This window comes from Lepisma saccharinum, chromosome 1, assembly GCF_977018435.1.
Source record: "Lepisma saccharinum chromosome 1, izLepSacc3.1, whole genome shotgun sequence".
Classification (NCBI taxonomy): domain Eukaryota; kingdom Metazoa; phylum Arthropoda; class Insecta; order Zygentoma; family Lepismatidae; genus Lepisma; species Lepisma saccharinum.
Window position 1 is genome coordinate 180,406,631 of NC_139229.1, and position 60,948 is coordinate 180,467,578.

Genomic DNA, 60,948 nt, shown 5'->3' on the forward strand with positions numbered 1-60,948 from the left:
GATCGAGCCAACCTCGTTCCTCGCTGACACTGGACAACATTACCCAATATGATGAAATGGTGAAAGCTTGCCCTTGTGGACATCATCAAGAAGCTTAGGAACCCACCGACACGACACCTTGCGGTATCCCAACGAATCGTGAAAATTGTTGTAAAGTACATAGGAAATGCCAAGTTTAGTGGCAAAAATGCCAAGTTCAGTGGCAATGTCCTTCAGATGAACACATTGATCAGCTTTCACCATTTCATCAACATGGGTAATGTTGACCGGTGTCAATGTCCAATATAATCCTCTATGGGACTTAGTTGTGTGTTGTCCATTTGAATTGTGATTGTCGCTTCATCTCTTGAATCTTATCACCATTCATCATCATCTTCGCAATTAGCCAAACATTCGCAGAAAAGCAGAGTAAAATTCACTAAATCAATCGATAATAAGGGCTCCAATTGGAGACCTCAAATTTTCAAAATTATGATTTTTAAAATTACATGGATATTTTCCATTTTTTTTACAACTGGGGTCGGGGAGGGGAATATGTGTTCTTGAAAGAGAGGTCTTTTGGTATGCTTCCCTGCAAATTTGGTGTATCTAGTGCCCATAAGGCTGATGATAGAACCAATTTTCTAGAAATCTACATTGTTTTCTTATACATTTTTATTATTTCCCCCCAAGAAGTATCTACCTATTTTGAGTGCAACTTGGCATAGTTGTAGGAATACACCATTGCTACATGCTACATTTTTCATTCACTTTGGTTTATTGTCGTGGCTATAGGGGATGCCGAATATAAAATTTTGTGTAAAATTTTGATTTTCTTCTTTTTCCCCTTTTTAAACTTTCATTATTGGGATGTAAAATGTACAAATTTCACTTCTGCTAAGAGTCCTGTCGTTCAGAAAAAAAATTACTCTATCTACAACAATTAGTTCTCTAACCACAAATATTTGGTACATCATGGCAAGTTTGTAAAGTCCACACCTAGGTGCCACCGTCAGGATTCAACCCAGAGCCAATTGATTACAAGACAACAACATTAACCATGAAACAAGATAGGTCCTGGTGCCTGTGTCTATTAGTTACTTGATGTGCGGTGATGTGTACATGATATGTTCTCACATTAATATGCATATTGACAAAATTTCACAGAATGCACATTTTGTGTGTAAAGTTCTACTGGGGTGGGTAGTTGGATACATTATATATGAACATAGATACAGATATTACACTTGTTGCATAATATATGTAAAATGGTTATAATTTTTTATCGATTAGTAAATATAGAAAAGGGAAGTATCTTAATACTTCTTATTACTTTCATTTTCCACTCCTGTATTTTTCTTATTATAAATTGCTTTTCTTGTTTTTAGGCTAATCATAATGATGAAGATGAATGACAATTGCATAAAATTTAATGGCCACCTTCACAGGCAAAAACAATTTTCCATTGTTACCTTTGTGTTGAAACACACATATTTCATGTTGTCAATCATCCACATTTCTATTAGTCACATCAATTTATGGACTTTTTTTTTATTTAAGTTTAAGCATTTTCCATGACCAAACTGGTTAACTATAGCGAATCATTGCACATAAGGTCTACTAAATATAATGACTAAAAAAAAGTGATATGCTGTTAGATTGTTGATATCCACCACTACTTTTAACAGTGTTTCTAGATGGTGTCATGCTACTTCTTACATTAAATGAGTTTCACAATTAGCTGCATGAAGCTGAATCTACACTGAAAAATTATGGTCACTGCAGAAACACAATCAGGGCAGAGCTGACACAATGTTTGAATTAAATCACCGACACATTTCTGTTGTCTAGAAATCTCACAGGGTTTGCAAAAAAGGGAGTTTGAGTTTTGGTTTTAAGTCCACTTTATGCACAGTAAGGCTAATTGGGACTGGACCTACAGTTTAAAGTGAGATTCGAACCACTTGTGCCTTCACCAGTTTACGAACCCAGGACCCCTTGCAAAAAATGGAGTCTACATATCCTGCACATTATTCTAAATTTTAATTAATTTCACATGAACACTGTAGGGCAAAAGTAGATTTCATGATTGTTTCATGTATGGTGTGTATTTTTTAGGGATGAGTAATTTTATTGAGAAACCAATACACCTATTTGATATTACTATAAACAGAGTGTAACTTAGTGCATTTTTTAAAAAGCTTCAGTGCACACAAGTAAGCTTTGGCAGCTTTCATATGATTTTCACAGGTTCTTATGGGACAATGCACATGAAGGAGCCTGTGTAAAGCCTGATGAAAGTGTGGGTAGACAGCAAACTTGCTGCAAAACACACCACTTGTGCACCAGGTAAATGAATATAAACATATGCTTCAATTGTCCTGGTTTTGTAAAGTAGATGTATACATATCCAATTCTTTTTTAAAAATCAAAACCTACATATTGCAGTCAGTGAGTTCCATGAACTAATTAAGCAGGTGAATGAAAAATTCAGGTTTTTCATGGAACATTTATATACAGCAACTATATACAGGGTGTCGCAATGAATCAGGCGATTTTAAGCACTCCACACTTGAGACAAAATAATACGAGGGGGTACCCCCCAAAAAAACGGAATAGCGCTGTGCTGGGCAGAGCTTCCGTAGTACGAATTTTTCCCGCTAGGCAAGCGTCGAGTAAGTTGTTGTGAGTTCAGTGCACCCAGTGGCTTCACAGGGGAAGGTTGTCTCCGATCACGGTAATTTTTTTTCGTACAAGCAGTTTCGCTCGCACCTTGTTTTTTTGTGGTGGCCGATGTAAGAGAACAGCACATAGCTTACAAGGACAGCGCTATGGGGAAAACTCAAGTGTACAAGTGGTTTTCTCGCTTCAAAAAAGGTGACATGTCGATTGATGACAAACTGCATTCTGGACGTCTGTCAACTTCCAGAACGGACAAAAATGTTGACAAAATTCCTGAACTTGTGCTCGAAGACCGATGACGGACCATTGAAGAGCTGGGGAAGTTATCTGGACTATCTTGGAGCTCGGTTCAGCGAATTTTAATGGAAGATTTGGGAATGAGAAGGGTCACTGCAAAATTTGTGCCTCGGAATCTGAGTGACCAGCAAAAAGAGTGTCAAGTGGAAACATGCCGTGCTTTGAAAGAGCAGCTCCGAGCGCAAGTTTTTGGCAAAAAACAGCATGACTCTCTTGCCCCATGCCCCTTACTCACCTGACCTCCCTCCGTGTGACTTTTTTTTTGTTTCCCCGAATGAAGAGGGACATGAAGGGACAGCAATTTGATGACGAGAAGAGGTGAAGAAAAAAACGAGGAAGGAGCTGTCAGCCATCACAACAGATGAATTTAAAAAATGTTTCCAAGAAGGGAATCACAGATTGGACAAATGTATTAAGTGTCATGGAGAGTACTTTGAAGGTGAAAGGTTGTTTTGTAAAAAAAAAAAAAAATACATGGCTTTTAAAAAAAAATCCTGTTTTTATTGGGTACACCCTCGTACATACCAAAACATACATAATTAATACAAAATCAACTACTTTATATATTGAAGAAGAAATACCAAAATAAAATACAAACACAGTCCTTATATTTTGATTTATTTGAAAATAACATTACTACGATGACTTCCATTTTGTTCCACACACTATCAGTTTTGAGTAGGAATTTAAGCCACCTCTTCCTGGATCCTATCTTTAAGTTCATTTAGGGTGCATGGGGGTTGGCTGCAAGAATTTTGCTTTCAAATATCCAAAAAGAAAATAATCACAGGAGGACAGATCCAGTTATCTGGTCAACTGAATAATATCCCTGTTGTTGTTGTTTTTGTAACATGCTTTTAAAGAAAATGCACGCTGTGACTCATCATAACTGAACGGTAATGCAGGGTCTGCAAGATGGCATTGTCATGCTTTACCTCTGACGCAAAAACTAGCTATATTCAGTGTTGTAAAATCACCCGATTCATTGCCGCACCCTGTATTAGATTAGAAAATATTGGTTTCAGTCTAAAGAGCCAGATTAACTGCAATGTTGACAACACATCACCAAAGTAAAAGTCACTTGGAAGGCCTTGAACCTCAACGAACTGTTGTGCCATGCTGTTTAGTATAGATTTTAGAATATTGGTTATTTATAATTGATATATTGGTACTTTATTGGTGTTGGCAAAATATTCATATCAATCCATCCATAATATTTTGATTTTTTCATGCTTATAGATTAACATATGAATATTTTGAGGCAAAACTCTTGTACCCATATTGATACAAGTGTAATTATAGTATAGTTGCAATTGAATGCTTACATATTAATGTACATAAATATTACTTCAATTGTTACATTTTCAAATACTGATATTAGTGTGAAACGATAATAGCATCACATTGGTATAAGCTCAAAATTGTATTGGATAAGCTCCACTTACATAATATAAAAAGTGTCAAAGATAGATAAAAAAAGTTAATGTTGGAAACTCATAGTTATAAACACTTAAAAGGATGATAATTAACCCAACTACAAGGCAGATAACATAAGATAAGATAACATGCAAATTCATTCCATTATTGTCATTTTCACACCCTTACCTCTCCTTCAAATGTTAGTAGTGCTGGTTTTATTAAAAAAGTTTTCTTACGATAGTAGCAATTAAGGATGAACTGATAAGAAATTTTTGCCAATACTAATGAAGTACTGATACAGGGTGTCTCAAAAGTAATAGTGCAAACTGACACAGGTGAAAGTAAACAATAATAGAAGCAAAACAGTCTCAGTAAACATGGGTCTGCAAACGAGTCGTTTTCGAGATAATCGCGAATGTGTGATTACAAGCCGCCACTGACTTCATTGTTTGTAAACGTCGTCCTAGTTGGTTAAATGCTAATAATGTGTGTGAATGTGTGGTTAGAAGCCATCACTGATTGCATTTTGTAAACACCGAGTGCTTTACTCCTTGCGTGTTCCGAGGTTTGCTCTTTGTTTACAAAAGAGAATATATCTGAGAGGTGGCTTTGTAATCAAACAGGATGGATACAATCAGTATACAGTCTAATCGTACTGTGGGAGTCACTTTTCTTACTGTATTATTAGCTTTTTACCAACTAGGAAGACGTTTACAAACAACAAAGTCAGTGGCGGCTTGTAACCACACATTCGCGATTATGTTGAAAACGGCTTGTTTGCAGACCCATGTTTACTGAGACTTTTTTGCTTCTATTACCGTACTTTCACCTGTGTCAGTTTGCGCTATTACTTATGAGACACCCTGTATACAATTAACCAATACCAATATTGAACCCATCTGATATAAAGTTCTAAACGTTCCTTGAAGAACATAAAATATTTCAGGACACTAATACAAGTATGAGAATATATGGTATAAAGTATCTCATTTATTTTCCCAACGCATGCTTGAATCTAATGTTAGTTCTATGTAGTTAAATCTACATATTTTATGTTACTTGTGAATTATATCTAATTACATGGTTTATTGTTTGTTAGTGGTTAATGAAAGAATTTTAAGAGTTGCTTTATTACTTGAAAGAAGAAATCAGCCACAGAGGTGAAGTTATAGGAAGTGCTTTATTTTCTCACAGGGTACACCCATCCATATTATGCTAATTACACTGCACTGGCTCGTATTAATGCTGCACCTGAAATTGGAAATTAACATTTTTATATATTTACACATCTGCTTGTAACAGAAACAATAAACTTTTACAAGAAACAGTGACAAAACACACAGCAATGAGAAACCTACAATATGAGCTCTTTATTATTGTTGAATTTGCTTGAAAGGTAAAAAGTGCAATCATTATTATCTTTTCCCTTTTCATTTTACACAAATTAAATTTTGGAATTGAAAATTCAGGCTGCATGTCTGAAAGTTTCTAAGCAAAATTAGTAAACTTACCTCCTGGGTTCACACTGAATGATGGAATTTCTTCATCAGGTGTGACAGGAGTCTCTATGGACCACTCTCCATAAAGTTCCTGTAACATAACAATGCAATTTTATGTCCACTACTATATGATAACAGTTATTTTACAATAACAACAGCTCTGTACGGCATTTTTGGCAAAAATTGGATATTATCGCTGAACAATAGCAGGAACTCAATACATTGTAGGACTCCTGTATTTCAAGTTAAACATTGGAGAGAGGTGGCTATCATCTCTTGTATGGAACATTTAAAACTAATAATAAGTAGACAATTAAAATATGAGTAAATGACAATCTGGCCCCCTTTTTTGATGTATAAAAATCAGATCACTCTTACCTTGACATAAAAAATTAAACAATCACTTTCCTACTCTTCCAGCTGTCTACAACGAACAATAAAGTGTCGATTAGCATAGGTATTAGGACTGAGCTAATACCAATGCTGATTCGTCATCATCAGAAAGTATTGGTTGGAATTTATTCATTGATACTGGCCGATACTTTGTCAACATTTGGATATTTCTAAAGGTCCACAAAAATGGTACTCGACAATTTTGCAGGATCTAATTTTCCAAGAAAATGTGCAAAGTTCAAAGGTTTCATGTATTTTGAACCAGTATTATGTGCAAAATGGATTTTGTGTTTAAATGACTGCTATTTAATACTCTAAAGTAATTCTTTGAATGTTTTAAACCAAAACTGTGATAAATTGCTGTAGCGGAATACTAACATATAAATTTCAATTAATATTTTGAACAACTTTTTACTGTTACAATTTTCAAGCATCAGTGAGAATCAGGAAAAATATCGGCATTGGTGTCAGTATTGGTTCAGCCATAATATCTTCCCCGATGTCTAAAAATAAGAAACCACTCCCAGAGATGACTTAAAACTGATAATAAATCTTCAATGAATTTAGTGAGTGTGTCACGTACCCGCATCCGGCTCCTTGGACACCTCAGGTATCGTTACCTTCTATATCAAACTCTTTAGTAAGGCTGAGGTAACACCTAGTCCGTTGCCAGCAATACAGGTCGGAATTTATCTGTTCTGTCCTCGAACAGATTGTGTTGACATTATCTGATTATTTTACCATGATAATTTTGCTGTCTTTTCTAATCTGATCTGGATATCATCAGCTCACGTAATACCGCTATTCCAAGAATGAGGTTTGTGTAGATCTTCTTGACGTTGCTTGGTTCTGTGGAAATACTACAAATCTCGTTAGCGGTAAGAATTAGGTACCCCTGGGTTGTCTTATTGCTGACTCTTGCTGATGATTATCAAACGAAAGGTTCTGGTCGGGTTTAGGTGAAGACCTCGTCCCCCTTCCAGGTTTCCGAAGTGATCCTCAGACACGTCTTGAGGGTGAAGATCCTGTTGACGGGACTGTTGGGCAGAGAGCACACCGGGTGAAGACCCTATATGTCTGGTTAGCTGTCGAAATTTTCTCGCTTTTATATCCAAGCTTGTTGATATGGTAACTAAGTAGTCTTCAATTGTCTGAGGGTTGCTATGCTGATAATTTAGTTTTCTGCCTTTCTGGCTTTCCATAATTTGTAAGTAAGAGATAATTAGTATTCTTTAATTTCTAGCAATCTTCTGAAATCATCATTTTCTTTAACATTTGCAGTTTTATTTAATTATCAAAATATAATTTACCAGAGTTTCCAACGAAATCCACAAAATGTCCATTTGGGAAAGAGGCTGTTATATAGGAGCATCCTGATTCTTAGAAAACGATAAAGTAACGTTCCTACAGGAGAATCCTTGTTTTACCTATGACAGAAAAGTCAAACTCATAGAGAGGTACCTGTCAAGTGAAATCACATCATTATCCATCCACCTATTATGAGAGAAGGTCGATAATCTGCCATTACTAACTGAGTTGTTGCAACAGTGTGTCTGCTATCTACTTTAACCTTTTGGAGCCCAATGCCATTTTCACAGGTAAACCCCCTTGGTGCCTGAGCCGATTTTGAGCAAAATGCAGAGTTTCAATTAAATGAGTGTAGATCGGTGGCTAATTGTCCTAGAGAGATGAATGATATACCTTTGTACGCGGAATGAATCACAGATTCAGACGATATACAATTTATACAAATTCAGCATATATATGGCGGAGGGGAGGGGAGAACCCCTAAAATTCGAAAATTTCGGAAAAAATGGGGATTTCCCCCCTCACCCAAGAAAAAAGTACATGACAGTGTCGACATGCACATGGAAATTATTGCTGGCATGTAAGGAACACAAAAATATTTGCATTATCGTATGACCAACGTAACGTGAGTTTTACCCCCAAAAGGAATGGTCAGCACGCCACTGATTCAAGCTTCAAAATGCAGCGTTACTTTGAAATGACTGTAGCACAGAGGCTAATTGCCTTAGAGAGATGAATGATATACCGTTGTACGTGGAATGAATCACAGATTCAGATGATATAAAATTTATTCACATTTGGCGTATATATGGAGGGGGAGGGGGAATCCCCCAAAAGCATTTTTTTTTAAATTAATTTCCCCCACCCCCCAGAAAAAAAGGACATGAAAAGGTCAAAATGCACATAGAAATTATCGCTGGCATGTAAGAAAGAGAAGTCACAACCTTTCTATTCTTAGCTTCTTTGTTTATATTTATTTCTAACATTTTAGTGAGAAACGTAATGTGTGTACGCGAGTGTGTATGTGTAATTAGAAAATAGTATTGCTATTTATGTTATTTTTAAATATATACAATATGCCATTTTAATGGTGTCCACGGATCACAGAAACGTATAGAGGACGTCAAAACAAACAACTTTCCTCAGTAACATGTGCATCGTTTAGGCACGACGAACGTTAAAAAAAATCTATTTTGCCGCCTGCATGCTGGCAACGCAACACAACATTTGATCGCATCTGTGACATATCTTCCTGTCATGAAACGCGGCAGATGTCATCAAATATTTACAAATTGGCAGCAGGATGAGCGTCTGTGGGTACTGATAAACAAACTTCCTTCGAATGCAGTTTCCAGGGGTGAGGGAAACCCATTGGTTTAGAACAACAAAGCCAGCCATCCTTTGCCGGCAAAATTTTTCCCTTCAAAAACGATGCAAAAAAGAAGTCTCCTTTTTCTTGCCATTTTCATGAAAAAAAAGTGCAATCATCATTTCTGTTAAATACATGTGTTAACAACAATATGAAAAAAGAAAATCGGAATTGTAGCCAAAAATAGCGAAGTTATAACGTAAAATCTACGACCTTGACAAAGCCTCTCGATCGAGACGATCGGGCACCTAAAGGTTACATTAATCATATTCAATGTTTTTACAAAAGAAAGTTGATGAAAAGTTTTAAATGACATATTTCAGTTAATAAAATACTCACTTCTAAAACATAGCCTGCATCATGTGTTAGCCCAATATCTCGAAGTACAAATGAAATATCAGAGGGTTCATTTCCTGTATTAAGATTAATCACTGCAACAGCATATGAGTAATCTTCACCCTGTACAGGTGTGATTGGCCTGGTCCATATTTCTATTCCATTCTCCTGCAAAAACAAATTATACATCTTGTATGTAATACTGTAGAGATGGGTCAGATGAATAAGTATATCTGGTATCTGCTGATGCAGGTCACTTGATAAAATTGCCAATAATTTTAGTCGACAATTGAGTTCTCGACTCTGTCACTTTATCATTGTATCTATGAATGCAAAGACCTGCTTTGTGAACCCTGTTTTTTTGTAATAATAAATAAATAAATAAATGTAGATACACAGATTCTTTTCCCAAAGCAAACCTCATCATAGTGAAAAGTTGAAAAGGTTAGTTTTATGTCCATTTCATGTACAGATAGGGTATTCAAGATTGAACTTACAGTTTTTAAAGTGTAACACAGAAATGTTTCCTCCCCAGGAACTAAACCTGGAAACTTTTGTTTACATGGCAAATGTGTTAATTACTATGCTATTAGACAGATTCCACCCTCACAGTCACCTGGCTGCATACATTAAGGATATGAGAATGAATGATGACTAAATTAAATATATGAAAGAACTATTACGATGGAGTACGTATTTTATTGCATAATTGTTGCACCATGCTTTTTTCAGTCCAAAAATTGGTTTATAACCAACCTTTCCTCATGTAATCCTCGCATCAGTGGATCAGAAAATGAAACCAAAGATATCGGCTCAGAATCATCAGACACAGAATACTCAATTTTGTAAAGTCCCTATTTCACAACACTGTAGTAAATTTTCTCAAGTGTAATATTTCGACTATAATACAAAAATCAATAACAACTAATTTGTTAACTTTTTCCTCAGACTGGAAAAATGTTTACTAAACTGTCATGAAGAAATGTGCATCAATTTGAACTATTAAATTTTTACGTATATCCACAAGCATTTCATGAATCCTAATCTTGAACCAAAGACTGCCTACCTAGTAATAAATAATTTTTAAATACTGGAAATACCAGCATTTTTTTTAAAAAAAAACTACACATGGTGGTCACACATCACTCACTTTTTTTTGTAAAAAAATTTGCATAAAATCTGTGACGATTATGTGGTGAAATATGGTACACATGACCACGACAACACTCAAACTCAGAATGTTTGCCCATGAGTTCAGCTTTCATTGTTTTCAACCATTGATGTGCCATATGAATCAGTATTTCTTATTTCTTAATTGTTAATGCATATAAAAGATACTAGTAATATGCATAGGTGATTATTAGAATTTATAGAGTTTTCTAGTAATGAAATCAAAATATAAACACACTTGTTGGTACCTAAAATGTTTAAATTATTCAAGTAAAGTTTTGTAACAAAATATTTATAACTAAGAAAGTATTTATTTATAGTATTTATAATTTACACACAAAACAGCATTTAAATGAATATAATAACAGTAATTTCCCCCTCGTTACATACATAATAGCTGCTACAATACATCACTTAAGAAATCATACCTGAGAGACTCTCCTTCCCTGTATTCCAAGAGGATCTTGGTTTACGGCAATGACTTCAGTGTTCTGCAGAACTGCCTTGAACTCAGGCTGGCCACTGCGAAGGTCAAGGGACAAAAGGAGAGGTGATGCAAGGATCGCCCATATTGCCATCTGAGCTTTACTGCCATCTTCATTCAAACCAGTGTTGCCGATGATAAGCTGCAATAAATAAACTTCAATAAAATACCACAGCCAAATGCAAAGGTTACTGGGACAGAAGAATAAAAGAAGTCATAGCTACCGTCACATACTTCTCCAGAACAACCCCCCCCCCCATCTTCGTGATAATCCGGAAGCAGTTAGACCAGTCACAGGGTGTTAGTGAGTAAAAGTATACATATTCCCATATGGTCTTTGTTACGTACCCGCACATGTAAACCTTATGGCAAAATGATTGAAATAAGGAATCATAGATGGCAGCACGTGGAAGAAATAATATGATCGCAGATTATAGTAACAATGTGCACGTGAATTGAATGAAAGTGTTTGGTGAACTGAAATTAATTGTGCTTACATAAATTTATGAACTGAGATAAACAATTGAGATGGATAAAGGCGATATAAAGAAATGATCGACATGTGCAGCATATGTGATTGTATGTAAAGATTAATGAAGTTAAAAAGCGATTACAATTTTATATTTCTCTACCGTCTTAGTGGGAAGGAGTTTTTCCACTAGACCTTTTGGGTTGTTTTCCCCAGTGCGGCACCAACTCAGTCGCAGCCCCCAAGCACTTCCGTTGCGGCACATCTATTGCTGACCCCGATTGAGGTCGAGCATGGGACAGGCGGCGTCCTTCGATTAACCCCTTTTTTCTGCTTGTATTAGGCTATTGTGCAGCAAAATATTGATTCGAATTATTGTTGTATCTTTGACAAAGCCCAAAAAGAAAGGAAACATAGCAGGGAAGATACAGGAATCAATCCAATGTTTAATAAATGAAGGAATTTGGATATAGGTGCCTTGGTAAATAAGAGATATATTTACTAGAAGAATAAATATATGAAAGGCATATGATTTCATCGATAGAAGAAGTATATTAAATAATAGAAGAAGAAGTTTATAGAAGAATAAGTATATTGATCAATAGAAGAAGAAGTTTATAGAAGAATAAGTATATTGATTAATAGAAGAAGTCTACTAATGAAAGGAAGAATAAGTATATTGATCAATAGAAGAAGAAGTTTATAGAAGAATAAGTATATTGATTGGTAAAAGAAGAAGTCTACTAACGAATAGAAGAATAAGTATATTGATTGGTAAAAGAAGAAGTCTACTAACGAATAGAAGAATAAGTATATTGATTAGTAGAAGAAGAAGACTATTGATTAGTAGAAGTAGTCTATTAAACAATATAAAATTTCGTCTATCAACTAATAGAAGAATAAGTCTAGTAATCAATGTGAGAATAAATATATTGAAGAAGTATAAGAAGAATTCTATTAATTAATAGAAGAAGCCTATTGACAAATAGAAGAAGAAGCATATTAAATAATAGAAGAAGTTTATAGAAGAATAAGTATATTGATCAATAGAAGAAGAAGTTTATAGAAGAATAAGTATATTGATTAATAGAAGAAGAAGTCTACTAATGAATGGAAGAATAAGTATATTGATTAGTATAAGAAGAAGACTATCGACTAGTAGAAGAAGAAGCCTATTAACCAATTGATAGAAGAAGAAGTCTATTAACTAATTGATAGAAGAAGAGGACGTCTTTCACATATCCATAAAGAAGAAGAGGGAGCCTATTAGCAGACGGAAGAAGAAGCTTGTTAGCCAAATAGAAGAAGTCCATCACATATCCAGAAAGAAGAAGAAGCCTTTCAGTAGATGAAATATGATTAATAGATATATATGTGACCAAGAAACAAAAGAGACAGCTTTAAATACAATCCTGTATATAAATTTAATGTAATACGAAAATTAAGAATATACGGTGCATTGTACCTTCCAAAGTAGGTTAAACAAGTTGTTTCCTTTGGTTTTTTCCTTCTTTCTATAATAAGTTATCAATCAGTTTTAGTTGCTCTGAGAATCTCATGTTTTACCCTGGCCTAAGCCAGACTGGTGTCACCCTCTCGGGGATGTGGCATCTCCTCATTTAAGAGCCATTATTTTGAAATTCGAACCAAGTGTGAAAGTTGTATTTTTGTTTGGCTTAATTGTTTAATATGTTGAAGTAGGTAACAAGAAATGAATATTGTGCAATCTTGAGACTGAAAAAAAATTTCTCCCCTGTAGAAAATGTTGAAGTTCAAGGTTATACCCTCCATTTTTCATGAAAATTGAAACATGAGTAAGTTTTTAGTGCTGTATCTTTGGAAAGCAACAACATCCCAAACTTTTGTTTTCATATACTGTTAATATAAGACTGTTTCCTTATGTACATTCATTTGTTTAGATGGGGAATTGTTGCTTTCCATTATTATACAGCAACAAAGAGGGTCCAAAATGCAGATTTTTCGTGAATATATGTACTAACACATGAAAATGGAAAAAAAAAACAAAAAACATTGGGGCCTCGTCCTCTTTTCGAGAAAAAAAATTTCAAAATGTTAAGAAATGTCAATGTAAATTATCACACTTCCTCCCTTATCATAAAGTGGAACAGCCCATTCTCCTCCATTTCTTTGTTCCAAATTGAACAGTCCATGTCTTGGCAAGTTGTGGGACAGTTTTCGATTTCCTTTTTTGATGGATAGCATAGTGGCAACGTCGCCTTGTAAACAAGGAATCCGGGTTGATGCAAGGTTGAGGTACAAGTTGTTCGGATCTCACTTCAAATTGCAAGTCCCCAGTCCCAATTAGTATTCCGTGCATGAAATGGGCTTAAAAACAAAGCTCTACCAAGCTCTATACACAGTGGCATACCAAGGACTTTCGAACAAAGGGGGGGCATTCATTTTTTAGTAGTCAGCCATGTTTTTGCCATCTTCTCCTACCTTTGACAATCTTTTTACTGGGCCAAAGGGGAGGTTGTTATCCCCACCAACCACACCCCCCTTTAGGCATGCCACTGTCTATATTGCGATAAGAATATGAACAAAAAAAAACATAATACTATGAAATTGATGAAGCGACATTCACAAAGAACAATCATCCCCAGATCAGGATTCAAAACTGGGACCCCTGGCATCATGGTGTGCTGTGGTAACCACTCCACCATGAAAAGTCCACTTTTAGGCCTACCTGAATTGAAATTGATTAATTTTGGGAACCTAACACATACAGCACAGTGCTACATGTACAGAAATTTACAGGAAACTTATTCTTTCTTTGGCTCATATTCTTATCGCAATATAGACAGTGGCATGCCTAAAGGGACTATGATAAAATTGAAGTATAATTGCCGGTTTTCAAGGCAAACTTTCTAAAAATTCAAGGCTACAAGCAGATCTTTTCTATTTCAACCTTACGTAATATCACCTCTCACCACCCTCACACAAACAGAAGCAAATGTATTAACAACATGAATGGTCTGCGTGATTCCAATTAATCCAAAAATTCTAATTCAATACAATTAAACGGTATCTCGTATATTTAAAATATTAAATTTAAGTTGCGGAATTTACATTTTCACATACTCAGACTCGAAATACATCTACAAACACAAGTCACAAACGTTACTAATCTAAGAAAAACTGTTAATTGTATAAGAATTTCATACTCACATTTTAACTAATGAACTTCAATATATGTTATATCTTGTAATAATCTTCCATCTGTCGGCCTCCCCGATGGCGCAGTGGTAGCGTCGTCACCTTGTAATCAAGGGGTCCCAGGTTCGATACCTGGTGGAGGCACAAGTGGTTCGGATCCCACTTTAAACTGTAGGTCCAGTCCATATTAGCCTTACTGTGCATAAAGTGGACTTAAAGCACCAAATCAATCAATCAATCTTCCGTCTGTCAGATAGACTGTTCTGCAAAGGACACTAACAAAATAAACAGATTGAGAGAGTTCTGTTCTATTTTTCCACGCAAATTTCTTTTCCTTCCTAGTTAAAAATAGAAGCTAAACTGTGGAAAACCTACCTCAGAGAATTTTTAAATATGTATTAATTCAATAAAAAGTAAAAAAAAAAAGTAAAGTGTTCACCTGTGCATAGCACCACGCCATGAAGGCGTATAGGGGATGTGGGGGTAACGCCGTGATCTGGTCGTGAGTGGGGGTGATGTGATCAGCATCACGCCCCTGACCGCCTTTACCCCCCAGGTACCCATGTTATTCGACAATGGTATTTTGATTAATAAAAGTTGCATTTTTTCATGTCTACGGAAAAAAATTCACGCAGAATTCATGCACAATTCCCGGATCCAAAAATTCACGCATAATTCCCGGAATTCCCGGCTGGATACTAAATAAATATATCCCCCCTCCTTTTTTTTTAAAGTCCTCGGTATGCCACTGTTTATAGAGCTTGGTAGAGCTTTGTTTTTAAACCCATTTTATGCACAGGAAGACTAACCGGGACTGGGGACTTGCTGTTTAAAGTGGGATCCGAACAACTTGTACCTTAATCTTGCATCAAACCCAGGATCCCTTGATTACAAGGAGGCGACGTTACCACTATGCTATCCATTAAAGAAAGGAAAACAAAAAACTGTCCCACAACTTGCCAAGACATGAACTGTTCCATTTGGAACAAAGAAAGGGAGGAGAATGGGCTGTTCCATTTTATGATAAGGGAAGAAGTGTGATAATTTACATTGATATCTCTTAACATTTTGATTTTTTTTTCTCGAAAATGGAATGAGGCCCCAATATTTATTTTCATTTCCATGTGTTAGTACATATATTCAGCTACAAGATGGCATACTTCCCCCCCCACCCTAATCATGGGCATCTGCAGATTTTTTCCACGGAGGGACAATCAGAGTATTTTTCCATGGGACATATTGCCCCAATAATAGTGTTGCCCCCTCAAAAAACCCAACTTGAATTTGAAATTATAGCATAAATATAAATCAAATTATACATGTGAAATATATACATTATTGTACTTTTACCTAGAAATTTAGTGGAGGAATCTTGTTGCCTTTATTAAGCGATTAAGTATTTTCAAGCAATTAAAGTTGAAAGCAACTACGGGGGACAGAGGTACAGTGGTGCAATCACAAGGGGCAATGAGGGCAAACATTGAGGTGAAATAAAGCAAGACTAGTAGAATCTAAGAGTATCAGGACAAAAGGATTCTTAAGTTCTTGCATTATTTCTTCCAGACGGCCAAGAGCACCTGCTGGGGGACACAGAGGGGCAATTGCTCCCCTCGATATCAAATTTTATACAAATGAAAATATATTCCGTAAAATTTTCTTGCTCGCTTTGCTCACAATGTCAGCTTTTCCTACAGTTTTGTCAAGTTCAGAGCTGTAGTTAGGAGGTGGCAGGACTTGGCCCTGGGTACCCAATGATCTAAATGAGAAAAAAATACAGAAGAGAATGCCATGGCACTCCATAAAAGGTTTGTGCCGTTTTAAATCAATATTGTTTTCAGTTTGCAAAAATTTGGATCTAAAAAATTTCTTGCTCATTTCGCTCGCAATTTTATTGTTTTCTGTGATGCGTCACTTTTATTGCTAAAGAACTATGCTGTGTAGATATGCGGTTTGTTGGAAATGGTAGCTTAACTCATTTGTTATCAGTACACTTCGACATGTGCTCACTTTGTTGCCCTTACAACATCTAAGCGATACTCAATTTCTCTCCATGTCTTTGCCAACATCTCTTCTTCCGTCACCGTCTCTATTTGTGCCTGAAGAGTTTGCATATCAGGAACTGGTAAACTAAATACTGTGTCCTTAACGTAAACCCATACAAAAAAAGTCAAGTGGGGTTATGACCGGTGAATGTGGTGGCCATGGTATGGGAATCAGAATCAGAATCAGAATCAGACAAAACAAAGAAATGAAAAATAAACTTGATATATTGCACTACTTATTGCCATAAGTTTTATTTGCCTATCTACCGTGGAAGTTGAGATATAAATATTCATAATCAGGGAAAGACTTTATGCTCAACCTGAATACGTTGGTTGATGTAAAAGTTTCTGCAAACTACCACCAACCGTGGCACTAGTGTTCCGCTATTATAAAAATCTGAAGAATAGACCTTTCTTATGTTTAAATTATCTTTGATTGTTTGTTTAAGCCTAATTGTTTATTTTTCTAAGCTGTTTGAAGAAGTAGTTTCGTGTGAGAAATGGAAATTTCTTGTGAACACTTTCGGGCAATGATTTCTATTGTAGTTTAACACCGAAACAATGCTTCATTTGGCTTTTGGGGATTAATCACCATCCAATAAGACTGTGTACAATTGGTTTTCCGAATTCCAGCATGGTCGCACATTTCTCAGTGATGAATTTCGTGAAGGTCGTCCATCCACGTCTGTTGTTGCCAGTAATGTTGATGCTGTGCATGAAATGATTGAGAGAGATCGGCATGTGACATACCGTGAGATTCAGGCATCCTTGAACATTGACATGAAAGCAATACATACGATTTTGCATGGTCATCTGAACGTATGGAAACTTTCAAGCCGTTGGATCCCACACAACTTGACCGAAACTCTAAAACAGGCTCGTGTAAATTGATGTAAAGAAATGCTCAAAAAATTCAATCGAGGCAAGTCAAATTTGGTGTACTACATCGTTGCAGGGGACGAAACTTGGATCTATTCATACAAACCCGAAACTAAACAGCAATCCATTGTCTGGGTGTTTCAAAGTGAGGTGAAACCAAGAAAAGTTGTTCATTCGAGGAGTGCTGCCAAGCAAATGATTGCTTGTTTCTATGGTTATACCAGACATATGGCAACAATAGCTTTAGAAGATTGGAAGACTGTAAATGCTGAGTGATATACAACAATTTGTTTGGCAGAGGTCATCATCGCATTATTCTTCACTCACCTGATTTATCACCTAATGACTTCTTTTTGTTCCCACACATGAAAAATAAGATGCGTGGTGAGCGATTTGTGTCACCTGAAGCAGCTGTTGACGCATTCCGAACAGCGGTTTCTGAGGTATCAGCTTCAGAGTGGAAAAAATGCTTTCAAAATTGGTTTGAGCATATGCAAAAGTGTATTGATCTTAAGGGTGAATACTTTGAAGAATTTCACATGTCTTTTTTCATATTGATTGCAGAAACTTTTCCAGCAGCCCTCGTATCAATACAATTAAACTAAAACAGTGATAAAATGTGTTTTTTCTTTCCCCGACTGAAATTTCATCAAGACTTTTGGCTCCCCCCCAATCAGAGGGTCTGCCCATACCTATGCTCCAAACTTACTCATGTTTCACTTTTCATGAAAAATGGAGGGTATGACCTTGAACTTTAACATTTTCTACAGGGGAGGGAAAATTTTTTCAGGGTCTCAAAATTGCACAATATTCGTAACCTACTTCAACTTATGAAAAAAATCCTGGTGATGAAAAAATACAACTATCCAAATATCACTTTCTTGTTTGAATTTCAAAATAATGGCTCTTAACTATCTGAAAATGAGAGAGGTGTTTGATCTCACAAACATTGGATATAAACTCCGATCTAGTATGGGTGATAACCTGAGAACACGCATTTGGATTCTCAACTTAGTGAAAATCCAAGTGTACTTACTTGTTTCAGGCATTCCTCCCCCTTTCTTTAATACTGTAAACTTACATTTTACCAGCATTACAGAATATGGAATTACTTATTTATTATTTGTTGTGTCAGGAGGTGACAGAGGTTTAAAGAAAAGGAAAAAAAACTCTTTAAACAGTAAGCCTGCATTAAAACATTTTCACACTGTTGGAAAACTAAAAATATCCTAAAGAGTTCCACTAGTACATTCTGTTGCAAACTGGAATTTTGAAAAGATATTTTTCAGGGTATTTTTTTTTAATGCAGGAAATGGAAAACACAGAAAAAAATATAGCACATTACTTTATGGGGACCATGAAGGTTGAATGCATAAGGCAAGAACTACAAAATTTCAGTGTCAACAAAGCGCCATCAGGATTGAGAACTACTTGAAAGGAAGTTGTAGTAAGCTCTGGTCATGCATGTCAGATAACAGTGGAAATGGTACATGATAAGCTGATGATGCATCACCAAACAAAAAGTCATCTCATAAACCTTGGCCTGACTGTTGCACCATGGATTTTAATTTCAGTTTCTACATTTTTGTACAACTTTCACAAAGTGCACCATTATGCTCTCTTTTAGATGTCATAGTATGAACCAATTGTTGACTTACAAAATATGAAATAAATCATGATAATTTATGTTAATTTCACCTTGATTCTAATAGTTGATTCTATCTATAACCTGCTCTATTAAGACATGACAGAAGTGGATAGTCAAATAGATGGGACTATTACATAATACTAGGGCTGAGTCGATACCATTGTCAATGTACAAATGTATCAACATTCTGAAGTACTTCAAAGGTAATCCACTCTAATTCAGTTACATTTAATTTTTCTGTGAAATTTTTTTGATCGCGATCGAATTTGCCACCAATCTGGTAGCTATGTCAGGCACATATGTGAAAATGAACTAATTGTAAGTGGATTAGAATGGATTACCTCTCTCTATGCATAACCACCAAACAGATATCTTTAGATACAATGTACTTCACAAGTGTTTCAGTCTGTAAGAGTATTGGCTCTGATATCGGCTCAGCCCTACATAATACTCTTTACTTTTTACACATTTGCTGACAATCAGTATCGCAAAAAAGAAATGTGCATATAATTATAATTATACAACTAGCTTCAATGCACAATGGTATACTTTATTTGCCACAAAGTAGTAGGAAGAATAAAAGCAGATATTACCATATCAGGATCATTCCAATGTCCAGGTCCAGCATAAGGTATAAGCCTATCCTGGTTTTCAGCAAACCAATTAGCTATACCTTGCACACTGCCCCAAGAGTTGCCTATGTCATAGTAGTTTCGCCACAGGTTGCAGTATTCAGCAATAAGTGCATAGTTAGACTGGTAAAGAAAGAAAACAAATTAAATGCATTACTTAATTGCCTTTGGATAAAAACTATGTTATTCCTGTATTTCTTTTTTAGGGATGGATCAACATGAAAGTTTTACTGATAACGGTAAAGCACCAGTATAAATTTACTGATACAAATACTGATCTGAAATAAGCATATTTATGTTGCATGTTACATAGCCACGATATTTTGGGGGGGGGGGGGGCCTCCAAGTTTTGGTAAAAAATACAATGTTTGTTGGAAAATTGTTAAGGAAAAGAGTATTGATGTAAGTAATTATAAAATACTACTTTTGCAAACGTTACAAACAAATTAAACTCACATAGCAAAAAATTTAAGTTTTTGTGATATTTTACAAAGAATAAGGACAAAGCGTGTTGAAATTTGCAAGAAACTTAAAAAATCACATAAAATATTAAAGCCACATTAACATGTGATTGTTAAAATCAAGTCCCTCGCTACATATAGGGCATTTATGAGGAGTTTCAACAACATTTCAACAACAAAACTTTTGGGAGGGGCCTGGGGCCAGTGAGCCCATGTATGGCTATACCAATATTTCCAGGGTCCTAGGGCAAAGAACTTATAATTTAGGACATGTAACATCTACAAAAATTGTAGAGCAGTTTGCTTTATTGGAATTCAAGGATATAAATTTTACATCAGTGAATATAAAATTAGGGTTACACTGTATATAATAGTCTTCTGTAGCAGCTTACATCTATTCCATTGATTTCTTGATATGCAGGCCAACTGCACGAGTACACCATTGGTCTTCCTGTTTTGTTTAAATATCCTCCAAACTCTGGGTATGCTAAAAGGCAAGAAATATGATTTTATTATATTCTTTAAAATCTGTCCAAAGAGAGGAGAGCAACAGCAAACAACACTATTAAATAAATAAAAAGAGAGTGATACATGAGAAGACCAGTAATAACTACAAAAAACTACATGGTGATTTGAAAGTCATGCAATCCTAACAATGACACAAAAACAGAAAATGAAATGAGAAATTATTAATTACATCATAAAGTCTTATCCATTTTGATATGTGTTTCTTAAAATTTGTTACTTTTACTTGGGAATGACATAAAATATAACATGATAAAATAACAAAGATTATTCATTGACAAAAGACTACTCACTAGGGATGGGGCAAATTAATCAGTACTCTATCAGTATTGGCTGATACAGGCATACTGGTACATCAGTCTATTAGTAAGATTGTTGATCTGATATGTCTATATATAGCTTGTAATTTAGTAAAAATTTAACCATTTTGTAATTATTTTTATGAATATAAACATACATGACCTAGTTTTGTAAAGTAAATGTTTAAATAAAGGTTTCTTTCAAAAGCTAAACACATTACAATCACGTTTCACAACCAACATTTTATATTGCATCAGTGGAATATTGGCTACTGGCATTTTTTTTTATTAATACTTATTTTTCAGCATCAAAACAATTCATTTTGGTCCATCCTAAAATTATAGTGCATGTATAATATGGATATATTGGAAGTCCTGTGTCTCATTAATGAGATGCTCCATTATATTAAAATAGGCAATTGAAAACTTACCTTCATCATAACCTGTGAGACTGTCAAAATAGCATCCATCAAGCTTTACATAATCTACTTCCCAGTCGGCAAATGTCTGGGCATCCACCTCAAAATGGTCTAAGATGCCAGGGTATCCTCCACAGGTGTGTGTTCCAATATCTTCATAGATACCAAATTTGAGCCCTTTGGAATGGACCTGGAAAGAAAAAATAATGTCCATTTCATTGTTATTGTACACTCTGCGGCTAAAAAGAATCACCCTCCCCCTAGTAATAAAGTGTAAAAATTTTCTTTGAAGCAGTATTTCTTCATTTGTGGATTTATTTCAACAATGTAATATTTATAACAGTTAGTGTGTGCTATTGTAAAGTACATACTATGTAGATGAAGGAGGGAGTTCTTACATTTTCCTACATTTTGCACATTATTATTATTATTGTGATCCAAATTACGTTAATTCTTTGTTATTGTATTTCTTATTGCAAATGTAGAGTATATTACATTTTTTAAGAAATAACTAAACAATAACGGAAGGCAATAAAGGCCATAAAGCTTAACAATTTAATCAACTAACAGCTTTCTTTGTGGATTTCTTCATTATTACCTTCATTGTTAAAGTAAAATATCAGAAAATGTTAGAATTACATACAGTATGTACAATTGCCAAAATAATTATAAAAAAAAAATAAAACATTCCGCTTAAAAAATATTAGATTTTTTCACAAGGGGGCGATTCTTTTTTGCAGCGGAGTGTATTTGCTTAGTGTTCGCAATATCTACAGTTGTCAAGATGCAAAGTTGTACCAATGCAATTCAAATATTGCTGTATGTTCTAATTTAAATGAAGATACAACTAATAAAGTGATTGTCCTTAGTTTGTCCTCATTTCAAAAGTGAACTGGGCTTGTTGAACCCTAGAGCCACCCCATGCACAGACACTGCAGACAAAAATTCCCTTCTGAAATCACCCACCCGGGGTTCACCGCATGACAGTCAGATGCTCCACTGGACCAAATGTCTTATTTTGAAATTTGCTTTATAAAATCAGGGTATAGGATACCTTTATACGTATTAATAAAAAATACAAATTGTTTGAACTAAATTAAAAGTTATTTATAGATACATAAGACTAAAATAATTGGTAATTTTACCAATAATCCAATACATCAATATGCCTGTATTGTCCTATATAAATAGGACAAATGGAACCATTAAATGTGTTTCATCCATATCATTACTGAGTTCATTTCAAACTAGAGTTGAACCAATACTATATTAATGAATCAATATTGTCTGATACCAGTGGTATCAGTATCAGGAAGTATTGGTTGAAATTTATTTATCACCTCAGCCCTATTTCAAACTGCCTAAAAATTCATGTTTTGCATCAATGCATCTCACATGCACATCTCCACCACAAAGATCTCTGCAATCATGTTCTTTCCTTTGCAAAATACATTAAAATATGTACATGTACATTAAGAATCAATTGAGAATGAACCAAGACAATTTGCCTGCTACTTACATAATCTGCAAGAGCCTTGATTCCACTTGGGAACCTATCAGGATCTGGTTGCAGCTTTCCTTCACCATCTCTCTCATTTGCCAGCCAACAGTCGTCAATTATAACATATTCGTAGCCAACATCTGCATAGCCTTCTGACACCATGTAGTCTGCCATAGCTTTGAAGAGGTTTTCACTTGAAAGAAATTACACTAACATACAGAAATAGTTTTCAATTATGGTACTTAGGGAAGTACAATTGCGTGAAAAGTTAATGTTAGACAATTAATTGTCCATTGTAAATGAGAAGGGAAGAGGGACAACAGGAATAATCTTTGTGCATTTCCACCATAGTTTCAGTAGTTTAACCATCAACCATCAAATATCTAGTTGTGTCAGGTTCTAGGATAACATGTTCTAAATGTAAGTCCTAGTCTCCGAGATATTTTCATTTCCCAGAGTCTAATAGTGATACGATCGCCCTGCCCTGTATTATGTTTCTACTTTGCCAAATTTTATATTCTAGCAATTAAAATAAGGAAAGAATACACTGCAGCAAAGCTAATACTTCCAGGACCTGAGAAATGTGCCTGTATTACATGAGGTGCTGGCATTTTCTATCACCATTATCTGGATGGAACCACATTTGACCTGCTATATGCCTTTCACTGATCGCAAAAAAATCACGTCAGCCTAAAATATCTAGGTGATAAACTTTTGTCATTTTTATGTTTAGTTTGTTTGTTTCACGACTGTTGAAATGGGTATATACACTAGCTCTGTAAGTGTTTCGTATTGGGCTTCAGCCAGCTAAATATATGTGATATTTACCAACTTTATTCTATGTTCTTATATGTTTTTCAATTGCAGCAAGATGTAAAAGTCAAATGTACCTCGGTGAGGAGATTTTGGTGGCCACAAACACTGGACAACTCTGTGGCATCTGTATATCATAAATCACACATCCGTTTTCTCAAAATGTAATGACACTTCATGAATTGCATGCAGGTGCTTGCAATAGGTTTTATGTTTTCTTGCTTATATGCATATATTCTAGAAGTTGACACAACCACTTAGGTGAAATTACCATCTCACAACACAGTGAAGCAAAGAGCAATGGGATCAAGATGAGGTACATTGCCAGGCATTCTTTGTTGTCCTAATGGCATATAGCCTATTTTCTTTTCCTTTCTCAATGTGCAAGGGAAAGAAGTTAACTTTAACTTTTCTGTGCAGTACTATAAAAAGACTGTCAGAAAGGATTTCATATCCAGTTCATAACTGAATACTACTAATTAGTTTGATTAGCTAATGAATTCTGTTTCTTTTTTACTGTTAGTTTACACCATAGGATAAGACATGGGAGCATTTGTGACTTTCATGAAAGGTACCATCTCAACAATAGCCTCAAGTATGTGATGAAAACCATGAAACTTCAATCAGGACGGTTGGTCATTAGATTTCACGTAACTTCTCAGATACAAGATTGCACTGTTCAATATCAACTACGTATAATGAATGAATTTAAGTGTTACCTGATACAATTGTCTGGATCATTGACACAGTCAACATTACAACCAAATGTCAGCCATGAGAGCCATCCCATTGGAGGAGTAAGTGCTAGTCCATTGTCCAAAGCACTTGCTATATTGAGAAGAGCAAGGCCAACACACAGCTGTAAAATCATCTTGCTGGAATACAGGAGGAAAAATATTTCAAGCAAAAAAATAAATAAAAATCCATGAGACTGATGTGAACAAATGTTGCTTCCATGTTATTTTGTTGTTTACTACATTTAACAGTAGTAATAATGTATCTAAGAATTTTTTTCCTGATACCAATAGAGTACAATTTATATTATTTCTTAATACCGATAACCAATATTGTACTTATCTAATATAAAAATAGCAAACATTATGAAGAACCTGATATTTTCACGATTCTGGTTGGTTTTGAATAGGAATCGGCAATGAGAATTTAGAAGTTTATTTTGCAGAAACAGGACACATGAATTATGACTTATTTTCATAAGAACTAGAACTGAGCCACAATCTATAAACCAACACAAGGCATGTCAGAAAGTATCAGTTTGTATTTCATCACCAAGACCAGCTGCTAAATTTCCAAGATCTGGGTACCTTGCGGTGACTGTAAAATGCCATGCAACATTTCTGCAGTCTCAATACCCTGGAAATTATGCAAAATGCATAATTTTTAATTAATATTATGCCAATACGAAGTGTGGTGCTGTGGTAGCTCAGTCATTAGGGTGTCTGACTACCATGCGAGACACCCGGGTTCGATTCCCGGCAGGGGAGAACCACGACTTTTTCCACCTGTTCAAGCAGCTCCGGCACCCATCCAGCGTCATACAGAATGGAGGAAACTCTTGGGGGTAAAGGCAGCCAGGGGTGTGGTGCTGATCACATCACCCCCACCTTCGACTGTGATCGAGAAAGTGTGGGGCCCTAACTACACACCCCCTATAGGTCTACATGGCATGGTGCAAAGCACAGGGGAGCACTTTACACACTAAAATACGAAGTGGCAAAAATGGATTTAATGATTATAAGTTAAATACTTTCATGTTGTGATTATCTGATACGAAAAAACTGGAATATTATGGTATACCTGTAATAGAATACTTCATTTGTACATACTTTGAAAAAAACTTTTAATTGTTAGTGTTTAAGCATTGGGTTTGGCAGTGGTAACAGCTCAGTTCTGATAAGAACAATAACAAATGACAGAAATGTGCCCTGTTACAGAGTATCAGATGGGTTACATTATAAGGAATTTTTATTAGACGTAATTGAGTTATTAACTTTTTCCGCGAAATTTATAAAAGAAGTTAGAAATTCACTTAATTTCAGAGGGAACCGGAAGCCAGCCCAGCAGAGAAGCAACGAATTCCCAAGTGGATGGTGACAGAGGCTTCTACAAGTAAGTTTCGTGGAAAAAGTTAGTAACTCACATCTAATTATCAGCCGCATCTTTTATTCCCCAAACATGAATAAGGAATTTGTGCTGATAAGCAACTATCCATTGATATCAAGAGAGTATCACTTACTTGATCCCGCCCCCAGTTTATAGTAATAAGTTCTCAATTAAAATGGCATATCTCAGTATAAAATTTAAATCTTAAAAATTCTTTGCTCTTGACAAAGAGACATGCCTGTGTTGAAACGTTAAAATAATAAAATAGTATATTAGAACATACAATACACAACCAAGCATAAAGTAATTTACATACTGCATTACAGAGTAAAGAAAAATGGCCACAGTGTCTTACATATGTGGAAAATGCTCTAATAAGCAAATTTCCTGAAAATGAAAATTAGAAGGATCTTAACAACAATTTTTTTTGTCAAGAACCTTAGTCATCCTACTTCTTGAGCAATACTATTACTTGCATTACCTGAACTGACAATAGAGACAGAAGTATCCTGTACAGTTAATATAAGACTTAAATACTCCCCAAGAATTCCCACAGCTGAAACTATCAAGATATGTGAAAAATAAGATAAGAATAATCAGTGACAGATTAAAGAAACTGACCATCTTCACTATCAAACTGACCTTCGGAAAGCTTATTGTTCAAATTGTCTGTTAGTACAACAATGGAAATTGCAAGTAAGAAAATAAGTAGCAAAAAAAGGAAGTACCTAGTAACTGAATAGAAAATTTGATGAAATGTGTAAAACTGAATTTGCTATGGGCTTGTTGTTCAACCCTCAGGAACAGTGACTGAACATTGGAAATTATTACATTGCATTCACTCAATTCTTGTTATATTTATTTAACATTACACTCACTGTGCATTATAGAGGAACCATTAATTGACTATATGTTCAATAAATGTAATACGTAATTGTGCTCTCTTTTCTCTATCGTCTGTCTTTCTGTGTGTGTGTGTGTGTGTGTGTGTAAATGTTCAATCTTGAACTTACATATAGCATTATATACATTGATACTGCTAAAATGTTTTGTTATCACATGTTTTGAATACAGGTACATAATAGATTACAACCTTTTTTTTTCACTTTTACTCTAGGCACTACCATTGTGTGCTTATCTATTATGTAAGTATGAAATATGATAGCAGATTAATTATGATCTTTGATCTTGTATGTGTGTTTCAACTCCAACTCAACACCCCCACCCCCACCCACACACACACAGACACACTATCTTTCTCTCCCTCCCTTAAGGTTCGACTTTACCTTTGGCAGCCATCAGGGGGATTTTTCAAATTTTCCTCTCCATTCAAAAAACAGTTGCGATATTCCAAAATCTGAAAAATTACATCAGCTTAGAATTCCATCTAGAGCAGTGGTCCTCAACCTTTTTCAGTCCGGGCCCAACCTTGAAGGATATTACACTTGATGGGTGCCAGCAGAATTACTTGTAGGGGTGTGCACCCAGTTTATAATCTTAGTTTTGCTAACATTGAGTACTTTAAGAAGCCCTCTTTTAAACAAATTACACATACTTCACTGTGGAAAAGTAAATAAGCAATTTAAAAGACTAATTTACTCTAATCTAATATCTCGTTAAACACCAGTTACGTTTTACCGAGATGCCGGTAAAATGTAATGGCAGCACGCGAATAACAGAAATGTGGAGTATAGACTATGTACAACATGGGTTGAATTTAAATTGTTAAAACAATATGTCTTAGTAATTTAAATTTAGGTTTTTGACATATTAAATAAATTTTCGAGCGAAACTTCGCGACCCACCAAATGCCCCCTCGGGACCCAGCAGTGGGTCGGGCCCCATAGGTTGAGAAACGATGTTCTAGAGCATTGACATGAATTCTTGTGTAGTTTGCTTTCACTGTTATCTAGATATTATCAATAGTTTTGCAATTATGTAAGTCTATTAAACTATTGATAATATAACAGTTGGGCTGAAAAGTTCGTAGGCTGACTCATAGATGGCGTTACTAGAATTAAATCCATGTGATTTTTACTTAGTACTAACCTTCAAAAGATACGTGTATAAATTTCACAGCTGCCGGATAATTAGTTCGTGAGATATAGCATTGTGAGTGAAGCAGCTTTTGTTATTGTGAAAAAATGGATAAAAAAGAATTTCGTGTGTTAATAAAGCATTGCTTTTTGGTGAAAAAAAATACTGTTGAAGCCAAGGCTTGGCTTGATAAACATTATTCGGACTCTGCACCAGGAAAATCAACCGTTGAGAAGTGGTTTGCTAAATTTAAACGAGGCGAAATGAGCATCGAAGACGATGCACGCAGTGGACGCCCCAAAGAGGCTGTTACCGACGAAAACATAAAAAAAGTCCACAAAATAATTTTAAATCATCGTAAAGTGAAGTTGATCGAGATAGCTGAGATTATTACATAGCGTTGTTGGAGCGTTTAAAGAATGAAATCATGAAAAAACGGCCCCATTTGAAGAAGAAAAAAGTGCTGTTTCATCAAGACAATGCACCGTGTCACAAATCAATGAAAACGATGGCAAAATTATATGAATTAGACTACGAATTGCTTCCCCATCCACCATATTCTCCAGATCTGGCCCCCAGTGACTTTTTCCTGTTTGCAGACCTTAAAAGAATGCTCGCTGGAAAGAAATTTAGCACTGATGAAGAGGTAATCGCCGAAACTGAGGCCTATTTTGAGGCTAAAGAGAAATCGTACTATAAAAATGGCATCGAAAAATTGTATGACCGCTATAATCGTTGTATCGCCCTCAAAGGCAACTATATTGAATAATAAAATCGAATTTTGTCAAAAAAATATTTTTTACTATGTTAGCCTACGAACTTTTCAGCCCAACTGTTATAGATAACAGTGAAAACAAACTACACGAAAATTCACATCAATGCTCTAGAAGGAATTCTAAGATGATGTAATTTTTCAGATTTTGGAATAGCACAACTGTTTTTCGAATGGAGAGAACAATTTGAAAAAATTGCCCTGACAGCTGCCAAAGGTTTAGTAGAGCCTTAATAAGTAAACTTCTCATTAGAGATGATGATTATCTTCCTTATTCTTATAGCACTGAAGCCCACTGAGAAACCTTGGCCCCCTCTGTGATTTGTCTCCATCTGCACCACTTTCCAATTTTTGCACTGGAGTTCCAGGAAATCCTCATCCACTTAATCCATCCATCTTCATTTAGATCTTCCTCACTTCCTTTAACCAACGTGGTATTCCAACAACACTTTCTTAGCAGGGTCATTATCACCAACAGTTGATCTTTCCTTAAAATGGTCCAATTTCCGGAGCATAGGCTGCTTTTGCCGCTATAAGTCATTGAGGATGACCTACATTTTATTCTCCATATTATTCATGTAAATGTAAGCCTTGGAATGTTACCATGCCTAAGGCTGCTTTCACACTGACATAAAAAGTGACACATGATGTTACCTGAGATCAAACAAATTCAAAACATTTCTTACCAGAGGAGCATGATATGATGCATTCAATTGGTTTGTATGGTGTGAAATAATCCTGTCACAGGCCTGTTTTCTTCTAGAGCATGCTTGAAAAATGTAACACCATTAAGCCTTGTTTCCATGATATGAAAAACTCATTATGCTGACCAAGGCAGAAATTTATTTTATTATAAAACAAACTAAATGTAACGTTTCAACCTTGTACATGGTACAGTCTGAAGAAGACCTTGCTAGAAGGTTGAAACGTTACGTTTAGTTTATGTTTTATAATAAAATAAATTTCTGCCTTGGTCAGCATATTGAGATTTTGAAAAAGGTATGTTTGAATGGTTTTCAAAATGCCTTGGAACAAAGATATGACATCCTAGTTAGTATATTATGACAGTTAAATTATCTTTTACATTGTGCTGAGTAGCCTTTTAACATACCATCCTTTAGCTGACCTCCATGGTGTAGTTTAGAGCAATGCACTATAAAGCCAAGATTTATGGATTTGAAGCCCTGGTAAAGCATAGATGTTTTCTTTGCGCTGTTGATTGATCTGTTTCATGAATTGAGTATTCATCCTCAGAAATGCAATTAACCTAGAATGGACTTGAGTTTTTAACTAATTGGGGCTGGACCTACAGTTCAAAGTGAAATCCAAGCAACTGTATGCCTCCACAGGATATCGAACCCAGGACTCCTTGATTACAAGGCAACAACATTAGCACTACACCATTGGGGAGTAGCTCAAATAACCTAAAGAAATAGAAAACAAACTTAAAATATCTAAATATAATATATACATAGTACATATCAGCATTTATGCAATTAAGACTTTGTATTTTAAAAAAGTAAGCAAAAAAATATCTTACTCTACATATCAAATGAAACTTTTGAATTTGTGAATTTTTAGAAATAGTTTTAGTGTATGTTTAACACACACAAAAAAGAACTTTTTCAACATCAGCTTGAATCCACATTAATAAAACTACAAGTGTTGGTGCTGAAAAATCTTTATTCATTAAAGCTCATCCTTGTACTATTACCAGAAATAAGTCTTAAAATAATGCTTATCATTTTTATATAAGTAAAGGAGAATAATGAAGTGATTATTTATTTTCTGTTGAATAAAGATTCAAATATATTAATTCTAATTAAAAAATTAAGGAACTTTTGGCAACAGGGAGCTTAAAAAAGGGGGAAGGAAATGAGAGAAAACATCAGTAACCTTCATTGAAGATACTATCTCAGTCAAGATTACGCACAACAGGATTTGAAAGTCTGCTACGTTAACCATGATTGAAACAAGTTCAGCAATCTCCATTTTTATTGTGTTGAAACATTGTCTATTTCAATACACAACTACACTCACCTGTTTATTTCAAATATTTGTTTTAATTCATGAATAGTCATCACCAAGTTGATTAGAAATCCACTGAACACAAAAATTCATGCACAAAATAAAACCCACAAATTCCTCAACTCATGTTTATCCACACTTTGTTCCTACAACAATTCACCCTGAGATTCAAAAATTACATTACATGTGTTGTAGCACTTCACATGTACGTCAACAGCTACGTACAAAACTTACATTTATTTGATGGCACTAGAACAAAACAACAGAGGTTAACATTCTGACGACTTCCTCTTGCGAATAATATTTGCTATAAAGAACTCAGCTGCCTTGTAAGAGCTTCGTACTAGAGGCCCACTTGCTGTGTACAGAAACCCCATTGAGTTACCTACATCCTCCCAATGCTTGAACTTAGCTGGTGTCACGTACTCTACAACCTTCAAGTGGCGCTTTGTTGGCTGCATGTACTGACCCAAAGTAACGCAGTCAACACCTGCTTCCTTCAAATCTGAAAATATATAAGACAGAAATGTGATTGAGTTAAGTAACTGTATTTATTAGGGATGGGACTGATTAATCGGTACTCTAACGGTATTGGCTGATACAGGCATATCGGTGTATCGGTAAAATTACCGTTTATTTTACCGATCCAATGTACCTATAAATATCTTATCATTTAGTGCAAAATTCTTGCATTTTATTACAATTTTTATGGATAATCTCAATGCCGTACTTTTTAAAAAGTAAATGTCTAAATATGCTGCTTCTTTTGCACTGCAGTCACCTGGAAACAAACATTTATTAAGCAGGTGAATGAACACTTTAGGTTCTTCAAAGACAATTTGGAAATTTATATCAGATCGGTAGAATATGGGATATCGGTATTTTATATGGCCAGTTTATCGGTATCGGCCAAAATTTCACACTGACACGTTACATGCCTGAACGGCCGAACCCAATGATAAACATAGGGGGAAACAGTTGACGAAAACAACGATAGATGGCAGCACGAGTGGAAAAACGGAAAGTAAATTACTAATGAACTAGGAGGAACCAGGAAGCGATTAAAATTAGACAAAACAAATAAAAGATAATGAGTAAAGATTAAATCGGTGTAAATATAGAATAAGAAACACAAAGGAATAAAGCAATGATTGACATAATCGTCATAAGCTGTACATATAGGAGATTAAAGAAGTCAAGCAGCTGATTCAAATCTGCGTCTTTTCTGTCTGGTGAGAAGGAAACTTCTCGTTAGATTTTTGGTTGTTCCCCTTGGTTGCGCTATATCAATATTTGTCACCCCAAAGCAGTATGGTTGCGCTATTTACATTAGTCGCACTGGACCAACGGCAGCGCTGGTATAACTGCGATCCTTGGTTGTCCTTTCGTTGTTATCTCGGTGGCGCCTCAAAGTGCACTAAATCTTGGTAGTTATATTTGAGCTTCATGCAGAAGAAACAATAGAAGAAAGAAGAAGAAGTTAATCTTTATGCAGAAGAAAAGAGAAGAATAAATTAATATTTCCATAGAACAATAGAAGAAGTTAATCCTTCTACAGAAGAAAAGGGAAGAAGAAGTTAACCTTTCCATAGAAGAATAAAAGAAGTTAACCTTTCCACAGAAGAAAGGAGAAGAAGAAATTAATCTTTCCTAGAAGAAAGAAGAAGTTAATCCTTTCCATAGAAGAATGAAGAAGAAATTAATCCTTTCACAAGAAGAAAGAATAAGAAGTTAATCTGTCTTCATAAGAAAAGGGAAGAAGAAGTTAATCTTTCCAAAGAAGATGTTAGCCTTGTTTCCACAGAAGAAAGGGAAAGAAGAAGTCAATCTTTCCTAGAAGAAAGAGTAGTTAATCCTTTCCTAGAAGAAAGAAGAGGTAGTTAATCCTTTCCTAGAAGAAAGAAGAAGTAGTTAACCTTTCCATAGAAGAAGAAGAAGTTACCTTTCCATAGAAGAAGAAGAAAATTACTGTATAAAATTTTAATGCATATAATCGCTGTATCGCAGAAGTTTCAGAATATATATTTCCTTTATTTATATCCATTGGCATATATCTCTGCTGTCAGATTTACATTCTTAAAGAAAGAACCCATAACCCTAGACATCAGCCGCGGTATACATAAGTTGTGCTCCTAAAGTGTGACATACACAAACAGAGGTAACACACATCCTGTCAGATTAAAAATTATAGATACTTGAGTTTGGACTCCAATTAAAAATGATAATGCATTTCAAAAACAGATGCAAAGAGCTTCAAAACAAGACCAAGAAAAGCTGAAAATTATAATTGTGTTTGAAACCTTTCTGCCTGCAACCTACTAAAATTTCATAACGATGAACAACCTGTTTTTGATTTAAAGAATTTCAAAGAGAGCGATCATTTGCAAAACTAAAAAACAAACAAAAAAAAACGACCCTCTTTTTGTTCTCACAACAATAAAAAATAAAAGGCATACTCGAAAAAAAAAATTCGTTAACATAGATTAACGCAGAATTGAATAAGCTAAATTTTGATGTAACAATTTTTATGTAGGTCTACTGGTTAATTTTTAATTGGAGTCCAAACTCGATAGTAGTATTTATATTATGGCATTTCTTAGCAAAAACTGAATAGTAATTTTTTGATACTTCTTTAAGAAGAGATTTTAAATTCACTTCCATCAGATTGTATGATCATTGCAGTCACTAGAAATATTAGGACCAAACCGAAACTGGTGTTTGAACTTCTGTTTTAAATTTCTGAGACAGTTTTGACACTGGAACTTTACAATTTCAATCCACCTGAGTACTGCTCCCAAAATAATAGATATTAATAAATCTGCAGTAGTCAGTATTAGAATGGGGCAATATTAGTCAATATAGACATGAAGTATCGATCCAATATATATCCACAAATAACCTGTAACTTGGTACAAAATGTTGTTGTTTTATTAGTATTGTTACGAATTTAAATGCATAACTAGTACTCACTTTATCCGCAAAACTGTTGTTTTTTTTCTACTTTGATCTATTAATTTCAGTGGCCACTGCCACCATCCTCGTTGGAACTTGCTGTACTCTTTCGTTGTACAGTCTCGCGGATAAAGTGAGTACTAGTTTCTCCGTATTTATCCACTACCGCATCTCTCTTTTCCCAATTATGAATTAAATGCATAATTCGTATGCCCTGATTTACTGAACCATTCAGATTCTTCATGCAGCATTTGCAATTACATATTGGATCGGTATAACATAAGTCATCAGTTTTATATCTTATAATTTTATATTTTATATTGGTACTTATCAGTTTCGTAATTATTGGTCCATCCCAAATCTGAATATTACTTTATTCAGTTCATTTTCAATAAATCCTTCATGACATAAAATTAAGGAATATTATGTATTTTGCACATTTCAATGTTTGTAGTTGCTAATCCAAGAATGTAAATGTTTAAATTAATACTAAAGCTTGAATGAATACTGACCCACAGTTTAAAATGGGATACAAAAACTTTGCAACATCCTTCCACCAGGATTAAACCTGGAAATCCTTGATTTGGAGGCATTAGATTACATGTGTGAAATGGATATAAACTCCACATCAACCTCAAGTCATAAGGACCAATTATTCTCAGTGATAATTTTACTATTTACAATGTCACATGCTGTTTGCACAAAGGTCTTCAGAAGAAAATGTTATTCATAAATTCAGATGCAGCCCTCCTCTCTTTGAACACACTTCGTAAGTTTAATTTTTAGTCATATTTTATAGTGATTTTTGTTATCTAGTCTGTTTTCTGCCACTTTTGGCTAATTGCAACGATAAGGATGAGTGATATGATACATACTAACAAAGAACACCCATGCACAGGCTGCGATTCAAACCTGGAACCCCTTGCATTGTAGCATGATATGTCACGGAGGTTGGGAATAAATAATGAATTGAAGGGCTCTGATGTAAAACATGGTAAATGACAAAATGCAGGTTTCGAGATATTGAAAGTTGATGTTTCAAAAAAATCTGATTTACAAATTAAAATAAATTTCTAAATTATTTATAGCAAATATGATTCACTTGTATGTTTACTATCATACGAACATGATTTCATCAGAATTATTTTTTTCGGTGGTGCTACATGCGATTTGTTTCAGGGTTGTTCAAGGAATTGTCGTAGTTACCATGCTTTACATGCAAAGACATTATCAAAATAAGTGATCAGATACCGCTTTATTCAAGCTAACTTGTGATGTCAGTTCAATAATATTATTTTGACATTAGACTCTTTATAGCAACCATAACAATTTGTAACACAAAAATGAAAGCCCTTAATAATAATAATTTTATTCAATAAACAATAACCTGAGCTACTTGTTGTAACAAGTTTTTGCTTTCCTATGTCTACGACTCAAATGAACACCATTAGAAAAGTAGATTTCATTGTTTTATTACGTTAGTATTTAAAAAAATAAGTTCTGAATGCTTGTGATTAAAAATAACTTCCTTATATCTATATGGAGATCACATTCGTAAAAAAAATGTTTATATGTGAGCAGTTTTTCAGCATCACATATCTACTTCACACACACAGAGGCTCTAATTATTACCTCAGCATGCCAAACAGAATGCGATTCACAAGCTTCTCTTGATACAAAGCTGTGTTACGTAGACTAGCCAAATTGCATACAATGGCAATATTAGATTTTTGTGATTCAATAAGCAATTTATACATAAAATGGGGATGGCCTCTTCTTTTGAAAAATTGAAAATCTAAAAATATTTTTTTTTCGAAAATGAAAAGTGGATGAAAAGTTTTTCGAAAAACAAAAAAGCGAAAAACGATTTTTTTTTAAAAAAAAGGAAAAACAAAATAATTTTGAAAAATGATTTCTTCTCGAAAAACGAAAAACTATATTTTTCTTCGAAAAACGAAAAGCTATTTTTTTTCTTCGAAAAACGAAAAAACTATTTTTTCGAAAAACGAAACATTTTTTTTTGAAAAATCGAAAAATTTCATTTTCGAAACTCGGAAAACAATTTTTTCGAAAAGTTTAGATCTCTATCTTCAAGATAACAATTACCGGCCCCCGTGGAGGAGTGGTTAGGAAATCGTGCTACGATGTCAGGGGTCCCGGGTTCGAATCCCAGTCTGAGCATGGATGTTTTTGAGTGATTATTCATCAATTTCATCATATCATCACTCATCTCCATCTTCGCAAATAAGCCAAAAGTGACACAAGACGTGAAGTAAAATAAAGCAAATCAATGAAGACACAATTATGACCTTGTAACATTTTGTTGTATTTTTCTTTAACTTCACATGTTTGTAAAAGAATGATTTCAAATGTACACAGGGTTTAAGTTTTTAATAGTTTTCACTGATATTTAGCTCTTATGGTTTAAAATAGTTATAATTTTGAACCAAGAAGAAGACATATTTGCAATATCAACAATAAAATAATTTGCTTTCATCAAAGTCACACATATCATAAATATGAAAGTTAATTAAATTACAAATACGTTATTAGCTCCACCATAAACATATTATAACTTTTAAAAATCGCATTACAGATTTATGAAAGAAATATTTTATAAAAAAACTAAACAGTTCCAAATAATTGATATGATTCAGATCAAATTACATGTAATACATTTTTGACGTTGCTTGTATAAGGCATAGTATCTTAAAGCAGCCTTAAATGTGCATACCCAATTAAAAATCAAACAAATTTCTATGTGACTACAGTTATTTATATCTAGTATAAGAAAAGTATGTGCTTCTCTACTAGATTGCAGTTCACATCCAGGTTCAAGATTAAAATTTAATTCGAAACTGCCATTATGAGCACTGCTGCATGTAAACAATGGTATCTACCGTAGATACCACGTTTTACATGAAATAGAATGTACGTGGCCATGCACAGTTTTAGTCGCATTTTTGATTGGCAACCTCTTCATTCTCATCATTCTTAGTCGGTGGTACATATTCCGGGTCATTATGGGAATCATGTACACTCTCTTAACTCGTTCTCATCCTTGCTGTTGCCTCAATACTCGTGAACTTTCTTGGACACGTTGCAATTCAGTAACAGCCATTTCACCACCATCTTTGCTACTTACCATACTTTACATGAAACAACTGGTAGATACCATAACTTTCAACACGTCTAGCTCTGTCATCTGTTGATGAAAAGAAACACTTCGAGTATGATATTACTCCATTTACGATGGACTACACAATGCACATTGTAACTCCAAAAGGACCAAAATGTCACTTACCATGTTTTACACCCGAGCCCTTCAATTATGAAGTAGATGTGGAACAGACACAAAGAATGCTTTACTGATGCTTGGAAGCTTGGATCCCTAGCTAACCACCCCATCATGGAAGCCAGCATATCTAGTTGAACTACACATCACACATCACATTTCTACTTACTTGAAACCAATAATAGTGCTCACAGTACAAGGCCATAACACACTAATGCATGCACTTTAAAAGTGATTACCGAGCACTTATTACCTCTACGCACGGGCAAACGGTATTTCAAACTTCCTATTAGTATAACAGAAATTACAAATGAGAACTTTGTCAATGAAGCATGACAGAATTTGGGAGGGGTGACAAGGCTGCTCATCAGAGGCATAACTAGGTAAAGGCTGTTACTGAATTGCAACGTGTCTCAGAAAGTTCACGAGTATTGAGGTAAAGAGCCCCAAAATGCCGGAAAACTTTAATGGATTTTCGTAACTTATCTTTTTGTTAGATTGACCCACTGTAGGCAGTTATAGTGACGTGAGCCCCAAAGTTGGTGGTTTCTTATGGATGCACGTCTGCAGAAATTATGCCATGATTTCCCACTATGCTAAGCAAAGAATGCTAATGGGGTAAAATTATGCAAGATTTAACACAATTAGGCAAGGATTGGAAATCATCGGTGTTCCTACAAAAAAGAACACAACATCTTGCACATCAAGCCCCTATCATACGCAGGTTTTTTTTCTTTGGAGGGAGTTGGAATTGTAAAGACGGATATTACATAGCCGCTTGTAGAGAAGGTGGGAACGTTATGAAATATTTCATAATTTCGACTTTTAACTTTCGATTTAAAAGTTTTCCAAAGACAAAAATGGTAAACATGGTTCCCTTTAATGGAGGGGTGCATTAGCACTTCGCTTCTTCGCAAGATATTTACTGCTTTCTTTTGAAAATTTTGATTTTCTCAAAATTTTGTGAAGAACTGTATAGCCCCATCAGGTCTCATCTGCGTACGCCAGTGCCTCAATCTTATTACGTGCATTGCTCTAATCATAGTATAAACTTTATTCTTAAAGATGCTGTAGAAGGTAACCGGGAAATAACCTTTTTTTCTTAAACAATTTGCAATGTCTACAACAGATTTTGGTAACTATTCTGTGATAGCAAGAGTTAATTTCCAGGTTTTTTTTTTTTTATATATATAACATTAATACACAGATTTATTTTGTTATTGACAGATTTGGAGCAGATAAATATCACTTTTACGTCATTACAACTATAATCTCTTGATATTTAGGCTGCATCTCTTGTGGAACACTCTTAGAAATGACTGAGCTTCATTTGAATCACTTGTTGAATTGATGAAAATATGTGTCAAGTGGGGGATTTCAAAGTGAATTTCCTGCCAAAATAATGAAAAAGACAAAGAAGCACTTTGACAAACTCTCAGGACAAATACATACCAACCAAGAGCTGGTTCAAAGTATCAATATTTTACCCGATGATAGACACAATTTGCTCACACCTGGATAATTGTTTTAAAGGCATGAAAGCAGTTGTAGACAAATAGAAAGTGAACCATCTTTTTATTTTTGTACAGAAACATTTACAAACGTTTATTTCAGTCACAAATATTATCAGTTAGAAGTAATTTTAAACACAAAATAAAGGACATGAATTATGTGAAAGAACTGCTGATCTAATTGTGATGCAAAATAGTCCATTGACTTTCAGTTAATCTCATGTGTGCACGTCTTATTTCTTGTCCCTCTCACAGTAGCAAAGGCTGAGGGATCATTTTCTAAATATAAAATTACAAAAAACCTACCGATGCAATACTATTAGTCAGGAACACTTTAGTGGTCTGGCTTCACTCTCAGAATTAAAAAATCGCATTTAATAAAGTATTTGATGCTTCTGCAGGCAAAAAAATCAAGAAAGAAATTATTTAAGTCTTAAGTCTAACTTTGTAAATTATAATCAATTAATCATTAACATAAGCATTGTAATCAGTTATTACTCTTAATTTGTTAAAGAGTAAAGAATTTATTGTATTTAACAGTATCTATTTTATTAGTTATTTTGTACACATTCTTATTTTTAGTTTCCAAAATTTGTCAAAAACAAATACACCTTTAATCATAATCAGGAGAACTATACCACCCCTTTGTTTACCACTCCATATTCTAAAATTACACACATTTTGTATTTGTAGATCCAGCCACTGGATTAGCAGTAAATGGGAACCCCACTTGAGTAGTCTGCCCTGAGTTCCCCATGAGTCTCGCTATGATCCTGCTGCTCATGGTACCTTAGATCATAGGTTTGATTCCCAGTAGGTATTTATTTGCCTCATTAGGTTAACAATTTATTACATTAGGTCTTTTTTGTAACCTAATTTATGAAGATAATCTTACAACGTAAGTTTCTACTTGTGATAAATCAATAACCAATTCTGATCCAATCTTTCCATGAATAACAAAGTCAGTGCAAAAAATTATCTAGAAAAGATATAAAAAAAGTTGTAGTGGTAATGTCAAAGTAACACATACATACTGAAACATTAAGAAAAGTGTTATATAACGGCTAAACATTTTGATATTTAATGTATACATAGTTTATGATGTATGTGCTTGTATGTATGTGCTCAGATAAACAATATCACAAAAGTAACAAGCATGCCATCATGAAGGGAAAAAATGTATCAATGGGATCACTACTCACCATCTAGTGTTTGCTGGACTTCACTGTCAGTTTCTCCAAGTCCCAACATAATAGAGGATTTTGTAATTTGACTAGGGTTTATTTCCTTTGCTGTCCTCAGAACTTGTAAGGATTGTCTGCAAGAAATAAGTATCAATTTATTACCATTGCTTACAGGTAGATATCAAGTTAGAGAAGGCTGAAGGCATTCAGAATATGAGGCCATTGACCCACTGCACTCTCTTGAGAATTATGTCAAATTTCTTTTTAATCGACAGATTTCAATGTTTTATGTAATATAAAAGTGGTTTCAGCACTAGGAAAGCACAAGCAACGGAGATATTTGATCCGAATGTATGGCCCACATAAGTTAAAACCTGCAATTTCGGAGTACTTTCGCCACTCTTTGTTAGTAAAAACTGTTTGTATGCAAACTAAAATAGTGAAAGAACATGTCAAATATAACTATCAGTACCAAACCTTGCAATCCTAACCTAACTACGTAAAATTATAGCTGCTGTTGTGGAAAGTCGTTTTGGGTGCTATATTCACTTGCACGAAGACATTGGGCTGTTCTGCTACACGGCAAAGTAACACGCTAAGGTAACAGATGTACTTTACTTCACAATAATACATTTCCGTGAGCAAACATCAATTGAAAACATTGATAAACAAAATCTTCATCAACTACGCAAAATATTTCACTTTCTCCAGGGGGTACAGAGGGTCAAGGGCACCAAGAATATAAACACATGACATAACAACAGTAACCATCTCTACCATGCCAAAAGAGGTTATCACAAACCAAGGCTGAGCTGATACCACTTTGTGTTAAAATATATTTGGTTTAGTAAGTTTTCATCCGCAAATCGGTCTAAATACGTATAGAAATTTTTCACACACAAAGTTTATGTTTGGGGAATAAAAGATGCACTTGATAATAATTAGACATAAGTGAGTTAACTAACTTTTTCCATGAAACTTACTTGTACAGGCTCTAGTAATTTCGGTGGCCTCTGCCACCACCCACTTGGGTGGAAATTAGTAGAACCTGTACAAGTAAGTTTTGTATTGTAGCGATTTTCGGTAAAAAACCTGGTTTCTCTGTTGTAAAGTTACCGAAAGTCCTACAAGTTTCAACACAGAGTGTTGCTTGCGGTTATGCGCTCATGTTACGAAAGAAAAGTGACGTAGTTCTGGCAATTTCCTATAGGTGGCAGAACCTGTTATGCTACTTCGGCTGCTTTCTTAATCACGCCAGTTGGCATGATGTAACCTGACATACCGGGCGAAGCAAGCACACACATCGAGAACAGTTTCAATCACGCATCGGAAAGGGGCAGTTGTATTTGCCGTTATGGCAGTTTGAATTTGTATCGCGTGGACTTTGCTATTTTTGGCAAGTGCGATGCAAGGGGACTATGGTTCACATATTCATAAGCAACATCAATGAACTAATATATAACATATATGAACGTTTGACGATAACATGTGAAAATCCTGATGTACGAAGTTTACGTGTGGGCGAAACACGAGAAATTGGTCAAATCTTCTTAACGATCTACAAGTTTTGGAGTACGCAAGGAAAGAGGACTGAAGGCTATACAAATACCAGTGAACATCGTGTCGAACTTCTGAAAAGGTATGAAAGTACATTTCAAAAGTGTGCCCACAGTATTTACTTGTAAACCGATCTTCCTGAGTTCCCAGCATGTTGGAACGAGTGACGTAGTGCAATTGATACCCCCCATGAACCTGTTCTACAGTTGAGTAAGATACGTTCAACTAAAGACATTTTTGCGAGACGTAGTTAAATGAACTCCCCAATCAAATTGCTTATGCGAATTCACTAACACTTATTTTGAAAAAGTAACTTGGTAGTGAAATTCTACGTAGTTTTGGAATCCTCGTTAAAATGGAAAATTTGTGAACACATAATTGTTAATTAGATGAGGAATAAGCATTAGTTATCACGAGTAGATTCTGTCAGGCGATAAAACTGCTGCTAAGAAATGGAAATTAGTAAAAAGTACAAATCGTCGCAAAAAGTCACTTTTGGCAAATCGCAACCGTGGTGATTTTTGATACCTCATTCTTGCTTGACCTGATCTTTGAATGAGCATCTAATTAACCTTGTTCCCCTTTGTTAGCCTTATGGCAAGATAAGAGTAATGCAATGAAAGCCAAGGTACTATAATGGTCTTGATTTATAAGTTATGAATTTGAAGTGTTGAACACTAGTTAATTAAAACCGATTTTGCTGGACAAAGTTGTATTTGATTTTAATCAAACTTACATGTTACATGATTAAACAGTTTTTGCAAGTTACAGTTTTCTTGTTGTACAACCACGTAAAACTACATTGATTGTAAAATTTGTAAAAATGTGCAGAACTTGAAGTTACGCAAAATAACAGTGTCGCCTTCTTCTTGCACCTTATTGTTGTACCAAAAGTCATTAAAGGCGTAGTGAATTTACGAGTAATAGAATTGTTATTGTTGAAGAAAGATATAATTGAATAAAGTTGTTAAACTGTTACAAATTGAAGTATGTGTATGATAATTTGACCTTGCCATATCAACCAACAAGTACGGGCACATATATATAACATGTGTAGTTAGTGGTGAAGGCATTAATATTGATAATCGTAATACTGTTTATTTATGTGTGCGCAACCTTGAAAATGTCGTGTGGCATTTATTTTGCAGGTGAATTATATATAAGAATACGTAGCTTGGCTTGCCACCCCCCCCCCCCTTCTTACAAGCAATCGTATGTACCTTTGCTTATACACTCCTTAGTTCTTGCCACAATGTTTATTGGGTCCAGTTTTGCATCAAGTGAAATTGAGGTGTTGTGAACAACATAGTAAAATACCTTCTGCCCTTTCCAACTTACCAATTTTGTAAGGGTTCTGCGAGTATTAACATTATTTTCATATCGGCCTCTAAGATTTGTAGTTCTGGTAGCTTATTATTTTGTACCATCAAAGCAGACCATTACAGTATAAAAAGTTAGTAACTCTTTTGTGTCTAATTAATTATGTAAAGTTTAGGTTGTGATTTGACTCATTTTTCGTACTTGATTGTTTCCATCTTCTGCAATAAAGATGTAGTGAATGTATTATTTCTTCAGTAAAAACATGAACATTATTCAGGTTTGGATAATATCATAATTCTCAACACTTTGGATCGATACACATACTGATATCGGCACTCTTACAGATTGTCACACGTAATGCTGGAATGCCCAAACGGTGTTATCTTCCAGATAATGCTGCATTACATTTGTAACATTTAGAATTTAACCCGTTCCTTATCTTGGTACACCCAACGGTGAAAGAAACATTAGGCGAATTGTCCACAACCATTTTCATTCGGTCTGAATTACACCATGTGATCACAATGAATTGAAATAATGACTTCAATAAGCAGAGAACAATACCTGCTCCGAACCAACATAGTTTCATTCCTTAAAACAACACAGGATGTAGAAAAAAAAGTAATGAAAATAGCGATGGACAATTTGCCAACATTATTTTTGCCGTTGACTGTACAACAAAATGTTAGAATAATTTCAAAACTTTAAATTTTCCTGCATTTTAAGTTCGTTAACTACAAGCACAAAAGAATGTACAATCGAGGTACTTGCACACTACCATACCACCAACTAACATAACGCACGCCCATGAAATTAGGCACATGGCAGAAGTTCGTGCTGTTGCCACATAGGAGCTCAAACCCACGTGTTCGGAGGTTTAAGAGAAAGAAAGATCTTGTTGTACAGTTGGTCTTTGTAATCCATGTGATACAAACTGACAGCATTTGATCGAAAGGTCAGGGATGGCACAAAAATGTCCTGGAGAGAGGTTGGTCTCATCCTCGAACTAGGCAACGCAGCCCAGTTGACGTTGCCACACAGTGTGCAGGAACCAGCAGCGCCTTTTGTCCCACTCTCACTTCGCTCTTCCTATATGTGGCACCAGTGGAATTCTGCCCAGCTACCTATTTTCATGGCTGTGTGTTTACAGAAAAAATTGTCATATCTCTACTTAAAATAGATACTTACCTATATTTAGCACGTGGATCTCGAACGAATGGGGTCAAAGCCTCAACAGTTTCTATGTTGTGAGCAAAAACATCCAGTTCAGAATGGATAATTGTTTTAATAGCATCTACATCACCACGGAAATCAGGCACCAGGCATTCAACCATAATATTTGGATTCCTAAAAGTAAAAAAGTAAAAACTGAATTAAAACTAAAATCAGTACTAAAAAGCATTCATGAAGAGTGGTGATATAATAAATTGTATCTTAAGAACAGTAGAAAGCTCTTTCTGTTATGTGTAGAATGTAATCTAAATATTCGAAAGAATAACACAGAAATATTATTATTTTACCTGATGAATGGACACTCATGAAGAATATCCATATCCAGATCGAAACTCAAAACAGAAACATTTAACGCCAATATTGTAAATTAACTACTCAAGGGGCTTCACCACACAGGTGGTAAGGGAATATGATGTAAATTTATCCATTGGCAAATACAGTAATATCTCTTACGTATTGCCGTTTCTTATTACCAACCATAATGCACATTACCTGTGGTCGGAAGTAGCGTGCTACTTGTAGCATCGCTACTTTAGCTAGCTACAAAATTGGTAGCAGTAGTTGTAGCAGCACATTCTGAAAATTGTAGCTGTAGCTCTAGCGAAGCTACAAAATTCCTGTAGTTGTAGCGATTTTTGCTACAGCTACATTGCTTCTCTGCATTTTGGGGAAAATTTTGAATGTGACCACAGCGTCAATGAAAAATTTGACAATAACATTTACTTTTGAAGGAGGTTCATAATGGCAAAGCCTATTAATGGGAATATGGATAATCTAGATTATAAATATCTTGATATTGCAGATTATAGATATCTGCGTAATTTATTTCATTAGTATAGAATAAATCTAATATCCAGATAACTAAACTGAACTGGCATATATGATTATATTCTGCTAACAGCTAAGTTTTTTAAGCTTCATCGCTATTTTGTGGAGAAACATGCTTCGTTTGCTACACCCCTGGGGAAAATGCCTCTCCGCCACTCCAGGAACAAATCCTGTGGATATCCATGGTGTAAGAGACAGGTAAATGTCATTAATTACTGTGTAAATACATCTTGCAGTGGAAAAATGAGCCATCAATGGATGGACAATGACAAAGAAATAGTGCCAGCATTTAATGACTCAGTGGATGATCATTCAATGATCAGTGGATCATTGTTAGTACATAGGATCTCACCAGCAAGAAATTATTGTTACAAGAATGATAGACATATACTTTCTGGAATTACAATTATTTTCATCATAATATTTGTTCACAAATTTTAAAATTGCAATATGTTTAGAACACTTGGGTTTATACATGAGTTTCCTCAATATATTTTATGATATTGTAAAAAGTATGTATGAGTTATTTATTTCTGTAGAAACGATAATTTTCTTTTAGTTAATATACAGTTTCCAAATGTATGCATTTCTTCTACTATTACGTCGCTTTTCTGTAACTTTTGCTAATCATGACAATGAGGACGAATGGTTTCTTTTTTATTCTGTTTATCTAGTGTCATTATCTGCCACTTTTTGCTAATTGTGAGAATGAGGAAGAATAATGAATGATGATGATGATGAGTAGTGTGGGGAATGGATGATCCATCCTCCCAACTAGGCATCTTTCCTAGTTTTTGTTTCGAGTCCACTTTATGCACAGTTAAGCTAATCAAGACTGGATCCGAATCACTAGTGCCTCTGCCAGGTATCGAACCTGGGGCCCTTTGATTACAAGGTGAAAAAATTTCCACTGTGTCTTCAGGGAAGCATTCCCAACAGGAAACTTACATAAAGCATCACTCCACCTGTTGCTCATTTAGCTATAGCAAAAAAGCATCCTCCAGCTAAAGCAAACATTTAACGAATTACGGGAATTATGATAATAAAAAAACAATCTATTTTCCAGTAAGTACAACTATCATACTAGGGGCTTCTTTTGAATATCCATGTGGTTGTTTCAAGTTGTTTTCTTTTTTAATGCAGAAGTAGTGCAAAAGTAGCAAAGTAGCGAGTAGCGGACAGTAGCGTAGCAAGCTACTTTTTGGAAAATGGAGTGGTAGCGAAGCTACATTTTTGGATGAGTAGCAGTAGCTGTAGCGAAGCTACTTTTAAAATGTAGTGTTCTGATCACTGCACATTACTAACCTAAAGAAAAGAAAACCCTGAATTTTGTTCCACAGAGATGCATGTCAGGAAAGGCGTTTGCTGGCCTCCATGGTGGAGAGATCTGTGTAATATGCTACAAAGGAGAGGGTACCAAATTCAAAAGGTGGATAAGGCATGGATGTATCATTGTGATTGTTCCATCATCTATTTCATAAGTGCATCATTCGTCCTTAGCATCTTGATTACAAGAGGTAGGAAAGCAACATAAAAGAAGTAAAATAGAAAGAAAGAAGTCTTTAACCCCGATGTTGGTCTACCCCCTCCCTCCAGCCAAAGGTCAGATACATGAAAATATGTAAAATACAGAGATGATTACTAAAAAGAAAAGTCAAAACTTCCTCCTGCAAGAGCTTAAGTGCATTACTGATTACATACTCCATAAGTTTATGCAGTCTGTAACAAAGCATAGGAATAATTACATAAGTTGATATGCAATAAGGAATTCAGTAAAACAAATTCTTTTTATGAACATTCCTTGTATTATTATTATTATTATTATTATTATTTATTTACCAAGATACTTACCGTTGTTTTAATTCCACCACTGTGCTAGCAAAATGAGCTGAACCACCATCAGCCAGATCTGAAATGAGAGAAAACTGTTTTAAAATTTCTGTGCACAAATTGAACTTAAAATATTTCGAATAATAATAAAAAAGTATACTTAAAATTGTAGTAAAAACAAAGCAATAACATCTGATTCCATCTTTATGATCAATGTACCTCAAATATTTTAATTCTTGCCTTTTTATACATGATTACTAATTTACTTTTGAAACTATTTTACGATGTACAACTGAAGTTTTTCTTTAAAAAAATTTGCTGGTTAAAGCTATTGCCTTGTGTACAAGAGATTCCATGTCCAGTTGTTACTGAGAGCACATTTCAGTGGTTTGAATCTCTCTTTACAATATATACTTGGTGTCAGTTAACTCCTCAGTGCAAACTTGAAAATAAATAAATTTTTGCATGAAATATTTTCACAAGGTATTAGAATGAAGCACACATCAAATATCCGCAAAAATAATACATCCGAGGAGTTTTAACCCTAACATCAGTGACCTGAAAATTAAATTATTTTCAGTGCTCAAAAATATAATAGGGCTAGTGTTACGAGCTAAGGTTCTTGTCCCAGGGCTGGTCCCTGGAAACACAATTGGGGGCGTTAAAACCTTAGTCGCACCAGGTAGGACCCATTGACCAACGGGCGACGAGTCAGAGGTAGAGCAGTTAAATTAAAGAAACACTAATTGAATAGTTAAGTGATTGAGTTTTATTCTAGACAGAGAAGTTAGGGGAGAAGGATTAGCACCATAAAGGGGCAGATACTTATCTCCGGATCGCCTGGATGCTGGAACGGTCGGCTGGGCACTGGTCCCGCTGCTGGCTGGCCTCAGGCATCTCACCTCTGGACAGACCCCGGCTTGGGCCCCATGGCTTCTGGGCAGCCCTGTAGATGATTCTCCCCGTCCGGCAATGTCGTGCTCTCCCGACCTGATCCTAATCCTTGGCATGCTCGTTGGCTTCTCCTCCTGAGGAAGGTTGTTAACCCCATTTATAGTGCTCTCGGGAGTTAGGAAATGCTTATGATAGGGTTTCCGGGTATGGCCGGTAACGCTAGTACCACTACCGATACTCTTACTGATTTCCACCAATACCGATACTTGAAAATTGAAGCAAAGTAGTTCACAATATGTATATGTTTTCCACTGGAACTGCAGAGTTTTGCGTCAAAATATTCATAATTTCACACAAGATAATAGTTTAATCACAAAATCAATTTCTCCCCACAATGTTGTTGCAAAAATAATGAAAATTATGCATTTTGCATAATTTGCAGGATATTCAGACCTTGCAAATGCGTTGCGTGGCATTTCTGCAGACAACCTGAGACACCCAAACACAACAGCTGGAACTGGTGACTAAATTCCTGCCAATATTTTCCAATGCCAATATCACTGATATCAGCTTATCCCCTTAAAATACTGTCTCTTAACTTTCACGACAGCTTATAATGATAATTACTTTCTCAAACTCACCATCTCTATCGACTGATGTGAGAACAATGTAATCCAATCCCCATGCTGCTATTGCTGTAGCAGTATTCTTTGGTTCGTCAGGATCTGGTGCTGGTGGTGCTCTGGAAGTCTTTATGGAGCAAAAACGACAGCCTCTTGTGCAAGTATCTCCCAAAAGCTAGAAGATAAATTGACAATAATCTTAGCAAAAATTTAAAACTGACCCAAATCATGTTACTGCATAATACTGATAAAAAAGGCTGTTTAAATTGCACCACCCAATGGAACAAAAATAAGAATGTCAGGATCTCATTATAGGCACACAATATACCTTGTGGGTACATTAAACATCATTAGAACAATGCACAGAGTGATTGAGGGGGAGAAGGAGTGTGTGTGCAGAATTTTAGCAATTATGTTCTCCACTTTGAATTACTCTCATATAAACACATGGCATATCAGTGGTGGAACCAAATTCACTGGGTTGACTCATCCTCTTCCCCACTGAAATAGCCAGGATCAAAGTTCCTTCTTTGCATGTCTTTTCATCAAGTTCGTCTCTATAATTAACATAGAAAGGCAGAAAAATAATATGAAGTAAGAACATATGAGTAGCAAATATTACTTCATGAAGTAATACATTATTATTTTTGTATGTATTCATTGCTTGCATTGTAGAATTATTCCCCTTGTAGTATGCTTCTCTTCAGGAATGTGAATTGTCAAATCCATTCTTGGTTCTAAATTTGTATGCCATCTTATTACTATTTTTCTTCTAACAACCATAAACTACAAGAGGAAAAAGTAATACATTGCAGAAAGTGTAAGTAACAATCAATATATGTTCATACACTTTCACAATCATTTTAATCAACTAACATGCAATAATATTTCATATAACAAATGTGTATCCATAAATTTAACAGTGAATTAAATAATATGCTAGCTCTAATGAAAATTAGAAAAAATGTGTCTATAGAGGAACATCAACTTCATTTTATAATTCCCAAAATTATAAATATAACAAAGTTTGGAAAATATGGAAACTAATTTTTAATAATAAACAATAATTTCATATCTAATTAAAATACTTTCTCCTTCAAAGGTCTCACTGCTACATGATTTCTACATGGTATATAGGAGGAATTTGAAAGTATAAAATGGTGTGTGAAACTATTCATTTAGGATTGATATCATCCTGACGTGCAAGCTTCAGTGTATGTTTGTATTACATGTTTGACTGGTTGATTGATTTGGTTAATTTTACTTCCCTTTTCAGCCACTTTTGGCTAATTGCGAATATGAGAAGGAGTGATGACGATGAAACTGATGTAGGGACACTCACAAATAACACCCATGCCCAGGTTGGGACTCGAACCTGGTTTTGTAGCATGCTCCGCTAACCACTCCACCACAGAGATTGGCTGTTTTACATGTTGTAGTGGGATCCATGAGTATTACTGTGCAAATGTCCATGACTATTTTCATGAATTTTTATCTTGTGTTTTTAAGCGACGGATTATTATGTATGCAGGTGCAGAAGTTGTCAACAGCTTGTTTTGAGTTTTCTTTTAATACTTGAAGCTCATATTGGGTCAAATAAAGGGCACGAACATGGTGATGGACAATTTGCATGGTAATACTCATGGATCCCACTGTACACATGCACAGCAAGAGGGAAAAAAGTAATGCAGACATAATAGAGGAACAAAAACCAATTGCCTGAACCTGCTCTAGGTAGTTGAGCCCTTCCAAAAATTCTCCAATGCAATGATTATTTTCACCTTTTCACCCTCCCGTGCCCTCAATAGTAGGTCATTAATCTGCCACTGGGTACAACTGGAAATATATCAAGTAAAACAATGCCCCTCACGTAAGCAGGATGGATTAACCGTACCATGATAGTTGCAGTTGCTGTTCCATGCTCTCCTCCACCCCAGCATTCTCCAATGTTAGGGCATCTAGCTTCCTCGCACACAGTGTGCAGGTTCAACTTTCTCAAGTCTTCCTTCAGCCTGCTGTAGTTTTCCCCCGTGGGGATGTTGGTCTTCAGCCATGGGGGGAGCCTCAGCCTCTCAGACTCCCCTCTCTCCCTCTTCAGTTTCCCTGTGTAACTGGACCAGTCCTCTGAAGCTGCAACTTCACCAGTAATGAAATCCTTTAACTCGGGGCCATCAGAGAGCTTCTTCTTGAACTCTTCCGATTTCAGAGAATGCTTACACCTCACACAGAATGCATCCTGGAATGTAAGATATGGACAAAATCAAAAGTAAGCAGCTGTGGGTTATGTTCTTCTATATAATGTAACGAGTAACAATATTTTATCCACTTGATTCATTAATCTTAGAAATGACCTTCTCTGTCAAAGGTAGCTTACAATATTTTCTGTCAACTTGTAAACTGTTAAGGATGGTTCTTGTCTCTGGATATAAATATAATGTTTTCTGAAATTGCTTGCCTCTCATCGAATTATGTATCTAAAGGCATTGATCCACGAATTTTGCATTTGATTGATTGATTTGGTGTTTTAACTCCAATTTATGCACAGTAAGGCTTCGGGACCGGACCTACAGTTTAAAGTGGGATTCGAACCACTATCTGCCTCCACCAAGTATCGAACCTGGGACCACTTCATTACAAGGCAACAGCACTACCACTTGGGATGCCTAATTTTGCATTTGGATCTCTTGGGATCGGATCTAGGTAGATTACAACATACTGGAGATCAGAAGGTTGCCATAACAGCATCTAACCTTATTCTGCATAATTCAATGCATTTTTTTTTACTTTCCTTGCTCCAAGATGGAACCTAACAATACTTGACTTTCAGTATATCTGGTTGGAGGTGGTCTGTGTGTAAAAATCTTGTGGAATATGATGAAAAAGGGACCAAAATATTACTTTATTATTATTATTGTAATAGGGTGGGCTATGGCTGCTCACCCTTGGCACCATGCCTGATAAAGTTGATTGATTGATTTTACTTCAGTTTTCAGTCACATTTGGCTAATTGCAAAGATGAGAATGAGTGATTGTACGATGATTTGATGAGGGAACATTCACAAAGAACACCATGCCTAGCCGAGGATTCGAATCCAGGACCCCTGGCATCATAGCACACTGTGCAAACCACTCTGGTACAGAGGTCGGCTAGCATTTTCTGCAAAATTGTAAGTTGAGCTGTAAGTGTTACATGTCTAAGTCTTCTTTTCACTTCTCCTCCAAGTGTTGTACTTGTGCTCATAATTATGCCTTCTTTCTCCTGTACAAAATTGTTGGAACTTCATTGCAACAGAACTTGTCTATTCTGTGCTTATTCCAAAAATGCAAATCGTTCACCAAGTCCTTCACACATTTCCTTCATTCTCTTGCTTCCTGTCAGTCATGCCAGGAAGAATTCCTTGGAGAGCTAACATGAAGGTTAAGATACCAATTCAAAGTCTTTTTCTACTTGGAAATCCTAGCAGTTCATGTTGCAAGTCTCTTTCATAATCTTGTTCATGAAAATGTTCTGAACATATCTACTGTTTTCAGTTTTAAATGGGTCTCTTTCGTTTACACTGTGAAAGGCACAAACAACAGAATCTTTTTGGAACTTGTGAAAAATAATATTCTTGCTGTTTCTCTCATTAGTTTTAGATGTCACCACAGCACACTCTGAAGGCATTTCAAATACAGCATAAGCAGCAACACCCTACAATCACACTAGTCAGGCATAAAAGAAAGAGGCCTTTCAAAAGTGCAAGCAAGAGGAGAGTTTGGCCTTTCAAAATAGTATACACGTTTCTTTCATATGGGGTAATAGCTCATCTGATTTTTGCACGTACTTTGTCACATCCATGCCAGTCATGATAGAAGAAACAAGACTCCCTTCCCTTCTTGTAATCTTTGGTACTATCAGAGTGCATGTAACTGGTGTTACCGCAGGTAACAGCAAAATGTAAAAGAATTAAAAAGTTGTTTCAATAAAATAACAACATTGTTAAATACATTAACCGACAGCGTAACCGTCGAGTAGATATTGCAGAGAACATTTTCTTCTGCAGCCGACAGAAACGAAGAGGGAGGCTGTTCCGCTACCCTCAAGAGGTAACAAGAGAGAGTGCCAATGCAAGGGAAGAGCAGGGAAAGACTTTGGGGTAAGTGTGCTATGGCATTACCCATATGCCTGTTTACGGCCCAGTTACCGGTCAGGCCTGCTGGACACAGGCCAGTGTTGTCACATTGGATTGGCAGAAAAGATCTAAATCCTGCCTAAAACGGGGATACTATTTCTCTGAAGCAACTAGAGCTAGATTGCAAAGTCAAGGCTGAATTTAACTACAACGAGACAGTTTACATAATAGACGAAAAGATAAGCCTTGGTGATTTGGACAAACCTTGCTCCAAAGAACTAAGTTGGCAACAGTAGTATGTACAGATGGACTTCCCTTCCACCGCTGGAGGAGCGGAATTCTGTCGTCTGCTCACCGCACAAACGTCAAACTGATCTGAGAAATGTGTGGTTCTTCTTCCCCTTTCCACTTCTTTGCAAAGAAGCAGAGAACTTTAAAATTTACTTACCGAAGAATTGGCAAGGCTTGACCACTATTCACTGGATTTCCGTGGTAACTCTCTCATGAGTGATAGTTCTTTGTACTATTCAGTGTTTGGTACTCTGGGTGGTTGCTCTTTCATGCATAGGTGACAAAGGAATGGAGGGGAAATTAGAAGGGAAGTAGACATATATGATTTTATTTTTGTTTGTTAATGTGTCATGTTCACATGTGTTTCTATGATGGCTCCTACAGCTTGGACTTTCTTCTTTCTCCTGTTCATTCATCCTTTGTGGCACCATGTCAACATTCATCCCTAGCAAACACAGCTGTCATAGTGGTAATGTGCTGATTGCTCACAATTAAATACAAACTAAAGGTTAAAAGATTAAAAATCAGTAACTTACGTGTGTGAGCACGAGTTTTATCAAACTACGTTTCGAAGATTATACTACCTCCTTCTTCAGGTTGAAACGATGTTTTCAGACACTTGACATGGTGCCTCGTCGAGAAATGATGGTTGAGGATTTAGGTTAAATTGGTATAGGAAAGACACTTTCTAAAAAAGAATGTAAAAATACACATACTAAAACCGCGCAATACTCTATAAAAACAAGCTGATAACGGCAAACTGGCGATCGGTGCTCGGGGTAGGCGAATGCACGGTGTCAGCTCATATCTGGAGAAGGAAAACTCCCCCCCCCCCCCGCCAGTCTTTCCTCAACTGGGGCTCGTGAGTCACCAATCCAAGGTGAATTCAACTTCCACCTCGGCGGCTTTCCTAACCTCAGGGGTAACATGGAAGCCCATCTCGTTTCTACTCCCGGCGGCTTTATCCCATTTTTTTAAAAAGTTTATCCAGCCGTCTTCCAAATTTCCATCATCCCTATTGAGTTTATTCCTATTATCCGCGCATATATAGGCTGCCTCATGCACAATCCTGTCCAATTTATTGTTAATCTTCCTAATGACTTCTCTTTTGGCGATCTTATGCCGGTTAACTAATACGTGTTCAGATAATCCTGTCTTGGGTATACCCTCCTTTACATCTTTATCGTGCTCGCCCCACCTAATTTGCATACTCCTCCCGGTCTGTCCCACGTATTCCTTTCCGCATTCACACACTATCCTGTACACTCCCTTTTGCTCTTCAGGGTTATCGCGCCTATCTCCCCTCCCTTTCTTATAAGACGTGAAGTGTTTTTCAATGCTCCGAGGTGCTCTCACCCCACATTTTATCCCATATCCCCTTACGGATTTTTCAATTTTCTCGGAAACACCCTTAAAATATGGAATCCCGACAAAATACGTGTTTTTTTCTTTTATAGAGTATTGCGCGGTTTTAGTATGTGTACTTCACATTCTTTTTTAGAAAGTGTCTTTCCTATACCATGTGCTAAATCCTCAACCATCACTTTCTCGACGAGGCACCATGTCAGGTGTCTGAAAACATCGTTTCAACCTGAAGAAGGAGGTAGTATAACCTTCGAAACGTAGTTTGATAAATCTCATGCTCACAGACGTAAGTTACTGATTTTTAATCTTTTAACCTTTAGTTTGCAAACACAGCTGGATGTTCCATGGAATTTGGCATACTGCAACATTAACTGGAATTTTCTCCTTGATGGGATCATCAATTACTGCATTCTTTTCCATTAGTTTGGTGAAATATTCAGACAAGAATGACAATGTGACTTTGGTATGAATGCTTCCTCACGAGGTTCTAAAAATCAAAACTTCTTACATAATTAATTTTGTCTCCTATCACTTTTAAAACATTACATCTCTTCATGAAAAAAATTATGAAAATGTTTGAAGAGGGGGCAGCTGTGTTTTGGGCCTGTCACTGCATAATGCTATGTGTGCTATGCCAAAATTAATTATTAATTAGGCCTTAAAAATAAACTGACTGTTATAGCAACATGTCATATTGGCACAGTAAAGTGTATCGGACTTAACTCCAATACACAAATAATTTTGTTCAGTTGTGTGCAAGTAGCAACCAAGTAAACATGCCATCACCACTCCAAGCAGCTATGAAAGTGTGGTGTAAGATGCTTTCTTTTCTGAAAACAGGACAGCTTTGGTATGAATGCATGATATGATATGATATGATTTATTTCATTCCTTTGACCATTGTAGAGTGGTCGTTTTCCACACATGGTATGGGACATGTCAGTACATTACAGTTAATAATTACTTTCAAGTATGAAGATATTATACATAACTAGGGAGCGGAAGTTGATGATCTAAAAAATATAGGTATATGACCTATAGAATGTCCTAAAAATGGGAAAAATGACGTAAAAAATGCAAAAAAAATGACCATTAAATTTGTGAGTTTCAGGTCAAAAATCGAAATGAGAAGGAAATTAAAAAAAATGCAATCTTGCATTAAAAAGAAAGGCACCAAATGATACCACATGCACATTCAATTAAGATATGCAACAAGGATTACCAGTATAGAGTTTGGAATACCTAAGAAGCTTGTTAGTATGATAAAAATATGCACCAGTGAAACAGAAAGTAAAATTCATGTGGGTATTAATATGTCTGACAAATTTACAATTCATGATGGATTAAAACAAGGAGATGCATTATCTCCATTGCTCTTTTAATTTTGCCTTAGAATATGCTGTTAGGAAGGTAAAAATATCTAAAGAAGGACTAAAATTAAATGGTGTGACTCAGTTGTTAGCATATGCAGATGATGTAGACTTACTGGGGGATGATGTGAATACAATTAAGAATAATGCTAAAATATTTTTCAAAACTGCTAAAGAGATAGGTTTGGAAGTTAACAAAGAGAAAACTAAATATATGCTTACAGGCCGAAACCAAGTGTTAGGTAATAATGAAAATCTAATTATTGATAACAACTCGTTTGAACCAGTTTCCAAATTCAAATACTTAGGAGTAATATTAACAAATGAAAATTATATTAAAGAGGAAATAAAAAGTAGGCTTAATTCAGGAAATGCATGTTACTTCTCTCTTCATAAACTTTTGTCTTCTCGTTTAATATCTAAGAAACTAAAAGTTAAAATATACAAAACAGTAATTTTGCCTGTAGTATCATAAGGGTGTGAAACTTGATCCCTTACATTGAAAGAGAAACACAAATTGAGAGTATTTGAAAATAAGATCCTTAGGAAAATATTTGGACCTAAAAGGGATGAGGAGACAGGTGAGTGGAGAAGGTTACATAATTTAGAACTACATAATTTGTATTCATGTCCAGATATTGTTAGAATGATTAAATCAAGAAGACTTAGGTGGGCAGGCCATGTGGCACGAATGGGAGAGGAAAGAGGAGTTTACAGGATTCTTGTTGGGAAACCTGATGGTAAGAGACCTGTAGGAAGGCCAAGACGAAGATGGAGGGACAACGTTGAGATGGACCTAAGGGAAATCGGTAGGGATGGAAAAGAGTATATAGAACTTGCTCAAGATAGGGAAAGATGGAAGGCCTGTGTTGCTGCAGCCATGAACCTTCAGGTTTAAGAAGGCTAGAGAGTTAGTTAGTTAGTTAGTTAGTTGGATTACCAATGGAAACAACCGGATAATTTTAAAACAATTTAATGAAAAACTCGTATAGGCTACACTGAATCAAGAATATTACCAAAATGAAAGAAGTGACAAAATATGCCGAAACAATACACCGAATATTGCGAAAAATGACTGAAAAATGCCGAAAATTGGGGAAAATGACCTAAAACCTGAAAATTGGCAAAAAAGCAAAAAAAAATGCACTTTAGAATTACCTTTTTTGGGTTCTAGATGAAGTATAATATTGTGTGTATCTAATGGGCATCGTGTCCGAGATATCAGAAAAAAGATGACATTTCATCAACTTCCGCTCCCTATACATAACATTTAAGAAACATTGATTACATTTAATTGATTATCCTTGTTCTTGCTAATGTTAGTTGCAAGGTTTACATTAATTTACATACATATAATAGATAAAATCAATACATACATATACGTGTCCTAGGAGTTCATTTAGGATGTGAGAATTTGCAATTTATTGTCAGGTACCATTTAACAGAAAAAAAAACAATGATCTATTAGGTATTTTTTACATGCTTTTTATATGAGGTAGCTGATTGTATTATTTTTATGTAACTTGGAAGGTTATTGAAACAGTGAACAGCCATGTATTTCTATCCTTTCTCAAATAATGTTGTGTTGTGTGATGGTATTGTGAGGTTCTTGCCATTCCTTGTATAATATTTATGTGAGGAGTTGTTACATTTGAAGGAATCATCTAAGTCAGTTTTTACATACATCAGCAGATGAAGTATATACAAGCATGGTGAGGGTAATATGCCTACGTAATATGCAGGGTGCATTTCTCTTAGCTCCTGCTATTATTCTGACAATTTTCTTTTGCAGCACAAACATTTTATTACTATTAGTGGAATTTCCCCAGAAGATTATACCGTATGTTAATAAAGATTGAAACATGGTGTAATATAGTATTTTCAATGTTTCTAAGTTTGATATTGATTTCAGTGTATTAATGGCAAATATAATTTTGCCTAGTTTTTCGGAAAGGTGATCTATGTGTGGGTCCCATTTTAAGCTTTCGTGAATCCATACTCCCAGGAATTTGACTGTTTTAACGTGATTTACTGTCATATTACCTAATGTAACATTTGGTTCATTTATCATTTTATTCCTTGTGTGATGGAAATTGACAGCAACAGTTTTGCTGCTGTTTCATACTAAATTATTGTCAGAAAACCATTCGCTGAGTTTGATTATTACATGTTTGATATTCGAGTTAAGGGTTTGTTCCTTACCACCGGTGATGGCTACACTTGTATCATCTGCATAGAGAGTCATTTTTGCTGAATTTAAATTTATTGGCAAATCATTAATATATATTAAGAGTTATGGTCCAATAATAGAACCTTGTGGAACTCCACTTGATATTGTGCAGGGTTTTGAGACAAAGCTAGATTTGTATTGCGTACTTTTATAGTTTTACTTCACTTTTATGCTACTTTTGGCTGATCAGGATGAAAATTTGACAAAAATAACAAAGGGACACACAGAAAACAATGTACACACCAGGACCCAAATCCTGAGATATGAATGACAGGATTGTGAGCCAAGCACTTAAAACAAGATTTGTAGATTGTGTCATGTGTATTGTGATAATATTGAGTGACAGTTCTATGAGAAACATCACAATCTAAATCGTGTACATCGTACACATTAAGAACAAAGAAACATTCTGTATTATTATGGCACTTTATTACATAAATATTGTATACATACTCTTTCTGTTGTAATGATTCTGATTCCACAGCATAATTTCTATCTCCAAACTAATATATCTTCTCTCCTGCAAGTGATAAAATTAAGGAAATAGGTTGGAATCACTTTCTGTTGTTTCAGAGCTTCAAAGTGATCTTGTTTGGATTCTTTGTAGTTGGGGAAAGAATTTGTGAAGAAGTGAGTGTTTGTTGCTGGTGTTTGTGTTCTGAATGAATTGAAATGAACATGAATTTGGGAGCCGTTGATACGGCAAAGTGCGGGTGCTATACTGTTTGTTTGAGTTGGGGGTAACTGTTCCATCTCCGCAGAACGTATTTCTTGAATTTTACAGAAGACAGTACTTACGGAAATGAGTTTCTATGGCATTTTCAAAATTAGTGAAGGTATTTTCTTTCATCGTTGAATCTATTTGACCGGGAATTCATGTATTTTTGAAAATAAATATATCTCCGACGCACAATTGCCATTGCTTGCATTTGCTTCCTCTACGTGAACCGGATGTTGCGTACGTTAGATGATGTAACCCCCTGTCAGTGTTTCCAACCACACCGTTGTTTTTCAAGAAAATGAAATAACGAAATATACATTCGTGATAGTTACTACGATCCCAAATTTTAACTATATTTGCCTAACCTAACCTCACCGTCAATGGTTTGTGAGGCTATGTGTGAATGGTTTTTGGGGCTAAGCGTGAATGGTTAGTGGGGCATAATTTTAACTATGTTTGCCTAACCTAACCTTACCATGAATGGTTTGTGGGGCTATGCGTGAATGGTTTTTGGGGCTATCCATGAATTGTGTGTGGGACATTTTTGGTTAAGAAGCTTGGAAACACTGCATACCCACTGATGATCCACGACGCTAGTCAAGTTGCGCCCGCCATATTGTGTGTTATGCAAGCAAAAAAAGGAAGAACGATAATTACTGTAATTTTAAATTATTTTCGTGAGAAAAACAAACTGGCACCTTAAACAATGTTTTGCAATGCAGAATAGGTAAGTAGAAATGTTGAAAATGACGAAATAAACGAGTGAGAAGTGTTTTGCGGAGATGGAATAGGTAATGAGTTGGGTTATTAAGTTCAGTTTTTGCACAGCCTAGGTTAATCAGGACTGGGCCTACAGTTTAATGTGGGATCTGAACTACTGTTGAATGTGCCTCAACTTGGTACTGAACCCGGGACCCCTTGGCTACAAGGCGACATTACCGCTACGCCATCGGGGAACCCAAACAGGTCAATGCATTATTTAGCAATTTATATCTGCTTCGTTTAGTTCGAGGGAGAAAAATGAATAAATGAAAATCGTGGAAGCGATGCGACCAACACCCAATTTACCTGACTTTCAACAATTATCTCATGGAGGCTCTGTGCGACACCGACAGGAGTTTGGAATTTGTTGTGACGAGTACATCGTCCATCCGCGTGTTTTTCTTGGATAGAGATTTTAACTGTGTCAGAAGCTCCCACTCAATATGAATTGGGGGGGGGGGCAAAATTTGATATATATATATACAATCGCTTGCCTCCTTTGTCAGTCCATGCTTTGTTACTGCTGTCCATGTGTGTTTCTGATTGTCCTTTCACCAATTTCATCTTACCAACTTTCACACTCATCTTCGCGATTAGCCAAAAGTGTCGGAGAAGTGGTGTAAAATAAAACAATCAGTCAACACCTCTTGGACTAGTCTCCTATGTGGCCGAGTGATTCCCCCATCGAAGGTCCTGGCTTGAGAAAAGGTGTTGCTTTGTGAGTGATCCTTCATCACTTTAATATAATCATTCTTCCTCGTAGTCCTAATTAATTAAAAAAAATGGTAAAAGTTGTCAATCGGAATAACAGATTTTTTCAATTTTACAGGAGTAACTGAGTTTCTGTAGACTTTTGAAAGGTCGTGGAAGTGTTTTCTCCCTTTGTTCAATTTATTCGGCCGGTAAATCATGTATTTTTCGATATTAATGTCTCTCTGATGCTCAAAAGCTCTTGCTTCCATTAACTTCGACTATGTGAACCAAATGTTCCGTGCGTTCGATGATGTAACCCCGGTCAGTGTTTCCAACGACGCCATTGTTTTCCCAGAACATGACAATTTTAACTATGTTTGCTTAACCTAACAGAACCTAACCTAACCTTGCGTGAATGGTTCGTGGGGCTATTTATGAATGGTTTGTGGGGCTATCCGTGCATGGTTCGTGGGGCTATCCATGCGTGGTTTGTGGGGTTTTGGTACCCAGAAAAAAATCTGCAACACGAAAGTAGGAATTTTTCGGTTGAAACACTGCATACCCACAGATAATAGACAACGTTAATAGTCAAGATTTGCCCGCCATATTGCGTGTAACACAAGTTACTCGATATGTGGAAAATTGAAGCTATTTTCGTGAAAGAAGCGAAATTGCACCTTAAAGAATGTTGTGGAATGCATAATAGGTAAGTACGAATATAAGAAATGACGAAATTAACGAGTTAGAGGTGTTCGGCCGATTGACAACATTTAATAAAAAAATATACAGACAACTAACGTAAAGTAACAAATTACACGCTATCAACAGTTGAGTGCAAATTCCAAAAATTTAGCAAAGTCAACAAAAGTTCTAACGTCTCTGTGTACGTAGTCAATAACCTTACCTCTAGTCCAAGAAAATTGTTTTTGTTTCGTGTTATCCTCGATAATAACCCTTTTCGAAGCATTTTACTTTAAATAATTACACAATCTTACGATGAAGTTCAGAAAAAGCAGACGAACAATTCTACTCCAAGTCCATGTTTACTGATCCAATCATGTTGCCATTTACACAAAATTGGAACACAAGCCCCTCCCTTCGATGTATCCACTCAGAAAAGTTCAAATATATGGCTTACATATTGGACCCTATCTCTTACTCATATGCTTATTTTTTGTTTCATTCTTTACTCGTGTGCTTATACATAGCTATGAATATGTTTGTTGAGCTTAGAGCGTAACATTACTTTTATAACGTTTAACATCGAAGGGCGGGTTCCGTGTCCCAAGCTTGTGTTAATTGTACAATCTGAGGCTAAGGTGACAGTAGGCAAATTGTACACCTCAATTTTCGTCCTTATTTCTTTTACATCCTATGGTTTCTTAAATAACGGGACTCTTATCATATTGGGGTAGAGA

General features: G+C 35.6%; 2 protein-coding genes across 2 annotated transcripts; both read right to left on the reverse strand.

Moving 5' to 3' along the window:
* Positions 1–5,537: 5,537 nt before the first annotated feature.
* Positions 5,538–24,672, reverse strand: LOC146004717 (alpha-N-acetylgalactosaminidase-like). Its single transcript, XM_083143674.1, has 9 exons — positions 24,521–24,672; positions 23,007–23,181; positions 21,500–21,677; positions 20,637–20,731; positions 19,745–19,906; positions 10,881–11,078; positions 9,286–9,450; positions 5,889–5,967; positions 5,538–5,628 (listed from the first exon to the last, which is right to left on the reverse strand). Exons 1-9 carry the CDS (start codon positions 24,670–24,672, stop codon positions 5,597–5,599), a joined length of 1,236 nt encoding a protein of 411 aa, XP_082999800.1. The 3' UTR covers positions 5,538–5,596.
* A 5,724-nt stretch (positions 24,673–30,396) lies between these two features.
* On the reverse strand, positions 30,397–60,602 carry Las (lipoyl synthase, mitochondrial). The gene is made up of 7 exons (XM_083126127.1): positions 60,435–60,602; positions 49,881–50,222; positions 48,005–48,161; positions 46,491–46,548; positions 43,767–43,925; positions 39,720–39,835; positions 30,397–31,264 (listed from the first exon to the last, which is right to left on the reverse strand). The coding sequence occupies exons 1-7, from the start codon at positions 60,495–60,497 to the stop codon at positions 31,029–31,031; spliced, it is 1,131 nt and encodes a 376-aa protein (XP_082982253.1). The 5' UTR covers positions 60,498–60,602; the 3' UTR covers positions 30,397–31,028.
* Between the last annotated feature and the right edge of the window lie 346 nt (positions 60,603–60,948).

Excerpts from the sequence above, each read along its gene's own strand:
- LOC146004717 (XM_083143674.1), bottom strand. The coding sequence starts at position 24,672 with ATGATTTTACAGCTGTGTGTTGGCCTTGCTCTTCTCAATATAGCAAGT. Across the intron at positions 19,907-20,636 it reads AAGAAATCAATGGAATAGAT|TCTAACTATGCACTTATTGC; the intron begins GTAAGCTGCTAC and ends TTTCTTTACCAG. Across the intron at positions 9,451-10,880 it reads AGGGAAGGAGAGTCTCTCAG|GAGAATGGAATAGAAATATG; the intron begins GTATGATTTCTT and ends TTGTTTTTGCAG.
- Las (XM_083126127.1), bottom strand. The coding sequence starts at position 60,497 with ATGCTTCGAAAAGGGTTATTATCGAGGATAACACGAAACAAAAACAAT. Across the intron at positions 43,926-46,490 it reads GTGGTGGAATTAAAACAACG|GAATCCAAATATTATGGTTG; the intron begins GTAAGTATCTTG and ends TTTTACTTTTAG. Across the intron at positions 31,265-39,719 it reads AGTCCAGCAAACACTAGATG|ATTTGAAGGAAGCAGGTGTT; the intron begins GTGAGTAGTGAT and ends ATATATTTTCAG.